Source organism: Triticum aestivum, chromosome 5B, assembly GCF_018294505.1.
Source record: "Triticum aestivum cultivar Chinese Spring chromosome 5B, IWGSC CS RefSeq v2.1, whole genome shotgun sequence".
Lineage (NCBI taxonomy): Eukaryota > Viridiplantae > Streptophyta > Magnoliopsida > Poales > Poaceae > Triticum > Triticum aestivum.
The window spans coordinates 685,319,582-685,375,020 of NC_057807.1; the positions used below are offsets into that span (position 1 = coordinate 685,319,582).

The following is a 55,439-nucleotide window of genomic DNA, read 5'->3' on the forward strand; positions in this document are numbered from 1 at the left end:
GGAGTGGACCACGAAACGCTTGATCTCCAAGATAACCTCACATACCGAGAGTACCCGGTTCGCATTCTTGATCAAGCAGAGCGTGTTACTCGACGTCAGAACATCAAGTTTCTCAAGGTTCAGTGGTCTCATCATTCCAAGAGAGAAGCTACCTGGGAGCGAGAAGATCGTCTTCGACTGGAGTACCCCACTTTCTTTCCGTCGACCCCTGAATCTCGGGACGAGATTCTTTCAAGTGGAGGCGAGTTGTCACATCCCTAGTTCTGGTATGACCTAGACTAGCTAGTCATTTGTGCATCATGTTTAAATTCCATTTAATTCTGAAATGGCGATTTGTGAAACCCTCAGAATCATTTCTGAAAATGACCTAGATAAAAATTGTTCCAAAAAGGTCCAAGAAAATGCTGATGTTGCTCTCTGAAAATATTGAACAGAGATAAAAATCAAACCAATATTTTTAGGAGCTCATAAGTATTTATTTTGGGCATTTGGAATTAATGCATAATTATTTGCATTGGATATATAATTGTTATATACATAATATATGTCCAAAAATTATGCCATTTATAAAGGAGCTCTGGAATAATATAACTAGCTCCCATAAAAATTGGCATAAGAAAATAAAATGGTTTAGTATTTTTTTTAAACCAAACAAATGTCAGAAAATAGAAAAGGAAAAACAAAACAGGAGAAGACTTACCTGGCGCTTAGCTCCTGTGCTGGCCCAGCACTGTGCGGCCTGGCCGGCCCAGTTGGCCAGCCCGGCCCACCTGTCCCCCCCTCCTCTGTCGTCTTCCTCCCAGACAGGAGGACGGGCGCGTGCCCGACGCGCGCACCGCCGCGCCGCGCCACCTCCTCCCTCCCTGCCTGCCTGTCCTCCCCCTCGTCGCTATGGATGATCCCGCGCGATGCCACGCACGCCCCGTACCCCTCTCACTCTTCCCCCGATCCTCTCCTCTCCTCTCCATCGCTTTCTCTCTCACGCCCGAGCACCACCGTCGCCGCTGCTCGCTGTTGCCGCGCCCAACGCCACGGCCTCGCCTCTCCGACGAGTCCACGAGCATCTCTGCGACTCCCTCATCCTCTCCACCGAGTCACGCGACACCGGACGCTCTGCATTGCCGCCACCAACGTCGTCTTCGCCTCCGGCCGCCCGAGATCGCCGACGAAATTCCGGCCACTCCAGCCCTTCCCCGAGCTCGCGCACGACGCCATCGAGACCACCGTGAGCATCTCCCCGTTTCCCCTCTCTTCTCCCCCTCGTTCCCGCGCCGTAGCTCCCGTTCCCCACCATGGCCGAAGCCATCGCCGCCGCAGCATGTCGCCGCCGCCACCCTGGCCACCGCAGCCGCAACCGAGCGCGCCAACGTGCTCCTGGTGCCGCGAGGGTGCCGCAGAGCCCCTCGGGTGGCCTCCCCGTGCCCTCCAGCCCTCTGCCGCTCGAGCCCGAGCTCCGGCCGCCGCCGCGAGCTCTGCTCCGGCGAGCTCCAGCCTCCACGGCTCCTCCCCCCTGCCCCACTTGATGCGCGAGAACCAGCTCCTCGGAGATGGTCTCCGCCATCCGAATGGACGCCGGACGGCGTATCCCGAGCCCCTCCGCCGTGTTCGGCCTCGCCGGCGGCTAAACGCCGGTGGGGTTGACCGCTTTGACCGCGCCGGCCTGTCAGGTGGGTCCGGCTCGTCAGGTGATTAGCTTAAGCTAATCACCACCTAATCTAACCCCCCTGACACTGACAGTGGGCCCCGGCGCCCTAATCCTTTATTTAAGATAAAACTAACCCCCCTGTTTAACCCGTGTCACTGACATATGGACCCCATGCGTCAGGTTTGACCCTAGTCAGCCGCAGTTGACCTGCTGACATCATGCCGACGTCATGCTGACGCAGTTAGCCATTTTCTGGATTTAAATTAAATCAGGAAATTCCAGAAAATGATTTAAACTTCAAAAAAATCATAGAAATTCAATCGTAACTCAGATTGAAATAATTTATATATGAAAAATTATCAGAAAAATGCAATCTTTCCATCTGTACTAGTTGCATGCATGACAAACCAACTTATACCTACTGTATAAGTGAAAACATGTAAATGGCATTTATAAAGAGCTTACTTGGAGTTGCATTTGAATCCTTGATTCAAATGGACTTCATCCAAATATAATGCTAGCTGCATTAGCACAACCAGCATCACATCTACATGCCATGATCATGCATCATATTGTTGCATATGCTTGTGTTTTGATTGTCGACACCGTTCCTTCTCGATAGGTCCTGCTCCGGAGAGTGTTCTAGAGTACCTGTCTAAGGAGCAGTGCCACCCTGTTGATCTACCAGGCAAGCAAACCCCCTTGTTCATTCCGATACAATCCTACTCTCTCGCTCCTGCTCTCAGTTATTGCATTAGGACAACAACGATTCATCTGCTACTTTGTGATGCGGTAGTTGAACCCATTCCTCTGCATGACCTGTCATTGCCACAGTAAATAGTTGAAACCCACTAGCATGTGTAGGAGTTGATTGAGCCATGTTGTGTTTCTACCATGCTATGCCTGCTATTGCTTAGAGTTGTGTCAGGTCTGATTCATTGGGAATGAATTGGAGTGTTACGATATGTTCTGATGCTGAGAGTGAAGTGTGTGAACTCTATTTGGTAAAGGTAGCGGTGAGAGGCCATGTAGGAGTACATGGTGGGTTGTCTCACTGGAACCATCCTTAAGCACTGAGTTCTATGTATGTTGTCCAATGACTCGATACTACCACACATTGGGTTCCGGTAACTCGGCCCCTCTCGACTTATTAACCAACTTGATCTCTGTCCAGGAGTCGCAACTAGTTTCTGGTGTTTGTAGGTAGTGCTAATTTTCTACCAAGTGGCACCCGGCAGGGTGGGCTTGGGACAGACTAGGCACACGTGGCCTGGTGTACCGAGTGGCACCCGGATGGTGGGCTCGGGAACCCTGCACACATCGTTTGGGGCCGTGAGCGAAACCCCGGCCAGATCTCCTTGCGGATGGAACCCGAATAGGCGATAAACCTGGGCTAAAGTCTTGTGTGGTTAGTCAGGTCGTGGTCGACACCCTCGCCAGGCTTCCGCTTGAAGGTTCTAGAGATACATGACGTGTACATGGCGGTAAGTGGCGAGAGCGTGTGTGAAGAAGTACACCCCTGCAGGGTTAACATGATCTATTCGAATAGCCGGGTCCGCGGTTATGGACTTCTTGGATGCTTACATGGTACATAGACAACTTGAAGTGGATACTCTAAAATGCTCAAGACAAGTGTGAGTGCTATGGATGGCCTTCTCGTAGGAAGACGGGGATGAATCCATAGTAGTGTATTGTGTGGTGATTAGTGGACTCGTGTGCGCCATATCACCTCAAAGAAGTTCTGGTAGTCGTAGAACAGGATAGCCACAGAGTCAAAGCTGGCTTGCTGCAACTAAACCCCACATTACCCTCTTGATAAAAATGCATGTATGATAGGATCTGATGTAAGTCTTGCTGAGTACCTTTGTACTCATGTTGCTTTATTTATGTTTTTGCAGCAGAGACTCCGGTCTTACTAGTGTTCTCGTGGACTTCGACGAGTAGCTTGTACCTCAGCTACGATCTTGATCGGATGTTGTAGATAGTCAGCCTCTTCAACCTTTTTCATTTGTAGATGTCTGTACCCAGACATGTAATGCTTCCGCTTGTTGCTTGTATGCTCTGTATGATGGGTCCTTTGACCCCTGTTTGCAATAAATGCTATGTTGGCTCTTCTGAGCCTTATCTATATGAGTTGTTGAGTTATGCTGTGACTCCATGTTGTACAGCACATACTTGCATGTTATGCGTACGTGTAATGTGTATTGCTATGTGTGGGATCTGACTATCTAGTTGTTTATCCTTAGTAGCCTCTCTTACCGGGAAATGTCTCCTAGTGCTTCCACTGAGCCCTGGTAGCTTGCTACTGCTCCGGAACACTTAGGCTGGCCGGCATGTGTCCTTCTTCGTTCCTGTGTCAGTCCCTTCGGGGAAATGTCACGCGGTGTCTACCGGAGTCCTGTTAGCCTGCTACAGCCCGGTTTAACGGAGTCCTGCTAGCCCAGTTGCTACAGCCCGGATTCACTCGCTGATGACCGACACGTTCGTTGCTGGGTCATGTATGCCTGTCCCTGTAAGATAGTGCCACTTTGGGTTTATGAATAGCCATGTCAGCCCGGGTTCTTTGTCATATGGATGCTAGCGACACTATCATATACGTGTGCCAAAAGGCGCAAACGGTCCCGGGCATGGTAAGGCGACACCCGTGGGAATACCGTGCGTGAGGCCACAAAGTGATATGAGGTGTTACATGCTAGGTCGGTGTGGCATGGAATCAGGGTCCTGACAAAAACCCTCGACACATCTTTTTTCCTCCCAGCCATCGAACCCATGGAAGCAGGGCCGATCTCGCCGGCGGCCGCCGCTGCACTGCTTCTTCCGGATGACCTCCTCCTGGAGATCCTCCTCCGCCTCCCGCCGGAGCCCATCTACCTCTTCCGCGCCTCCTTTGTCTCCAAGCACTGGCGCGGCCTCGTCCACGACGCCCGCTTCCTCCGCCACTTCCGTGAGTTCCACGGCAAGACGCCACCGGTCCTTGGATTCTTCCACAACCAGCCACGGCCTCAACGGTTTGTCCCTGTCTCCGACGGTTTCACGCTCCCCACCACCACCATGTCCCACAACCACTGGTGGACCCTCGACTGCCGTCACGGCCGCGCCCTCCTTTTTGACTGCGAGGAATTCGAAACGCTCCTCGTCTTGGACCTCGTGAACGGCGACAAGCACTACCTTCCGCTCCCACCGGCCTACGAGGCTGACCGGCATTGGCACTACAATGGCACGGTTCTCCGCGCACCAACCCACGGCGACCGCCACCCTCGCACGTTCCTCGTTGCGTTTGTGTTCAATAACCAGCCAGATTCCATCTCCGCCTGTGTGTACTCCTCCGAGACCGGCGTATGGGGCGAGATCACTTCGATTCATGTTGTACCATACTGGTTAGTTCAGTTCCGGCCGCCAGCTCTGGTTGGAAACAACCTCTACGTGTTGAGTAACACTAGCGTTATTGTGTTTGATTTGGATAACCATAGGTTGGATCAAATTGAGGATGTGCCATTTAGTTACGAGGAGACTATCATCATGCAAACAAAAGATGGACTTTTTGGTCTTACCGGACTTGATGAATTCAAGCTCCATCTGTGGTCAAGGCTAACTAGCACTGATGGGGCGGTATCATGGACACTTCATAGGGTCATTGATCTGGAGAGACTTCTTGCAACAGAAGTAGTAGCGGCGGCACGTACGGTTCTAATGAAGCTGATTGGCTATGATGAAGATGCTGATGTTATCTTCATCTACATGATCCATCTCAAGTCCATGCAGATTCACGAGGCGTCGGCCAAGGTGCCCTACATATATGTTTTTCCTTACGCAAGTTTCTACACTCCTGCAGGTACTCCCATTATTTCTGCTATCACAAAGTTCACTTAATCTTCCAAAGTGTATCTAATTTGTAGATGCTTTCGAATAAATGAACCATATATAGTGTATTGTAGTCACAGACGACATTTTCATGGAACTTCCTTTGAAAGAATACCTTATTGAATGATGAGCCGGCCATTCAAATTTCAAACTTTGCACTCTACAGATTATAATTTCTACCCACATCATCCTGCTGCTGATTAGCTTATCGACTCATTCTTATCATAGGAATCACCACTGGTGCTGGAGATGATCAAGCACAATTGTGAATGGCCCTTGAGATGATTGTGATGTCATAACTGCTATCACGTGTTGTTCGTTCAAGAGGTGATGCAACATTAGTATTATCCTTTAGTACATGTGCATATATTTGTAGAGTAACGGATCAACATTATCAGTATTCTTTGTATTTTCTTTTAGTGCTATACAGAATGCAGTTTGAACTGTTACTGATGCAGATTCTGTCCTATGTGCGCATCAACTATCCGCTAAATGTGATGTTAACTAGTAGCCGAAATAATCATTGTATGCTATCTTGATTTATATGCATGTCAAAGAACTGCAATGGTGCTTTGTCAAATTTACAGCACCGTGAAGGCGTGACATATTTGTTGTTAGAAGGGCCCGTTCAAGTCCGGTTGCCTGAAGTGGTTCATATATATATGCCCGTTGTGCTGAATTCACCAAGTTCTTTTACGAAGGAAGTGATGATGCATATTTTTTTAGCAAATTAAAATTATAGCTTCGCGTGCTTTCACTATACAGTGCAAAGACCAAATTTTCAGATATTCTTGAAGTGTTCAGATTTACGAAATGTGTGATGTTTATTTGTTTTAGAGAGAATTCTTCTTTTAAGGTACTGCACCATTTGACTTCAGATAGTAGCATGTTTCGTCATGGTTGATCATGAGCCACTAAACCAATTTTGCGAGGCTTCTCATTGAGACTTATTTGTTGGGCCAAAGCCGCCGGCTCTGGTTGGAAACACACTCTACTGGGTGTTGGATAGCGATGAAATCATCGAGTTTGACTTGGACAATCATAGTTTGGGTCTAACTGAAAGGCTTCCGAACGAAGCGCTTTGGAGTTACCAAAGATGTACTGTCATCATGCCAACAGAGGATGGATGGCTTGGTTTGGCCGGAGTCGAAGGATTCAATCTCCATCTATGGTCAAAGGTGTCGAGCATTGACGGGGTGGTAACATGGACACATCAAAGGGTCATTGATCTCAAGAAGTTTATTGCGCTGGAAATAGCAGAATTGTCTAGTGTTCAAGAACTTCGAGCAGAGCCAATTTGGCTATGTGCAAGGTACTTATGTGATCTTCATTGATGTTTATCCTAGCATCTACATGATCCATCTCAAGTCCATGAAGATCGATGTGTCAGAGAAAGGGACCTTGGGATACATTTTTCCTTACACAAGTTTCTATGCTGCAGGTACCGCCATTATTTCCATTATCACAGAGTTCACTTTATCGGCCATGTAGATGCTCTCAAATATGAGCCATGGTTCATTCATTATTCATGGAATTTTATCTACACAATCAGGATTATGTTTATTGCTAGAGTTAGAGCTTGTGGATGTAGTCAATGCGGCACTGTTAAAAGGTGATTTGACATACACTTGATGAACAATATATCTGTATCACAGCACTGATTAGTAATTATTCTGCCATGTTGGTTTGCTGTGGTGTTGGATACTCTAATCTAGCTGACACGATTGCTAATAATTTAAGGAACCGAAGTGATCCTTAGTCTGGCTTCCATTAGTGTTGCATTACATAATGACAACCAATTGGCGAGTCAATGCTGAACTCTTTTCTCTTGCAGTTCAATATACTGGATTCTAATGTCTGGGCTGTTCCATGTTAATTTCTTGTGCTTCGTATTATGTTAGGATTTAGGGATGTAACTTTGTTTGTTAATTCTCTAGCTAGCATTCGTTGTTCCTTAGAGTAGGAAAAAGGTATTGTTGCTGGTATTCCTTCACTGCATCGTGCACACAAAACTTACACATGAATGCATTGAACTATTCAAAAAATATTTCCTGGTCAAGTAAATTACTGAATATAATGGTGTACAGGCTCTTGATGAATAATTTTAATCTTGTGTTCTAGGAAATTCATAAACTGTTCCATATCTTGTAGTAAATGCTAGTATTTTGTGCAATGTGAGATATGTAACTGGCTCTTCATTCAACTTCAAACATCTCCTATCTGTCACTTTCTTGCCCACTGTTATCGTTAGTTTATTGACTCATTCTTTTAACAGGAATTGCCGCCGGTGCTGGAGATGATCAAACTGAACTGTAGACCAGCAGCTGAGATTATTGTGCTGTCACATGTGCTAACATGCGTTGTTTGTTTAACAGGCGATGTGACATTATCTTTTACTATGTCCTTACTGTTTTGCTTTTACGACATGATAATTATGTGGTGCATATGTTTGTAAAGAAAAGGATTGATATTCTCTGCAGTGGTAAAGAAGTTGCAGTCATGATAATAGAGTTAGTCAATTGTGATGTCATCCTCCCATTCTGCGGGTTAGATAAATCATACTCCGTTCACAAATATAAGATGTTCTAACTTTGTCCGGACCCTTCCCCGGACCCTGTGCAAGCGGGAGCTACATGCATCGGGCTGTTCACTCGTTTCAGTTCGTATGTAGTTCATATTGAAATATTCAAAACATCTTATATTTGTGAACGGAGGGAATAACTTGCTGTTAATCAACTTGAGCCAAAAGTATGACTAGGAATCAAATGTCTCTTCTACTTGTCGTGCCCATGGTATCTATATGAATATACCCCTATTATATACAAATGTACCACCAAACATGATTTCACCCCAGCTGTCAGCCTATCATTCGTTTTATTGCTGAATGTTTCATGCTACTGAAGTGTTGCAAAGAGACGAGAGGACGTGTTAACTCATACTCCCTCCGTTCCTAAATATCTTTCTAGAGATTTCAATAAGTGACTACATACAGAGCAAAATGAGTGGATCCATACTCTAAAATATGTCTATATACATCCATATATGGTAGTCCATTTGAAGTCTCTAAAAAGACAAATATTTAGGAACGGAGGGACTAGAAACTATTTTCCCGCTGTTTGAACTTGCATATATTGTTTTCTCTGAATTTTCTCCTTCATGAGTAGCCAAAATCGATCTTGATGACATCCTTCAGGCCTTCCCTGCCATCCAGACCGCCTTCACCATGCGATACCTTGGCCTTCCACTCTCGGTCACGAGACTTAAGCGCATACATTTTCAATACCTCGAGGACAAGGTCGTGGGCAGGCTTCCACCTTGGTCGGCTCTCCAGGTTGCTTCCCCTGGACGCATAATTCTGGTCAAAGCGGTCCTCACGGCCATCGCAATCTATCACCTAACACCTTTTTAGCTCCCTGCTGAAGTTTGGAAGAAAATTGACAGCCTCAGGCGTGCCATTCTTTGGGCAGGCTCTGATAAGGTTTCTGGCGGCAAGTGTAAGGTCAGCTGGAATACTATCTGCAAGCCCAAGACTTATGGCGGCTTGCGTGTTCTAAACCTCGAGAAACGAGAAATTTGCGACCGCGCTTGGACTACGCTGGTTGTTGTTCGAATGGGCCGACCCCCCCCCCCCCCCCCCCCCCAAGACTTGGTCCGGCATGGAAACACCTTGTAGCGATGGTGACAAGGACCGCTTTGCGTCTTTCACGACAGTGACCATTGGTGATGGTAAAAAGGCTAAATTCTGGAAATATTCATGGCTTCATGGTCTCCGACCCAGAGATGTCTCGCCCAAGATCTTTGAGATATCTAAAAAGAAGGAGTGCCTGGTCAGCAAGGCCCTGGACAACAACTTCTGGATCAGGCAGATCGATACTAGTAAGGGCCTCACCTTGACCCATATCCAGGAGTTCGTTGCCCTTTGGGAGATGCTCCATGATGTTACTCTCAACTCAGACAGGAAGGACACAATATCTTGGAAATTCACTTCCAGTGGTGAATATTCGGCGGCCACAGCTTACAAGGCACAGTTCGCGGGGCAAGTTCTCAGTCCAACCTCTACCACAATTTGGAAGACTTGGGCTCCGCCTAAGTGCAAGTTATTTGCTTGGTTGATCATTCAAAACCGAGTGTGGACGGCCGATCGTTTGCAACGACGGGGATGGCCAAATTGCGTCCTTTGCCTCTGTGTAAGCAGGTTCAGGAGTCCGTTGCTCATCTCCTATTCCAGTGTAGATTCACCGTCCGCGTTTGGAATGAGGTCCTCGCTTGGCTAGGCATGCACGGTCACTCACCGATGACTTGGTGACATGAGGTCTCTGTTCATGATTGGTGGCTAAAAATGATCGACTCGGGCGGCTACATCAAGAAGGCGATTGTCTCCGTGATGATGCTTGTCTCGTGGGAAATTTGGAAGGAGCGAAACGCTAGAGTCTTCCGCCACACGGCTACCCCGACTTCCGTTGTTGTTGCCAAGATCAAAGAGGAAGCCCATCTTTGGGCGTTGGCTGGAGCCAGGCACCTGAGTACTCTAATGTTGCGAGAGTAGTCTTTTTCTTTTTGCCGCTCTACGGCTTATGTCTAGACCTTCTCCTTAATTAATGAAAATGGCAAGTCTTTTGCCTCGTTTTGAAAAAAAAATCGTCTCTGCTGATGAGATTGCTTGCTATGCTGGTACCTATGTTCTGTTCTTTGTTGGCATTGTCGCAAAAACAACTTACTCATTCAGCCTGTTCAATATTTTACCTGGTGACCGATATTTTTCTACTTGCCAGATGTGATGTTAACTTGTATAGCGTTCTGAATTGATGATGGGATGCTATCTTAAGTGATTTCTATACACGTGAAACAACAAGGTGCTTGGTAAAATTGATGTCAATGTGAACGGTGTTGTTGATAAGGTGGTTGATTTGTGCGTTTAGTAATGCTACGTAGCATATTTGTGCTGAACTGATCCATTATGTTTCTGCCTGCGATTTTAATTAGCTTATCCTATAGTGTTTACCTGGCTTGTATTCTTGCTTTATTGGTACGATTTGCGTGCATGTCTGTTACATCAAGGTCAATTCTGTTAATGTGATGGCATGGCAGTATGTATTGCACTTGCTATTCTCCATGATATCGGGGAAGTGCTGATATGTTTTTTCAGCAAATTAAAATTCTAGTTCCAGGTTTGGAAGATTTCGCTGATGCAGTGCAGAAACCAAACTCTGCAGATATTCTCTAGTAGACTTGATATTTTCTTTGTTTTCGAGAATAGAACTATGTCCCGGTGGTTAGATAGACCTTGGGTTCATCTATGAAGGTACTGATGCTGGTTTTTTTTTTTTGCGAATGAAAATACATTAGCACTGTTTTTTCTAATGAAGAGGTACTGCCACTGTTGCCCCTTGGAATCAAACTATTTTAGATGTATGGAGTTTGGGCTTAAAATAAGTAAGTATAGGGTTTATATGCCTTAAGAAAGATTGGTTAGAAGAAACTCAATGATGGAATGCCAAAATTTGCTAGTGAATTCAGGTTCAGTCTCCTCAATATTTGCTGGTGCAGCCTGAAATTTACTGGTCCCACCTGTCTCCATGAAATTCTGTTGCATGCATACATATATCCTGGACACGTTGTAGGGTCATTGATCTGGAGAAGCTTATTGCGCCGGAAATACTGACAGCGTGTATTGTTCCAGTGGAGCCAGCTGCCTATGCTGAAGATGCTCATGTGATCTTCATTTATGTCAACCATGGCATGCGCACATACATGATCCACCTCAGGTCCATGTGGATTGAGGAAGTGTCGCGGAAAGGGGCCTGCCGGTCGGGTTTTCCTCACACAAGTTTCTACACTCCAGGTATTTTCACATAGTTTACTTTAACCTCCCAAACTATATTTGTCTTGATGTGAAGTACAATGTCTTGATGAGTTATTTAATTTTGTGCTACATGTGATTCCTTAACTGTTCATAATCTTGCAGCAAAAGCTCTTCAGTTGTTTATTGCCCACAATTCCCATTGGTTTGTTGACTCATTCTTCTCACAGGAATCACCACTGGTGGTGGAGAGGATCAAGCCGAACTGCTGAACATCAGTTGAGATGATTGTGATGTTACACTAGTGACACGCTTTGTTGGTTGAAGAGGTGATATGGCATCCTCTGTTACTATGTTTCTATTGTTTTATTTGCAAGCAATCAATCGATATGCTCTGCAGTGGTAAAGAAAATGCAGTGCTGCGCACAATACAGCTAAAAGCTAGAATAATGTGGTCTAGTTCTGTTTCTGTAGCCCTTATATATGACTATAATATCATGGCCTAGTTTGACCTTATTCGTCTTCTCACTTGGATCGATGAAACACTTCCTCCTGGAGTTGCGCAGTCATGAGCAGAGTCTGCCTGAGAAAACACAATGACTGCAACTCTGCAAGGTTTCAGTTCAATCTTCAGATATGAAATCAACTGGCTACTAATCATCTTGAGCCAATAGTATATGTAGAAAACAAATGTTGCTCACGATTGTTTTACATGTTTTTCTCTCTATTGAGAAGAACAAAGAGACAAAAGAACAAGTTTAACTTGTAGAAACAATTTTGCTAGTGCTGCTTGAACTTGCGGGAATTGTTTTGTCTGTATTTTAGTGCCTCGTGAGTAGCCAAAACCGGCTCCGCTCATGAGACTGCTTGCTGTGCAGGTTCTATTCTTGGTTGCCATGACGCAGATACAACTTTCTCATGCTGGCGGGGCAGTAAAACGTCAGAGGGCTCAATGTGGCTGTCGACAAACTTCTACTCCTTGACAAATGCGTCGCTTGCTTGCAAGACGCGAGGAATTAGGGTTTAATCACATGCTGTTGTTGTCTCCAATGATCTCTGTAGTCATTGACCAACTGCAACGGTGCTTTGTAAAATGTACGTCATCCTCTGAAAGTCTGAAGTATTGTCCATTTGTATCTTTAATAATGCTTCGTAGCACATTTATGCTTAACCGGCCCGTTGGGTTTTTCTTCAGATACTTCTATGGCTTGTGTGCTATCATCCCCCGTAAAAAACAGTCACATTTTGTTCTCTCTTTTCTTTTGGTACCAACGCCACATGCATGTTGTGTTATGCGTTAAGTTGAACTCTGCTAGCGTGATGGCATGACAGTATGGCAGCTGCTATACGCCATACCTGGGAAGCACTACCGATTAGCTCTAGCTTTAGAAGAATATACGTTTCTTTGCCGGCCGGCACAGGGTAGAAAGCAAAAATCTTCAAATATTCTTGAGGATTCGATCCGACTTGTGAACCACACGATGTTTCAGGCTTTTAGCCTGAGAGTTTGCGTCCATGTCTACGGTGCTGGCACTTCAGCTTCCGAAATACACCCAACACCTGTTTGGACCATGAGCAAACCAAAGCTACATGTCCTTGTATCTCCGTATATGAGAGCAAATGAAATGCCAATGGGTCCTTTTATAGTGAAGGTTTAATTATCTGATTAATTGGCAGTCATTGTTTCTCATTAATTGTGCTAATTATTTTCTCAGTTAATTTTATAGTACTAATTTTAGCTGTAATATATTCATACAGCCCAATGGAGGATAATTTGGGCACCTTATTAAGAAGACATTTTGAGCATATGATACACTTATCATCCCACACAGTAAAAGTACTTTGTCCAGCTGCTGGGAAAATAAACACAACTCGGCCTCAAAGGGATCAAGCAAGCTTCTAGCCATATTCGTATGATGTGCATGTGTTATACTAGTGCACACGCAACATCCCTTATTTGCAATGAGAATAAACAAATAAAATGTAGCATTTACAACAAATAATACCATGATATTAATCAGATGGAGATGCTATTGGGGATGCCCTTGGCCGTGATCCCGGTGGCGCTCTCGCCATCGGCGTCAGAGGTGTTCGGGTAGAGTAGCATGTAGGGGAACTTTGCTAGCCCATACCGGTTCTGGAGCTTGTCGTTCTTGTTCATATTCATGATTATCCCCTGGATGTCGATCAAATTCTTCCTGAACTTTTCGAACGCCCTTTTCGCCTTGTCATCTGATGTCCACTTTGGCTCGTCACGCTGCCCTAGGTACACCTCATCGGAGGAGTGGCTGGACAGGACCTCGATCAAGGAGACACCAATGATGCTCTGGAGCTGGCTCGTGATGGTATGGATGAAGGCCTTGTCTGGATTAGTCTCCGCCTCCTCGTATTCTTTGGTGCCTGGCTCAGGCATTGGCCGCCCGCTCACCGTCGGGCGGTTTGGGAGGTAGCCGGCATAGGGGTACTGGCCAAAGTTGACAGCCGCGTGCAGTGCGGAGGCGATCCAGATAATGGTGCTGCATGTCCGGACGAGCTCTGTAATGGTTGTCATCTTGGGCCACCAGGGCTGGTCCGCGATGTCGCCATGGCCGACCTCACGCACTGTTAAACATTGTACATACGGTATAACCGTATATGTGTGCGTGTGTGTTGATATTTGTGTTGTAACGATAGTTGGGCTGTTGGGATTGAGTCCTATCCTAGATTGTGTCTTGTAGATCAATCCACAACACAACAACCTTGTATATCTCGCACCATTGTGCCTATATTAACACGCACGCGGTCCCTGCTAAACGCATACGCTTTAGCCTCTCTTTTCTACATGGTATACAGAGCCTCTCCCTTCCAACACATTTAGGTCATGTCATCCTCCTCCTCCTCCGTCGTCATGGCCTCCCACTCCCTCGCATCCCTTGGTCACACGATCACCGAGAAACTGACCAGGGAAAACTTCCTGGTATGGAAGGCGCAAGTCCTGCCGCACATCAAAGCCGCAGGCATGATGGGCTACCTTGATGGATCACGCAAGGAGCCAGCCGCCGTCCTTCTCACCGAGAGGGACCTCGCCGACGGGAAGAAGGAAACCGTCTCCACGCCCAACCCCGAGCATGCCGTCTGGGAGACGCAGGATCAACAGGTGCTTACGTTCTTGATCGCATCTCTGTCTCGTGATGTTCTCATGCAAGTTTCGAACCATACTACTTCTGCTGGCATCTGGCAAGCCCTGGTGCAAACTTTTCATCGCAATCTAGGGCACAAACCCTCCAGCTTCGGTCTGCCCTAGGTAATACGCGCAAGGAGGACATGTCGGCCGCAACCTACTTCACCAAGATGAAGGGCATTGCTGACGAACTCGCCGCTGCCGGGAAGCCTCTTGGAGAAGATGATCTTGTGGATCAGATTCTTCAAGGCCTGGTGCACGAACCGGACTATAATGGTTTTGTTTCAGCAATCTCCACGCGCACCGCCACGGACCAACCAATCGGGCTCACAGAGCTCTTCTCGTTGCTCCTGGCGGCTGAAGGCCGCATCGCTGCCCAGCAGGCATCATTCTCCTCGAGTCACTCCGCCAATCTTGCGTCGCGCGGTGGCGGCCGTGGCGGCAACTACAGCCATGGAGGCGGCAGTAGTGGCGGCGGAGGTGGACGTGCAGGCTACAACAACAACTCTGGCAACCCCCGCTACAACGACAACTCCGGGGGCGGCTCGTCTGGTGGCGCGCCGCGCAAGCAGGGTGGTGACCGCGGTGACCGTGAACGTTGCCAGATCTGCAAAGAAGAAGGGCACGGTGCATGGAGCTGCAGAAAGCGCTATGACAAAGGCTACAACAATAATGTCCGCAACCCCGCAGGAGGCGGCGGTGGCGGCAACGGCGGTGGCGGTGGTGGCGGCGGTGGTGGCAATGGTGGCCAACATCGTACTGCCAACACCGCTCATTCATACGCTGTAGATACCAATTGGTATCTTGACACCGGTGCAACCGATCACATCACAGGCGAACTGGAGAAACTTGCGGTTCGGGATCGCTACAACGGCAACGAACAGATCCACACCGCCAGTGGACAAGGTATGGACATTGCACACATCGGCCATTCAGTTTTATCTACTCCCTCTGGATCTTTGAAACTCAACAACATCCTGCATGTTCCTAACTCTGAGCAAAGTCTTCTTTCTGCCTATCAACTCATGAAAGATAATCACGTGTTTATTGAACTTCACCCTGAAACTTTTCTTGTCAAGGATCAGGATACCCAGAGGACCATACTTCAAAACAAGAGTAAATGGCGTTTGTTTCCAGTCACCGGGCGGCACAGTGCCCCTTCACGGCAAGCACTTGGAGCAATCAAACTATCCACATCCCGGTGGCACAAGCGTCTAGGGCATCCCTCTCTTCCAGTGGTCCGGAAAATAGTTCGAGATTTTAATCTCCCCGTGTCAAATAAACAAGATCATCTTCTCGTGTGTGATGCATGTCAGATGGCCAAAAGTCATCAACTTCCTTATCCTCGCTCAGTTAGTGAATCCAAAGCTCCTTTAGAGCTAATTTTCTCAGATGTTTGAGGTCCTGGACCCGTTTCTGTAGGCAGGCAAAAATACTATGTCAGTTTTATCGATGATTTCAGCAAGTTTAGTTGGATATATTTGCTTAAGAACAAATCTGATGTGTTTGAGAAGTTTCGTATTTTTCAAGCGCATGTTGAACGCTTGTTTAATTGCAAAATCATCGCCATGCAAACAGATTGGGGTGGTGAGTATCAAAGTCTGAATTCTTTCTTTGAGCGCATTGGCATTACTCACCATGTCTCTTTCCCTCATGGACACCAACAAAATGGATCCGCAGAGCGGAAACATCATCACATAGTGGAAGTTGGTCTTTCCCTTTTGGCACATGCGTTCATGCCCTTAAAGTTTTGGGATGAAGGTTTCCTCACGGCCGTATATCTCATCAACCGTGTCCCTAGTCGAGTCATCAAAAATAAAACTCCACTCGAACGTCTCTTTGGCACTCAACCCAATTATAGTTTTCTTCGCATCTTTGGTTGTGCTGTATGGCCCAATTTGCGCCCCTTTAATAAGCACAAACTTGAGTTCCGCTCCAAGCAATGCGCTTTTTTGGGTTATAGTGCCCTTCACAAGGGATATAAATGCTTAGACATCTCCTCTGGACTAGTCTATATTTCTCGCGATGTCGTGTTTGATGAACAAGTTTTTCCTTTTGTGAGTCTTCACCCAAATGCAGGAGCGCAACTATGCAAAGAACTTGTTTTGTTACCCTCTCATCTCCTGCCATCACCAAACTTTATTCCAGGGGGAGTTGATGCTGCTGCTGGTTCCGTGTCAATGCCTAATACTCTTGATGAGGTGTCTGCTGATAGTGTGCAGGAATCAGGGCCGGCCAACCGTGTAGAAATTAGTGAAGAAATCGGTGAAAATACTCATGATTTTATGCAGCCAACAGCAGACTATGCAGAAGATCCGGGCGCGCGATCCGATGATGATTCTGGCGGGCGAATCCCCTCGGGATCTGGCGCTGCAGCCGCGCCAGGCGAATCCCCCGCGGGATCGCCGCCAGCAGGCGGGGCAGGCGGTCGGCCAGGCGGGCCCGCTGTCTCCCTGTCCCCTGGTTGGGCCACTCCCGCCTCGGTGCGGGCCGGGGCCTCCTCCGCGGCGAACGAGCATGGCCCACGTGGCCGCCTTGGTGTGGGGCGCGCTGGCTCAGGCGGGTCGGGCCCTTCGCAGCCTCTGGCGCCCAGTCCGCCGCAGCCGCGTGGCGGGCCGTCTGCGGCCGAATCTCAACAGGAGTCCGCTCTTGGATCTGGTGCGGGATCCGGTGCGGCTGACTCTGGATCTTCTATGCCGAATACTGCCACCTCGGACTCCGCTGTTTCTGCATCAATCAATCGGCTGCACGTTCGGGCTGATCAGCCACCCCCGCCTCCTCCTCTGCGTACACAAACTAGGTCTCAAAGTGGCATTGCAAAACCAAAAGTTTATAAAGATGGCTGTATTCGCTGGGGATCTTTTTGTGCTGCAGGTGAACCAAGAAATTTACAAGCTGCTCTTGGTGACCCCAAATGGAAGAAGGCGATGGATGAGGAGTACTCTGCTCTTATGGATAACAAAACGTGGCGCCTCGTTCCACCCGTCAGAGGGAGGAATGTGATTGACTGCAAATGGATGTACAAGATTAAGCGAAAGTCTGATGGCACTATTGACAGGTACAAGGCCCGGTTAGTTTCCAAAGGCTTCAAGCAAAGGTACGGTGTGGATTATGAAGACACCTTTAGCCCTGTGGTAAAAGCTGCTACTATTCGTTTAGTTCTTTCCATTGCGATTTCTCGAAATTGGTGCATGCGGCAACTAGATGTGAAGAACGCGTTTTTGCATGGTGTTCTCGAAGAGGAAGTTTTCATGAGGCAACCTCCTGGGTATGAAAGCTCAGTCTCACCACGCCATGTCTGCAAGCTTGATAAGGCCCTTTATGGCCTGAAACAAGCACCAAGAGCCTGGTATTATCGTCTGTACTCCAAACTTCGGTCTCTTGGTTTTCTTGCTTCCAAAGGAGATACCTCACTATTCTTCTATCATAAGCACGGAGTAACGATTTTTATGCTGATATACGTTGATGATATTATTGTCACAAGCTCCTCACCCACAGCAGTTGCAGCTCTTCTCAAGGATTTGAGTAGACTTTGCGCTCAAGGACTTGGGTGCATTGCATTTCTTTCTTGGTATTGACGTGAAAAATATTGCACGTGGAGTTCTTCTGTCGCAGGAAAAATATGTGCAAGAGATCCTTCAGCGAATGGGCATGACTGGATGCAAACCTTCACCTACACCCCTGTCTGCCTCTGAGAAGTTATCTCTTCATGATGGAGCCATCCTCACGACTGAAGACTCCACCAGGTATAGGAGCATCCTGGGAGCACTACAGTACCTAACTTTGACGTGGCCAGATATTGCATATGCTGTTAATAAGGTCTGTCAGTTTTTGCATGCTCCTACTACTGTTCATTGGACTGCAGTGAAAAGGATACTCAGATATCTTCAAGGCACACAGAGTCATGGCCTTAAGCTTTGCAAATCGGACTCCATGCTTGTTAGTGCGTTCTCCGATGCAGATTGGGCAGGCTGTCCTGATGACAGAAGATCTACAGGAGGTTTTGCGGTTTTTCTTGGAGGTAACTTGGTGTCATGGAGTGCTCGTAAGCAGGCGACCGTTTCCAGGTCTAGCACAGAAGCTGAGTACAAGGCTCTAGCTAATGCCACTGCTGAAGTAATCTGGGTCCAAAAGTTTTGACAGAGTTTTGACAGAGTTGGGTGTTTCTCATCCCAAGGTAGCGTCGCTCTGGTGTGACAATTTGGGTGCTACTTATTTATCTGCCAACCCTGTTTTTCATGCTAGGACGAAGCACATCGAGATAGACTATCACTTTGTTCGAGAACGAGTTGCAAACAAGCTGTTGAATGTTCGCTTTGTTCCTACTGGTGATCAGGTTGCAGATGGGTTTACTAAACCCCTTTCCTTGAGGCAGCTGGAGGCATTCCGACGCAATCTCAACTTAGATAAGTCGTGATTGAGGGGGAGTGTTAAACATTGTACATACGGTATAACCGTATATGTGTGCGTGTGTGTTGATATTTCTGTTGTAACGATAGTTGGGCTGTTGGGATTGAGTCCTATCCTAAATTGTGTCTTGTAGATCAATCCACAGCCCAACAACCTTGTATATCTCGCACCATTGTGCCTATATTAACACGCACGCGCCCCTGCTAAACGCATACGCTTTAGCCTCTCTTTTCTACATGCACCTCCTTCCACCATGCCTGCAGCTCGACATCGCCCTGAAGCACGTCGTCGCTGGGGTAGTAGATCCTGCAGTACTCGTCGACCCAACTCTCGATGGCTGACCAGACTGCCAACCCGTCCACCGCATATGGGTAGTCCTTGATGAGAAGTGACACTCCATAGGGGCTAGACGGGTCCGGCTTTGCCATACCCCTCTTGACCAGGTCTACCGGTAATGCCTGCTCGGTGAAGTTCCAGTTCTTATAGACGTACGAGGAGATTCTGAGTGCGTGCTCACCAGGGCAGACGGTCATCTCGAAGAAGCCGTTGGCATTGGTGAGGACTTGGCGTGCTAGAGCATTGATAGTCATGGTGTCGCGATAGTGTGGCTTCAGGAGCTTGTGGATGGGATGCGTGACGCTGAGCTGCCGGTGGGTGGCAATCACGAATGGCTCAATGACAGCATGCGTGTGGAGCCAGTGGCTGATGAGCCCGTGCCACGCGGAATCGTTCACGGTGACGTAGGCCTTGGCCAACTGCCAGATGGTTTCCTGGACATCCATGCCCGTCTTCGAGCCAGAAGTGGGTGGTGGCGTGTAGACCGTGTTGTCGGAACCGACCACTTTGGTGCCGAGGTCATTTAGGCGTGTTAGAGTTGTGTCGAATATTATTGTACAAGTTAGGTTACAGTTTAACTTGGAGTCGTATGGTGTGTAGACATGGTAGGAGTTGTGTCCTAATAGGACACTTGTATCCTAGGTCTCTCATATATATCGGAGGTAGACACACGATGTAACCTATGGCAACATAATAGTACGGGCACGCAGGGGAGCCGGCAGCGTGTGCTGGCGCCCGGGCGGTCGAGGTGCGGTATTGTGACGGTGTCATGCGAAGGAGCGCCCGTAGTCATGCCCCGGGGATATAGCCATATCGGTGAACCTCGTTAACAAATCTCGATGTCATTCCTCGTGTGATTGCTTGGTCCTCAGTAGATCGACGGAGTGCCTCGATTTATTCTAACAAGTGGTATCATGAGCAAGGTTCGATTTGAGGTTGTGGTCGTTGATTTAGAGGAGAAAAGTTCGAGATGGATCGGCTGGTCGACACTGAAGATCGAGCCATCAGGATAAGTCGACGAGTTCATGAAAGCAATCGGATCAGCAGGCAGCGGCAGGAGCGAAGCGTCTCGACGAGATTGGATCTGGCGGCGGCGACGGTGCGGAGTTCGGCAGGAAGGCGCTACACGGAAGGGTGCTACGCGTCTAGGCGCGTGCGACCGCTGAGCGAGCGAGGCGGCTCACGGCAGAGGCGCAAGTGCAAGGCGCTCAGGCGGAGGCCCGTGTGGCCCAACGACCGGCTGCAGTCTACAGATATCTAGGCCTGACCCAGTGCGTTGCGGGCAGAGGCTAGAAGGGATCGTGATTACGTGACTCTTGGAGATTTGTTTTTCATCAAGAGAAAAGAAACGTCAGATGCAGACCTGTCGTGGCGTGGTGCGTTCAGGCAAGAGGCAAATCAGTCAGCGAAACAAAAATTCATCAAAGGGAGAACCCATCGGAAGTAGCATAGGCTATGGCAGCAATTGAAAAAAAGCATCGGGAGTTGTGCTTGAAGTGGAGCAGTACGTGGAGCATTGTTGATCAAAGGCATCACGGGAGTTACTGCAACTTGGTTATCTTTCATGGGTCGGCCATACAATGACCGTAGCACCAATAGGGTACTAGGTTTGAAGCACAGAAATTCGTCGGGACCGAAAGCTTCAGGGTATGGCAGATAAGGATGCGAGATTTATTGGTGCAACAAGGATGCTTGAGGTCATTGCAAGAATTGTGTGAGGGATGGGAATTCGTCAAAGATGATTTGGAAGCCTGGAATGTGTTGCACAAAGAGGATCATGTTCTACAGGCGTCAAGCAAGGCACGGAGTGTGGGCGAACACGATATAGGGTAGAGCATGGTTGCAGTCAGGTTATTTCGGCTGGGTCGGACTGGACAGTCTGATGGACTGACGTGGATGTCGGTCAAAGCAGAAGACGGCGGTGATTTCAGCGACGACGACATATGAGCGTGATGCTGATGGTGGCCGACTTCTGGGGCGTGGAAACACGTGGTGCAGGCCTGAGGGCTTGTGCGGCTTCGACAGACTATGACGCAGGGTTGATTCAAGACGGTGCACACAAGAGAGCTTGAAGTCGACAGGGCGCGTGGGTAGCATGGCCAGCTACATAGAGTCATGTTGAAGGTGGAGCTGGAGTCTGACGGAAGATTTCACTCTGTGCTGATGGAGGGGCTACGGTGTAAGATATCGGAGAATCGAAGCCTATTTCAGCGGGATAGCGAGAGACACGTGGATCGGCCTGGGTACCAGTGGTCTGATGGAGGCGTGATACTCGGCATCGGTCGCTGATGATCGGTGGTTCTCTGCAGTAGGGGTTTGAGTGGTGTGGGTCCGCGGCCCTAGAGACTCGACCAGGATAGCAGAGGCTCGACGCGGTGATAGCGGCGAGGCGTGCGGTAAGCACGGGACACAGCGACAGACCAAGGCACTGGTGGCCAGACATGTGGTCAGACAAAGTGTGCAAGGGTGCTGAAGCAGTGTTGACGAGTACCAGATTCAAGTTGGTGATTGGGTCTATCGGTGCTAGTTGATGGACAGGAGTTGACCATGAAGAATCTGAGAAAGTGGCGGAAAGTCTGAAACTGTCAAAGGCTGAGAGAGTACATGGCCATATATTCTGTGGTGTTCAGTGCACATGGCAAAGTGCGGATGACAAATACAGAAGGAGGAGGAGTGCTACAGCTGTGGGACATGCCAGAGACTATCCGGAAGAAGGGTGAGACAACTACGAATTTGACTCAGGTTGACATAGGGCAACGGTGAAATTCCTTCAATTTTCAGACAAGCAGTCAAGAAAGAGCGGTGACGTTGAGTTCAGGTAACTCTTATATGTGGCGTCCAATATGTGAGTTGTTCATTTTCATGCAGACAGTGGTCGGTGTGTGATGGCGTTGAACGGATTCTCCGAAAGTTGGAAGCACAAGGTAGAGTAATGAGGAACTTAATTTTGCTCGAGTGTTGATTGTGAAGAAGACAAGAAGGGACTACAGTTGCAGGTGGAGTCACATGGAGTCTGGGAGTAGCAGTGGTACTCATGGCGTATCTCAAGTCCAATGTACATGGAGGTTCGACGCACGGACGAATTCAAGGTGGTGGAGAATATTCGCCAAGGTGGAGTTTGTTAGAGATGTGTCGAATATTATTGTACAAGTTAGGTTACAGTTGGACATGGAGTCGTACGGTGTGTAGACAGGGTAGGAGTTGTGTCCTAATAGGACACTTGTATCCTAGGCCTCTCATATATATCGGAGGTAGACACACGATGTAACATATGCCAACATAATAGCACGGGCACGCGGGGGAGCCGGCGGCGTGTGCTGACGCCTGGGTGGTCGTGGTGCGGTATTGCCGGTGTCATGGGGAGGAGCGCCCGTAGTCATGCCCTGGGGATGTAGCCATATCGGTGAACTTCATTAACAAATCTCGGTGTCGTTCCTCGTGTGATTGCTTGGTCCTCGGTAGATCGACGGAGTGCCTCGATTTATTCTAACAAGGCGGGGCTTGCTGAGCTCGATGGCTATTGGCTTGAGCGTGTCGTGATTGTCGTCGTCCTGCAGGAAGAGTAATGTCCTGGTGGCGTAGACAAATGTGTTTTGGAGTTTGTTGATATTTATCAGGTGAGGCATGAAGTTGTCATGGTGGTCTAGGATGAAGAGCCTGTTGTTGGCGATCGCCTTCTCGACTGTGAGCCTGCCAAGATTGTGTTGGATGTGCTCCTCGGAGGGAACTCCTTCAGGCAGGTGATGGTGTGTGGTGGGTTGAGGCCGGCGAGCATCTCCTCCTCGTCGGTCCGCCATGCCTTCTTGTTCTTTCTGATGACCTGCGGCATGGGCATCTTGAGGGGGAAGTCCTCACCAGTTGGCATGATGCTCCTGAGGGAAGGGAACAATTCGAACAACTCGTTCAGGGTGGGGATGTCGGCGATCACAATCCCGTCGGCGTAGAGCTTGTCGATGTCCTCAAAGTTGTCGAACTCGCGCCGCGAGGCACAGTCAAACTTCTCGCGGAGGAGAGGCAGAACGGCCGCCAATATGGCCTTAATGAGGTGGGCCGTGAAGTCGACCTTCTTGACGTGGTTGAAGCACTCGTCGCGTGGGACGTAGAACTGCTGGAGCATGGGCAAGACGTTCCGGCTCTCACACGTGGGGTCACTACGCATGGGCTTCCTACCGGTTCGGCCGCGCCGCGGGTAAGGGAAATTACTGTTGTGGCCACCAAGAGTGGGGCGAGGGGCCTTGTTGTCCGGATCCCCGAGGTCGTTGTAGACGGCGTAGCGGTAGACACGGTCGTGCTCCCAAAAATGCTAGACATACAAAGACTTACATGCTTTTATACGCTCCTTTCATCTAACAACCAATCACAAACCCCTTCCTCCCTGATTTTTAGGGGGGGTGGACCGTCCCGCTCACCTATCGACCAATCAAGGTTAACCATCCTGTAAAAGCCTGTAAATCGTTTGTACGTGTAGCATTGCCGGTCGTGCTCCTCATAGGCGCCGTTCTTCTGCCTGGGTTCGTCCCCTCGTAGAAGCCGAAGCTCATCCTCCCGGTAAGGCTGCAACAATGCTGGCATCTCGCTCGGCAGGCATGTCTGCATTACATTGTATACCATATTTGTTCAGGTAACTGGTCGTCAACTCATGCATCTGCGTTTGCTAGCAATTTTGAGAAGCACATAAACTACATGTAACTAGTCATAAACACTTTTAAGTAATTTGCCGTTGCATTGCTCACTGTTCTACAAAATTGTTAATTAATGATGTTTTAGAATTTCTTTATTGCTTTTCTTCATAAAGAGGCTAAGCGGTTTGATCTTGTTGGACATGCGGCTGTTCGCAATAAAGCGTCAGATGAGCTATAGAACTCCTGGACCTAGCCGTAGAATTTTGATCTAACCATTAATGTAAGATGTTTTTTTAGGATTAATGTGGAGATTCAAAAGGTGCCTTCAATAAGTAAAAATAAGATCATTCAGGGAATTGATGCAACAATATGTCTAGCTCTAGACGCACATACATACGTCATTGGTGAAGAAGACTCGGTCGTAGTAGTACTTGTCTGTGTTGTAGATCCAAGAGTTGGCGAGGAAGACCATGGGGCCATTGTGGCCAGGGACGACGTCAATGGTGATGGTCTTGAGGAGAAACTCGGTGGCATGGTAGTTTCTGACGATGACGGCACCGGGGCCGCCATGCTTCTTCACGTCCCAGTCGAAGGTGACATCATAGGTGGTATCACCATTGGTGATTTGGGGCAAGTGGGGCACCCAGTGTTCAACGTGCTTCTCCTTGCCCGCGAAACCCCGGTTGCCATTCCCAACATCTGCATCCGATCGTTTGTTTGCTTAATTAATACATCATGCTCCCATAAGTTCAAAAATCATTGTACTCCCTTCGTTTTAAAAAGAATATATTTGTTGTTAAAAGGTCAATTTTGAAACTTCTATAATTTAAAACAGGCAATTAGGGCCCCATTAAAGGGTTCTTGGTTAAAGTTACAATCTCATCCAAAAGGTGATGGTTAAAGTTATCGGTTCTGCTAATTCTCAGTCACTTGAGAGATTTTAAGTTCTCGGACGATGCCAAATTGCCAAAAAAAAGGGGTTGATCGGGATATGCAAGATCCATATTTTTCTGAACTGTGAGAACAAATACTGCATACGTATTATACGAGCAAGTTATCGATGGCTGAACGTTTCTTTAGATATGTAAGAACAAATCTGCAAGGTCAACTAAGAAATAAGATTTTCGAGGCAATACTATATATTTTTTGGCATATCAGATGAGCAAATTATTACATGGAGGTGAACATTTTCTGGATCTGTATGTATAGATTTGGAATCTGCTGAGAAATGAGAATATCTTGGGCGAATGAGATATAGACATACCCTAAAGTGCTAATAATTACTACCTGGGTCGCAAAATAAGTGTCCGTAGGCTTGCCTCTAAGTGAGAAAGGACAATACCTCGGTCGACGACGGTGGAGCTGATGAGCCGGCAGGTGATGCCTTTGGTGGAGATCTCATCCAAGGTGCCGTGGATGATGGGGTCCAGCCAGTGGTTCAAGTCGAGGACGTTCCTGCGCATGAGCACCACCTTGCCCTTGAGCTGCGGCCGAGTCATCCATCGGAACATCTTGGATCGATCACTCCCACTCTCACGCTCACTCCACTGCTTACTCAGGCTGGTTATTACTTGGCTACTTGTGCGTGCTTATTTATAGCAACCGGCGGAGAGCCGCACCGAAAGATATGGCTATCTGTACGCGCCGGCGTTTAACACGCCGTACCCCCACGTCGCCTTCCTGGCTTTTCATTCTCAGCGACGTGTGGCCGGCCATGGTCACCACGGATAAAGATGTTTTAATATGGTCATCTTTATGTGGGAGTTTGTAGGCATAATAATACAATTCTGAAAAAAGATACTATTATTATTCAAATCTAGGAAATTGGCCCTTGCAAATGCGGTGAGAGCTTCATGGATATTCACATGCATTATGCGATATGAAATGACTATTACGGTCACCACAAATATTAAGTGAAATAAACTATATTACAAGTGCATGCAACATCTTTTTTAACTGCATGTAACATTTTAAGAACGTTAATATGTAGGAGAATGATTTATTCCATTTTGATAAGTATGGTATTAATTAGTGACCATATATGTTGTTTGTACATGATATTAGATCCCTATAAAAATTCAATTTCAGCTTGCGAGCTAGACTACACTTTTTATTAGGCCGGTGAGCTAGCCTATACTTTTGTTAGGCTATAGTTTTCTCTTATGTTAGATCAATATATTATGCTACCATTCAGATTGTCGGTTCTTGGTATTAGATGTACAATTATAAGGTTTATGTGATGTGGTCCGATTAATGATGAGGGTCTAGCAGAGCAATTGATGGTGATGTGATGTTTAGTTGATCTAGATAGATAATAAAGTAATTTTTCAGTGAAGTGAATAAGAAAGAAAAGTATTTCTAATATTTCTTATGAAAGGCACAAAAAGTTAACACATGCTCACATACATCGAACAGGGGTAGTTCCACGTAGTCCAGCATTTATTTGTGTTGAATTTTGTTGAGTGTATAGAAATCTCTACTCCTAATGGAGCAGTTGGTAGTCTTCGCCGGTCAATTTTCGTCCCACCTTTCATGGTTTTTTTGGTACCTCCTCCCATCTCAGACTTAGCCACCACGAACCGAAAAAACCTCGTGCTGAGGCCCCAACCTGCACCCATGCATGTACGACCGAAAAAAGACCTACGATGGTTAACCAACAAAAAAAGACCTAGGAAAACTAACCAGCCACAAAAAAACCTAAACCTATCGCCCGCACGTACGACCGACGACTCCTGTCCTCGAGCGAGGTCTCCCTTCGTCGCCGCCCTTCTTCCCTTCGCCGCCGCCGCTCCACCAAGAGCCGCCCTCTTCCCCGCTGGCGCCGCCCTCTTCCCTCCCACCCCGAGCCGCCGTCTTCCCCGCCCGCGCCGCTCTCTTCCCCGCCAGCGCTGTCCTCCACTCACCTTCTGTTCTTCAAGCGGGGACGCCCCAGATCGAGTCGAGCAAGTCAGCGGGGCAGCGGCCAGATCCGCCACGTCCACATCTCGTCGAGATGGGCTGCGCCGGGAGAGGTAGATCGAGGTGGCGGGCACCGTGTGCGTCTCGTCTCTTGGGACGCCGCTCCGACCCGATCCGGCGAGGAGGCAGCCTCCGTGTGCGGCAATGAGGGCGGCGGCCGGCTGCGCGAAAGGTCGATCTGATTGTGCCTCGTCACACCCCTTCCCTGGTAAAGACCCAAGCTCCTCGCATCTCCGCTCCACTGGATGCACTTTCTTGGCTTAGGCTTTTAGTTTTTTCAGGGCTGCACTTTCTTTGCCTGTTAAGCAATTGATATACATAGTGGAGCAAGAATTAACACCATGGAAGGGGAGAAATACAGTACAGGCACTACGTATTTTAAATTTTGCATGTGGGCTCAGGCGTGGCAGCGTCAGCGGCCTCCGACGCTCCTCGGCTCAGCCGCCGCCGACCTACCATGCCCACAATCCTCGGGAGCAGTGTCACTCCTTCCCCTCACCGTGGTACCTTCCTCTTGTGTGTTACTTTTTTTCTTCTGAGCATGCAATTGTTTTGGTCCATCATTCTTCTCATAAAAGTACATTCTTAAGGATGAGCAAACTTCTGTGATGTTGTGACGCGAAGTATTTAACTGCTAAGTGCCTGATGCCTTGATGTCTTACTTTAAATTCGTTTTACATGCATGAGCAGGACTTCACACTAGGATGGGAGCAACCTGCATCTTTCGAATGTACTGAACTAATAAATAACTACGTACTTTTGAACTGAATATCCTCCAGCAATTGGCGTCAGCATTGACTATGCCACTGTCAAATGCATGTTTGTTTAATCATAATGATTTCTTCATCCCTTTAGTTAGAAGAATCAAAAGCAGTTAATAAGCTTCTAAGCTCTTTATTCTGCATTTTTCTTTGTAGTTCCTTTTTTTATTCAGATTGTGCAACGTCAATGTTCTCTACCCTGAAGAGTCAAGATTACATTGTTACTGACTTGCAAGGCTCTATTATGTTTCGAGGCGAAGAAGTATTTACCTCTTGAGTTGTTGATCATTTTCTTTGGCTTGACTCTATATGCAACCCTTTCGTACCATTTACCTGCATTAACTTGAGCAATAATATCCGTACCATTTACTTTACTGTTAACTAAGCAAGATTTGCAGGTGCAATGGATTGATTGATTGATGAATCAATCACAGCTGCTAGAAGAAGAAAGAATCAGGCGTGCATCATGGATGATGGATCTTGGAGTGCAGGGTGAGAACAAAGGTGATTTATTGGAGTGATATAAGCAAACTCAGGCACATTTCCTTTCCTCACATTTTGAAGATCCAAGCAGAATGGATCTATTATTAATAGCATCGTCACCTTCAAATCCAATGTTTTTTGAGGCCACTCCTCTGTTTGTCTCTTCCAAACTAATCTGGATTTAACAGTAGATCATTACTATTTTACCTACTTGATGCTTAATGCTTGTATTTCTTAAATTTTCCTAGGAGAATGGGAATTACATCTAGAGCTACAGTTTGTGATTTAAGGATCTGCTAGGCATGTTATGGCAAGTAATTTTACTTGGCAATTGCCATGCTCCAGCATAAATCATGTTCTGTTGCAGCACCTGGCATTTAGGTACCTTTGGTTCATGGATGTACGATAGGCCTGAAGCTTGAGCAGTTCATATTCAACATATCCATTTAATCCCTGTCCATGACACTTTTTGAGGTTCGACTTTCACAAATCTGCCCTAATATAGCATCTTCTGCTCCCTCTTCTTTTCCTGTTTTTTGTGAGCTTTAAAACCTTGAGATACTCATAGGTGCATATCTGAAAATTCAGGTGCTACACGAAGAGGAATTTGCGCCAGTGAAGAACGCAAATGGCACAACCTATGACACCTGATGCTACTCCAACTGCGTAGCGGATGGGTAATTTCTCACCATTTCCTGTACCCAGAAACTTGTAGAATTAAATTACAAGTCAGGCCTTTCAACATAGAACTTTTATGATCATCTTTCTCATGATCCCTTTCCCTCATAAGCTTCAAGGTTTCTCCTCTCAGCTCCTATGCCGGAGAAAGCCTTGAGACGATTTTTCACGGACGAGGATTCCACATGCCCGGTGAGATTTCGCTATAGGCGCATCATGTCATGGCAGCAGCAACATCAAATGGGAGATGCAATGTTGCATAGGGATTGCAAGGCGAAACCTTGGGATACATTGGGTTTCGGCTTACATGTTACAGGATATGCGTAGACGTAAGTTTGACTTTCAGATAATACATGCCAAACACTTTTAAAGTTGTGTCGTGCATGACAGTGGAAACATCTGTGTATTGCACAAGATTCTACAGAGCAGATGGGCACATGTATGTGTGGAGACTCTGAAAAGATGAACACATGTATGTGTCCGGTTATTCTGAAGCTATTTAATATATTAGTTGTGTCAAGAGGTCAAGTCCAGGTTCCTCATGTCAAGTCTATAAGTTTCACTCAAAAGAATAAAATGCTCTCAAGGGTCGTACTGAGAAAAGAACTACATTAGCAAGTTGATTCAATAATCCATCCTCTGTTTTGCACCTCGTTTGTTAGTTATTTAGTTATGGCCAGGGTTGGAGTATTGATCACTATTTGTTCTTGACAAAGTTTTGGGTGAAGGAACAAATTGGCAGTAATCAGTGCGATCCTACCGGCAGTGGTTTGCGAGTATATATGGATAGGAAATGAGATGAGATCAAATCTCATGATTCCATCTCGTCCCGGTCCGGGGCGGACAGGGTGTCAGGGTGAGTAGTTTGTTTGTTCGACCCTCATTCTGTGGTGCCCATGAAATGTGCAACACATGTATCATGAAGGGGGTTATTTAGTGTGACAACTCATACTTGTTGTCCTAAGGGCTGCTTTATAAAAGCTTTGTACCAAATTTACTGAATAAGAAATAACAGTTGATAGAGCTGGTATGTTAATCTCATAGCCCTGACCTTGAACATTTTCTTCCTTTGTCCTGTATATGCACACTTACCTTCCTGCAACTGTATGTACATCCTCTGTAAAGAAATATAGGAGCATTTAGAATACTAAAGTAGTGATCTAAATGCTCTAATATTTCTTATTAACTAGCCAATTGCTTTCATTTAATTATATTATTCTGGAACATGTTGCTCACGTGATATTAAACATTTTAATTAGAATAAGCTATCCAAACAGGTTTTATTAGGAAAATTTAGTTTATGTGACTTTTTTTTATTTGAACACGCTACACATCTCCATTTTTTCATTTTTAGTTGTTTATTTGTATAGTTGGTGTTTGATGTGAGTTTCATCTACCTACTTGTTATTGAAATTGCAAGAACTCGCTAGATTTTGTCAAAAGAAATGGAACGTGATGGAAGTAAAAGAAGATAAGGTGTTTTTGTTGATCCTTGTGTCTGGTTTTAGGGTGTGTGCGTGTGCCTAATCACTGTAAATAGTAAATACTCTACATCTATGACAGTGAAATCCTTGTGAATATGGACAGATGGAGATGCATGAACGGGCAGGTCTTGCAGTTACTTATTCAGTGGACATATGGTGTAATTATTGTCAGCTTGCGATTTCAACATTCAATGACCCAGATGTCATCAGAAGATAGCAATTGAATACCGAGACTATTCTGATGAAGTTTTCTTTAATATATTTATATAGTGTCTTGACTTTTGTTAACAGAGTGTGCAGTTAAAATGTGGCAGATTACCTTTTAAATATTTTACAGGATTCAACAATATATGAGCATACTTCCATGTCTACTTGATCCTTTTATACAGAATATGCAGCCAGAGTTTGGGCAATGATCAAAACATGGCTTGGTTTACATGATGTTCATCCTACGGACTGGGGAGGCATGGTTTCCGTCAAGGAGTGCTGGTATTCCTATCTCTTGGGAAATCTGGAATGAGCGAAATGCTCGGGTGTTCCGCAACAATGCGACTCCGGTCGTTGTGCTTGTGACACATCAAAGCAGAGGCCCGTGGTAGGTCCATTGTATGCATGCACATTGGGAGGCAGAAAGTAATGTTGGCTGGTCGCCAGAGAAGTAAAAAGGCTAACATCTTGAGCTATATGGATCATGGTTGTTTTCTTGAAGTTTCTGGTGGAAGTAAAAAGGCCAACATCTTGAGCTGTATGGAGCATGGTTGTTTTCTTGAAGTTTCTGATGGATTGTATACCATTGACTGAGAGGAATCGTTCATTCATGAGAATGGGACAAGAGCATTGCTAGATGGAATTCGGCTGAGTGTAAGTACACATGAGAGGTGTGTTTTCATTGATAGAGGAAGGGTGAGAGCATGACACTTGTACAGGAAAAAGAAAGAAATGGAAACAAAAATATAAAAGTAAAGAGAAGAATGATATGATCTCATGACACTACTAGGGAAAAGCCTAGCAGCAACGCGGGTTTTGGCCCTCTCAGTAGCGCGGGTACCGGCGCTACTAATAAGGCGCTACAGCTAACGTATAGCAGCAGTGCCTGTTGACCAGCGCTACTGCTACACATGAATAGCTGCAGCGATCTTTAGAAAAGGGCGCTACTGATATTATCTGCAGCGCTGTTTACTGGAAAGCGCTACTGGTAAGGCGGCGCTATTGCTAAATTTTCCCCCCTCGCTACTACTAGTTTTATTAGTTTTTTTTCCTGCATATTTGTTTTTTATTTGTTTTGTATTTGAATAGGCTTTATACAATAATCTTTAGCATATCATCCACATACAAATGTAATCATAGCATATACATATAATTAATCTCATCAAATCATGTCATCATCATAATCATCATCCAACACAAAGTGGTCTCTCGTCATCAATCTCAAAAATAGCGATAGAAGTCTCGATTACTTGCAAATACATCCTCATCCATCTAAACGGTGATATACGCGAGAATAGCTATCACTTTGAGTACATGAGTTCGTATCCCTCTCTCGCATTAGCGTGAACCTAAACTAACTACTGCGTGTCGCTCAGAAACCGAAAACCGGTACACCTGGGCCTGACACTCCGGCCACTTGTCGTATATATACTCCTGGCGTAGCACTTCTTAGCCATCTATGATCTATGCACCTGCATCGTCACATGAGTCGATGATATGCAACATATATAGTTTAGCAACAGAAAGAGACAGACTTGACAAAAATAGAAACAACATATCATAAGCATAAATAACAAAGTTCATCGTACCCAAAATGCCCTAACTAGAGTGATCTTTGCTAGTCGAGGAGGACGGTTTAATTACATCACAAATAAAGTTTCACTGCGCATAACTCAAAGTTTTGTCATACAGAAAGTATGGACTAAACAGACACATTGTCATATATCGACAATCACTCCAACATGTCGTGCCATCCATCGAGGTCAGGGAGATAGTCCCCGAGCTTAGTGAAAGGCTTCATGTCGAGACGCTAAGAGGCTATCCATGTTCGGACGTCTTCCCACGACATTTGTCCTTCTGCGTAGAACATCCCTGTTTTTCCGACGACCTCATTCATGATGATTTGGGCAAGTTCACGCTAGATGTTATAGAACTCAGCACGAAGTCGATGATCCTCGATATCTCCTATGTCCTTTGCCCATTGCAGAATATGGGCATCGCCAGATCTAGGTGACATGTGAAGGTTCTGGTGATCCCGTCTGTACTCCAGCATGTGGTGTAGGACATAGAATCCATCATTAAGAGAATCGTTCGGTTGCTGGATGCAGCAGAAGTCGGTCTTATGGCTGAAGGCGGCCCTGCCGCCCCTTCTCTTCTTGTCCCTAACCTCTCCACCCCTTGCTTGGTAGTAAAACATAGCACTGTCGAGAACATCTTTGATGTGGGTGTAATCCTTTTTGTGAATGTTCTTCGACGAGTCCAAGTAAAGAGCGTGGGAGAATCGGGGGTAGAGGATGACGAGGACGGCGTGCCCGCCGCTGCCCAAAATAAGTACACCTCAAATTAATTAGCCTCCATCGTGCAAATGAATTATTGAAATCGAAGGAAGGATAGCAGCGCGGATGACTTACACGGGATGATAAGGCACGAGAATCGCCTCCTTGTCCTTATTGGCGAGCATGAAACTGACGATGTAATCCCTCGCGTATTCACGCTGCTCTGCACAGACTCCCAAGAAGCCCTCGTGCATGTAGTACGGGTCAGCGACACAGATATGACGTATCTGCTCAACCCCAATGATGTAGTTCATGTGCAAGGCATAAAGGCGGACAAACGTAAAATCCAGCTTCTTCACGTGAAACATGTCGAATATGTAATCAAATCGGAGGAAGAACTTATCCACGGGGAAGCTGTCGACGTATGACATTTGCCGCGGAACGTTAACCACGTAGAGTGGGTATCCTGGATCTTTCGAGGCGATGAGGCCTTTCTCTACCCGCAGCACATCGTCATGAAGTCTCCTTAGATCGCCGAATCTGGCCCGTAGCGCTGTTTCAGGTAGGATTGGTTGACCGGGGATATGCCATTTATCCGCATCGGGGATATCTACTCGGTCCTAAAGCCGAGGCTGCTGAGGCGGCTGGATCATAGAATCAGCTTTTTTGCCTTTCCTCGCTCTCTTCCTAGACTTATTTACTACTGGAAGGTCGTCAATAATACGTTGAGACGGTAATTCAGGCACCGACTCATGACGCTCAAACCCTGAGGAGGTGCCAGTATAGACATACTGTTCAGCGCCATCGTCATCCTCATCCTCATCCATGGCGACGTCATCAGCGACTAATGGAGCCACCTGCTTACCCCGTCCGCTATCACCCAACCCGACACCCGACGCTAATTGGGTAGGTGGGGTGTTGATGTTCATACCTTGCTGAGGCTGCGTGCTCGTGGTGGGTGTGCTCCCGGCCGCCTCCAGACGAAGCAGACTCTTTGGCCACAACAGGACCCACCCATTGCAACAATTACCAAGCCGCCGCGGGGTCTCGTCGTCATCCCCCACTAGTACTAGAGGAGGCAAATTCTTGTGGCCCGATTTGACACTGGCCACGGAAACCTTGAAGATGTTCGGGGGGATCGGCCGGCTATGGAATAATGGTTCCTTCGGCTCCATTATCGTCGCCTTCCCCACGTCCACCTTCTGTTCGCCGATGGTGTACAATATGGTGCACGGGGTTTCGTCGGCGTGCAAAGACAAGTCTGCGATGTGAGACATCCGAAAGCCAACGAAAACGGGAGATTATACATTTATATTGAAGGGGGCCAGTGTGACAGATACCGTGAGGGCGTCGAGCTCAGCCAAAGAGGAGGCACCACCGAGCACGTCCAGTGCGGGAGCCGGTGCGGGAGCAGGTGCGGGAGCCAGTGCGGGAGCAGGTACGGGAGCCGGTGCGGGAGCAGGTGCTCCCAAGAAGTCAGCAAGGGGAAAGTCCTCTGCATTTTTTTCTGGATTTTGCCTTGTCCAGGTGAAAACTCCCGCCACCAAGGAAGTAGATATATCTGCAATCGCCTGTTTTGCGGTAGCTACCGCTGTTGCGACTGTCTGAGATGATTTCTTCTCAACCGCAATCTCAACCTTCTTGTCGATGTTTTATTCAGTTAACCTCTGTCTTTCCTTTCTCTCCTCCGTGGTCTCAGGTAGTACTTCTTCCACGTGGCGCCGTCTCCGACACCGTGCACGCGTGCATACGACGGTCGAGTATCCACCGGTTGTTGTTTCAATATGTTCAACGCACGGTTGAATGGAGTGTCCCACTTGGGCCTCGCCAATGCCTCAGACGGCGAGTCGCTTTCGGCCGCAATCCGGTGCTGCTCTCTCTGCAAAAGGCACAAGGATCGTTTACAAATATGACTAACGTGTGCATTCGAATTGATCAGAAACTAAAATTACCAGCAGTCTCATGAACTCCGTAATGACCGGCGTTGTCTCGTAAACCTTCTTCACTGGGTCCCAACGGTGCCGGGCCCTCAGGACGTCACGCTCCTGCGGGACGGTGAAATCCGCCAAGGGGTCTGGGATGCCCAGACTCGCGGCTTCCGCGTCCTCCTTGGCCCATTTGGACCTCTTTCCGCCGTAACCACGGCTTCCGAGGTGGTGGCTCCCAATGTTCCTCTTTTGAAGCCCCTTCATGTACTTAGACTTTTTTTCGGCAGCTTCGGCCTCGCAAGCCTCCTTGAATATTTGAAACTGCTCTTCCGTGATTGTCGGATTATCCTTTACAATCTCGGAGTAGGGTTCCCTGTCGTTGATCTTTGCTTTCACTCGATTTTTCCTGGCGGCCAACGCGTCGCTAAACTTGGTCATGGCGTGTTTGTTTATCTTCTTCATTGCCAGGTCCTCGTCTGGATCTTCATAATCCTTCTCATTCCGGCCCGGGAACAAGAATATCTAGTGAAACTTCTTTAGGAGGGAGCTCCTTATATTTTCTATCTTCTTTAGTTTCTCATCGTTGATGGTGGCGGTTGTCCGTACGATGCAGCCTATTTGATTGCTGTAGCACGCGCGCGCTTCCTCGGGCGCCTTTGGCTCAAAATTGCCGTCGTCCACCTTCGTGACCACCAGTCTAGTAGTCCTGAGTTTGTTAGGAACCCATTGCCTCTTCGCTTTCGGTTCTACACTGGCTCCGCTCCCTGAGGCAGCACCGGTCTCAGCGCCAGTCTCAGTGCCGGTCCGATGTCGGTCTGAATCTTAGCGCCAGTCTCAGTCTCAGCACCGGTCTGCGTGTCGGTCTCAGTCCCCGATGCCACCGGTGGGCCCATCAACAACATCGGTTGATCGTCGGTAAGGCTAAAAAATTCGTCTGCCGCCCGGTAGACGTCGTCGCAATCACCAGAACCCTGTCCCCTTCATCGTTGCTAGCCATGTTTCCTATGATTAAATCTAGTCAATTAATTCTAGACCTAATAAAATGAATAATGACATAAAAAGGACTATCATTTTGCCATGGCGAAATTCACGGAAAATTTCGGCAAGACCTTTGCTAAAAAATGGACAAATCGAGAACCTGAAATTTGCCGGAACAGAAATGAATCAACATTCCAGCAAAACATAGGTCACTCAGCATCATTCCCTGGAAACAACAAAGCCACTTGGGCACAATCAAACAACTTCAATGAAAAGATATAACATGGCCACTTAAATTTTTGCACTAATTAACCTAGTTAACGCAGCTAGTTCTCTGTCAAAGCCCTAAATAAATTTTTGCACTAATTAACCTAGATAATTAACCTAATTAAACTAGTTAACCTGACTAGTTCTCTGTCAAAGCCTAACTAAATTTTTGCACTAACCTAAATAATTAACCTAATTAAACTAGTTAACCTAACTACTTCTCTGTTAAAGCCCTAACTAAAATTTTGCCCTAACCTAGATAATTAACCTAATTAAACTAGCTAACCTATGCATTATATAGAGAGAGGAGGGGTGGGGGCTTACAGAGGATGGCTCCGGTGGTGGCGACGGATGCAGTGGTGGCGAGGGAGGCAGGGGTGTCTCCGGTGACGGCGAGGGAGGCAGGGGCGTCTCCGGTGACGGCGAGGGAGGCAGTTGTGGCGAGGAAGGATCCGGTGGCGTCGACGGTGGCTCCGGTGGCGTTGACGAGGCCGCGCGGCTCCGTGGCGTTGGGGGCGGCTCCGGTGGCGTCGACGGCGCACGGCTCTGGTGGCGTCGACGTCGGGAGGAGACGGCGGCGAAGTGGGGCGACGGCGAATCAGGGAGACGGCGGCGCGCGGGGTGGGTTGAGGGATTTGGGGGAGAAGTGGTGGCCGGGAGGAAACGGTTTTTTGGTTAAGTCAAACTTAACGGTAGCGCGTTTTAGCAAAACGCGCTGCTGCTATAGCTATGTAATTTTTTTCCATTTTTTAATTTCCTTTTCTGTTTCTATAGCGGGGGTCTAGGACATGCGCTGCAGCTACGTTAGCTATAGCGCCTCTTACAAACACACGCTGCTGCTATGCATTCCTCCGTTTTTTTTGCTTTTTCATTTATTTTGCTTTACATTTAATTTTTTTTCTTTCTCCTTTTTCTATTTCTTTCATTTTCATTTACTTTTCTATTTGTTTTTCATCTTATTTTATTTCCTTTAGTAGTAGCGCTCTTCTTAGGAAACGCGCTGCTACTTATGACGTAGCGGTAGTGCGTTTCCTCCAAGCCCGCTACTGCTATGCATACCCTATCATTCTAGCAATGGGAATATTAGTAGTAGCGCTTTTGTCACTACACGCGCTATTGCTAAAGTTGTATCTGTAGCGCGGTTTTCCGCCAATCGCTACTACTATTTAGCACCAACGCTCTTTTTTGACCCGCGTTGTTGCTAAATTTCTGTGTATAAGGTTTTCCCTAGTAGTGTGATAAGATGTCGGTCACCAGCGAGCACCCACATGAGCAAACCTATAATAGGTCCTAAGACACATAATATGTGATTAAGGGGCATAATTGGATTATGAGTTTGGACAAATACTTCCTAAAGTATATGCATTGTAGCCCAGGCAACAAGTATGAGTTGTCACACCTTTCTATATATCTCATGGTTTTGTGGCTTATGCCTTCCTAAAGTATATGCACCAGAATAGAAATCACCGGCGACAAAGAGAAACGTAAATTGGAAGGATCTAACTATATGTATAAAATGAACCGGGATTAAATCGTAGCCCTTGGAACCGGGACTAATGGTACCATTAGTCCGGGGCCAAAACGAGAACCGGGACTAATCGACCGTACGGAAGGCCTGTTTTCTACTAGTGACCTTTGGTTTTTTTTTGGTCGAAATAGATTTTCATCCTGCTTTATAAATAAAGCAATTGTAACAAGTGTGAAATCAGCACAAGCGCACACAACTTAATTGAGTTCATCTTGTCTTCCTTCCATTCATAAATATATGACGTTTTGTTAGTTTTTTTTTCTGCGGGTGACGTTTTGTTAGTTCTTGAAGAGACAAAACTTCATATATTTAGGAACGGGGGGAGTAGAAGTTAGAAACGGCACTGTAAGAACAAGATCAAACATCTTTCTTAACCTACTTTATTTTCTTGAACAGTTGATAACATCAATTTCAAACAACAAAAGTTGAATTAAATCTGGTGGCCGGCGTCTGCATGGCATGCATTCTCAGGGGCGAAGTAGATCCTGCCAGCTCTAACGTCGTAGACAAAGCGCTTGTCCACTTGCTGCATCGCACCGATGATTGTGAAGTCGTAGCTCCGCACCACGGCGAGGCAGATGTCTTGCCCCACTGCGACGAACAACCGTTGTGGCGGCAGCACGAGCCGCGCTTCATTCTCCCCGAAGTGCAGCGTCACCGTGGGCAGATGCTGCCAGAGCTGCGACGTCGCACGGAAGCAGAGGTGCTACTCGCGGGACACGGTTGGCACCCCGAGCGGCTCGAGGTGCTTCACCACGGCGTCCTTGAGCTTTGCATAAGCGGGCCTTATCATCACCATTGTGGGTGTCCCAGCATCGAACGCGCATCCGCTGGTCCACTCCTGGCCGTGCATGTGGCGCTTGAACAACTCCCTAATATCGTGCAGCTGCCGCCCGGCGACGCTGACGCCCGTGAGGGCCACGAAGTAGGCGCTGAAATCTCGGCTGATCGTGGATGTCATGTACAAGATCCTGGTGCTTACCATGTGTTGGGTGTCTGGGACGTCGTCACCGAACCGGAGGAAGCTGTGGTGGTCCGGTGAGCCGTGGCTAGGGAGGCAGTATGAGAAGCGATGCACTTGCACGCCACCATGCCTCTGTTGGCCGAGGGTCCAGATGAGCGATGGGGCCTGCCTTCCCAGGCCGAGTACCCCGGCGAGCACTCCGTGGCTGTTGAAGTTGAAGCCCTCGCTGTTGTGCGCGCAGCCAATGACGACGCCAGCAACCTCCGCCTCCTGGCCGGCGGAGGCCCCGAAGGCCAAGGTCTCTCTGCTCAGGACGCCTCTTGCATCGGTGCCGTCAAGTCCGGTGCTATGAAACTTGCATGGGTCTCTAACTGTGGGCTGATGCCCATAAGCAGGCGGCAAGCAGAACCTACTGTTTCCCGGTACATGGCGGAACGACGGCGACTTGGCAGGCTCGAAGGGCGGCGGCTGTTGTGCGAAAGGCTTTTGGACCGGCTTGCACTGCATCCATAGTAGGTTGCTGGTCATATCCAGCGCGAGGACGTACGTGCGTCGTCCGGCCCCCGTCCCAACGGTGGTGACGACGCTGTACTTGCCCTCAACTTGTGTGTGCATGGGCGGACGAAGCGCGGTGGTGGCGTGCTCATTCAGGTGCACGAAGCCGTCGTCGTCGACGTGGATGCTACGGTTCCAGTCGGGGCTGTATCAGCCGCAGGCTGAATCCGCCGCCACCGCGCCCTGGTGTGCCATCACCTACAGCGACGACATCGGCAGGGTGGAGGAGCACTGCAAGCACTAGAGGAAGGAGGAGAGCGCACGCGGCGAGCTTCATGGACATTTCTGTTGCAGCAATGCTTGTTGGTGTTTGACGGCTTAGTAGTTCGGTTTTCCGCAAACCCAGATGTGACGTGTGTATATATTGGAGGGGAGGGTTCGCTGCATTTACTACGAAGGGAGAATCCATTTCTGAGATTTGCATGTCCCTTGCAGATAGCTACGGAGGAGATACACACACATTAATTCATGCCATTATTGAATTAATGTTGCAAATCGAAAAGAGTGATAGATAGAGGGGCAAAAAAAACTGCATATCCCTTACAGATACCCCTATGGAGGAAATACGCACAAATTAATTCATGACATTCTTGAATTAATGGTGCAAATCAGAAAGAGTGATAGATAGTAGAGATGTTTCTGGCGTGGCGGAAATTAAATTGTAGCTGCTGGGATTGCGAACAAGCGGTGGGGACAACACAAGCGTGACTTTGATGGTGGTTCGACGAGCATCCAGTCTCGCGAAATCATTAACTAAGGAGTACTCATTGCAAAAGATACTCCACTTTCCAGGTCGCGACAAGTGGCGCACATGCAGCGCGCCACTTATCGCAACCTGGGAGTTTTCCCTTTTTTCGTAGATTCGTTTATTCAAAATGTTTTATCTCTTAAACCGTGCGTCCAAATCTCGAACCGTTTTTACCATTGGATTCCTCGCGTCGAGATCTTCAAAATTAATCCCATGTTGATAGGTTTTGGCGAACTTCTTTTTTTCAGAAAAAAACGGACGAAAATAACCAGGCGAAAAAACCGTACCGGGAGCACGGTTTTTCCCTTTCCGAAAGAGGCACGCCCGTGCCTCTCACGAAATCACCATCATGCCTCTTATGGAAGCAAAACCGTGACTCTCGTGGAAGGAAAAAAAATAGAAAACACTTTTTTTTCGTTTCCGAAAGGCACGGCCGTGACTCTCGCGAAAGCACAATCGTGCCTCTCGCGAAAGCAAAACCGTGACTCTCACGAAAGAAAAAAATGAAAAAACACGTTTTTTTCCCTTTCCGAGAGGCACGGTCGTGACTCTCGCGAAAGCACAACCGTGCCTCTCGCGGAAGAAAAACCGTGACTCTTGCAAAAGAAAAAAAACAGAAAACGCGTTTTTTTCGTTTCCGAAAGGTACGGCCGTGACTCTCGCTAAAGCAGGACCGTGCCTCTCGCGGAAGAAAAACCATGACTTTCGCGAAAGAAAAAAGAAAAGAAAACGCGCTTTTTTCGCGCAAATGTTTTTTTTCGAATTTTTTTGATCGAAAAGTTAAGGAAGACCGGAGCAAAACCAAAACGTCGAAACAACCTGGAGAAACCCGTTTAAAAAGCCGAAACTGCGTGCGGAAAACTAAAAAAACAAAATCCGGAGAGAGCGTTCAGAACGCGACATGTGGCAAATGGCTGAGAGCACGCCAAGTGACGCTAATCGTTGTGAGGCTCCCGAAGGAGCGCTCGTTAACTAGTTGTTCTCCCAGTCTCTTGCTTCGGGGCGAAACAGGGGTGGAATTGGGCCTATGGCAACCGGGGTTATAGCCCCAGGGCGTGGCCCAACTAGTGCTATGGTTCCAAAAGAAAATTTTCAGATTTTCAGATTTTAAGAGGCCCAGCCCCAGGCGTGATTGCCCAGCTCCAGGCCTCAGCCGCTCAGCCTATGTACCTTCTCAGGCTCGCGGGCCAACTAAATCTGCATAGGTAAGCAGCATGAAGCCAAAAACAAAACGTTTTCCCCTAAAAAAACGTTATTGCCAAAAAAAATCACGCCCACATTTGATCGTTGGTCAGTTGAGATTCCAAAGGAATCGATTGCCCGACGATTAGACCGATTAGACAAAACAATGGTTGCCTTGTTCCGTGCGCCGCTCCAGGCGTTTCCCCTCAATGGCTCGACAGACCTGCGCATGGCCTCGTCGCTTCGTCGGAGCAGCCCCCTCCAAGTCCAACCTTCTGGTCTTTTCCATCTCAACAACCGGGCAACGTCTTGTTCTTCTCCGTCTCCACAACCGGCTAGACTGGTAATTTCTACTTTAGTGTGTCGTCTATCTTTTTCCTAGATCCAAGATGATTAAATTGTACTCGTATTACTTTAGTCAATTTTGTTTCGGTTATTTGTAAAAAAGCAAAAAAGATAGAAATCCAAGATGAATAGGGTACGTATGATTTTTTTCGAAGCAACATCCAGCTAGCCTTCATCGAACAATACCAACATCATCATTGTTAAACTATTTGTTCTATTAAATTTCCTCTTGTGGTAAATCCATATATCATTTTTAAAGTGAATTTGTGATTCCCGCAAAAAAAGGTGAATTTGTTACTTCTAACATGCACTGGTATGTGTGGTATAAATACTTAGTTTTAGCCCTAGGCTTTGGGAAATCCTGCTCCGCCTCTGGGGCGAAAGCCTAGGTCAGACCTGAGTGGTCATCCCTGGCAATGACAATGTTTTTTTATGTCGTTACCTTGTTGGAGGCATTGCTCGGATAAGTCCGGGGTGTTTCATCAGGGCAAAAACTTTGATTCTGGTCTTTGTGGTTGGATCCGGCCACGGCGGCGCTTGAGTGTCGTTTTTTTCCTGAAGGCCTTGGTGTTGAAAATCCTCGTCATCAATGTGGTATCGATGGTAGGTGCGGATATGATCTCAGTTGTAGTTTGTCGATCGTTGATCTGATCGATAAGGGCCTTTTTTCTTTTTTGTTTTCACACCTACGCATAGCTGTTATGACTTTACTAATCACTTATGTATTTCCATGTGTATGTTGGGTTGGCTGTGTGCATTCTAATTATTACAGAGGCCGGGTGTGTGCACGGTCCGGTTTTTCCCCGAAACCTAGGGCTCTCTGGCGGCGCTAGGGTTTCGACGTGGAAACTGACCGGCGGCCGCGGATCTCATCGGCGGGCCGCCCTAGGGAGAAGGCCGGGGCGATGGCGACACCATCCATGGCGGAAGGAGCGCAGGAGAACGCCTCCTCGAGCCAACCCAGATCGGCAAGGGAAAAACTAGAGGAAGCTCTAGGGAAGCTAGACATATCAGAGGAGGAGGCGACTCCCCTCGTGATTGATGATCGCCTGGATGGTGCTCCGGTGAAGTGGTTGCTGGCGGGGAAGGTTCTGCATCGAAATCAGTATCACATACACACCATTGGCAACGCCCTTCGACCGGCATGGGGAAACCCTAGAGGACTACAATTCCGCTCAGTTGGCACGAACATGTTTGTTGCTGAGTTTGAAGCACAGCGAGACCGCGACAGAGTTTGGGCGGGATCGCCCTAGCACATCAACAAGAATGCGGTCATATTGGCTGAGTTTGAGGAGTGCATGCGCCGAGATGAAGTCAAGTATGATCGGCTGCAGGTGTGGGCTAGGGTTCTTAACCTGCCCTACAACCTGAGAGATGACGCATGGGGCCTCCCAATCGCACGGATGACCGACAAAGAGGTCAAGTTTGCAAAGTTTGATCACAATGGGGGCTATCTCCGAGCTAGGGTTTCAGTGGATGTCAACAAATCGCTCAGGAGATGGGTGCTTATTGATTCTGCAAGGAGGAAGAAGGTGGATCCCTATGAAATTCAATATGAACAGATCCCTACTTCTGCTTCTCCCGTGGACGGCTGGGCCATTCGGAACTCTACTGCTCCAATCCTACCCACGGTAGTACCGCTGCAGCCTTTTCAGAACACCAAAACTACCACAACTTTTGCATTCGGACTCCGAATTCGACGAAACCAAGTTTGTTGGAAAGCTAGCGACAAGGGCTAACACAATCTTGATAGAAATACCAATAATAAGAAAATGAGAAAAGGCCCAGAAGAAAATGGTGAGAACCCTTCCTCGGATAAGACCGGTAAAACCTCCAACACCGAAAACTTCATAGAAGACGCATGCAAACTCCGTTTTCGATGAACTCAAGCTTGTCATCAAGATGACCATAAGCTCTAAGACTCACAAAGAGAACCAAATAATAATCAAGAAACATGATGCAAGGATGCAATGGTTTGAGCTCTCGACGAACGATACGATCAAGCTACTCACTTGAGAGCCCCCCTTGATAGTACGGCTATCGATCCTATAACCCGGTCTCCCAACTACCACCATGAGACCGGTAAAATAGAAAACCTATCAAGGGCAAACCTTTGCCTTGCACATGATCCACTTGAGCTAGATTATGACGATCTTGTCCTCCTCAAGATGGACCACCTTTCTTGATTGCGTTGGGTCGATGGAGACTAGATGATTGCTCCCCCATATTCCACTATGGGTGAGCCACTCTTCGGCACATCTTCACAAGTCCATTGACACCACAATGGATGGCAAGCTTCAAGCACTTGATCTCTTCGTGATTCTCCACTTGAACTTGCACACGGCAATCTTGATGACGATCACCACTTGATGTCATCCTTTCCATGGGTTGTATGATATCTTCCTCTTGACGCAAGCCCATGGACACATACCTAACCCCACATAGACTCTCACATAGACCATGGGTTAGTACACAAAGTGCAATGGACAATGCTTACCATACCATGGGATCACTTGATCCCTCTCGGTATATCTTCTACGCTTTGTGAGTTGATCAACTTGATTCACTCTTGACTTAGTCTTGATCAACCTTGAATCTTTCCAACTCTCTTCGTTTGGATGATGTCTTGAAGGTAAACATGAATGATCACACAATCTTCTTCTTCAAGACATGCTTACAATAAGCTCAACACTCACATGACCAATCTTTGGATAATTCCTTAATAGCACCTTGGTCAACTCATAAACTCCTTGAAACCAACACATGTACTTCAAGAAAAACCTATAGACAAATCCTTCAAATATAACTCAAGACAACCATTAGTCCATAGAGATTGTCATCAATTACCAAAACCAAACATGGGGGCACCGCATGTTCTTTCAATGTGCCAGTGAAGGTCACGGATGATATGAACGTGCAACTTACGAAGGCCTTTACTGCGGCGGAGGTCAGAACAACTTTGTTCCAAATGGCACCCTCCAAAGCACCGGGAGTGGATGGTTTCACTGCGAGGTTTTATCAGCGTCATTGGAGTTTATTGGGTGATACTGTAACCGCGGCGGTTCTGGACTTTTTGATTGGAGGAGAACTACTAGTGGGATTGAATGACACCTCAATCACTTTGATTCCCAAGGTACGACACCCTCAGTACATCTCACAATATAGACCTATTGCTTTGTGTTTGGTTCTGTACAAGATTGCTTCAAAATGTGTGACTAACCGAATGAGGGCATTCATGGATGAGATCATCAGTGAAGAGCAAAGCGCTTTTATTCCTGGACGTCTGATAACTGATAATGTCTTAGTGGCATATGAAAGTGTGCACACAATGAGGAAGCGGAAGAAAGAAAAGAACTACGCTTGTGCAATCAAACTAGACATGATGAAAGCGTACGACCGAGTCGAGTGGCACTTTCTTGAGGCTAGTCTGATAAAGTTGGGTTTCAACATTGTCTTTGTCCGGTTAATTATGAAGTGTGTATCGTCAGTACGTTTCTCTGTTCGTGTTAACGGAGAGCTACTGCCCTTTTTCACTCCCTCACGAGGATTGAGGCAAGGTGACACGGCGTAGCCGTTCCTTTTTTTGCTATATGCGGAGGGTCTGTCTTCTTTGTTGAAGTACTACAATGTCGGATACATTGACAGAGGCATAAGAGTTAGCTATCGATCACATTGGGTGACACACTTGCTATTCGCAGATGACAGTTTGATCTTCATCAGTGCAAACACCCAGAGTGCGGCTAGACTTAATGAGATTTTGAGAATATATGGTGAAGCTTCGGGTCATTGTGTTAATCGAGCTAAGAGCGCCATCTACTTCAGTTCGAATACACCAGCCCAGCTCAAGCATCATTTGAAAGCCGTCCTCACCATCGACGTTGAGGCTTTCAGTGAGCGTTACCTGGGACTGCCCACGGCGGTCGTTCGCACCACGAGCGGGACCTTCGATCATATTGGGGAGAGAGCTCGCGGAAGGATACAGGGATGGTCTGAAAAATTACTTGCATGCGCAGGTCGTGAAACCTTGTTGAAATCTGTGGTTCAGGCTATTCCCACATATTCGATGAGCACATTCTTACTATCGAAAAAGGTTTGCAAGAGCCTGACTTCACCAATGGCGAAATATTTTTGGAGCAGCTCTATTGACAAGAATGCATTGCATTGGGTCTCCTGGAATAATCTGGCGATACCAAAGTGCAAAGGAGGAATGGGTTTTCGGGACCCTCATCAGTTTAATCTTGCTCTACTCGGAAAGCACGATTGGCGGTTTATGACTAACCCTAATTCTCTGTGCGCGAGGGTTCTTAAAGGTCGCTACTTCCCTGATACAGATTTTATGCATGCCACGGTGCCAAAGTCTGCATCAGCTACACGGCGAGCTATCATTGCAGGAAGGGAAGCTTTGCGTGCGGGACTCATTAAGAGAGTCGGAGACGGGTGTTGGGGAACGTAGAAGAAATTCAAAATTTTCTACGCATCACCAAGATCAATCTATGGAGTAATCTAGCAACGAGGGGAAGGGGAGTGCATCTACATACCCTTGTAGATCGCTAAGCGGAAGCATTGCAAGAACGCGGTTGGTGGAGTCGTACTCGCAGTGATTCAGATTGCGGTCGATTCCGATCTAAGCGCCGAACGGACGGCGCCTCCGCGTTCAACACACGTACAGCCCGGGGACGTCTCCTCCTTCTTGATCCAGCAAGGGGAGAGGCGAAGTTGAGGGAGAACTCCAGCAGCACGACGGCATGGTGGCGATGGAGCTCGTGCTTCTCCAGTAGGGCATCGCCAAGCACTATGGAGGAGGAGGAGGTGTAGGAGGAGGGAGGGTTGTGTCAGGGAAGAGGTATTGCTGCCCTCCCACCCCTCCACTATATATAGGGGCAAGGGGAGAGGGGGAGGCGCCCTAGGGTTTCCCCTAGGGGGCGGCGGCCAAGCAGATTGGGTCTCCCTAGGGAAAATCCTAGGGAGACTTGCCCCCCAAGCCAAGTAGGTGGAGGCTTGCCTCCCAAGCCAGGTGGAGGCGCCCCACATCCCCAAGTAACGTGGGAAAGGGTGCGGGGGGCGCACCACCCCTTAGTGGGCTGGTTTGCCCCTTCCCCTTTGGCCCATGAGGCCCTCCAACACTTGTCGGGGCTCCCGAAACACCTTTCGGTCATGCTGGCCATAGCCTGGTACCCCCGAAACACTTCCGGACTCCAATACCCTTTGTCCAATATATCGATCTTCATCGCCGGACCATTCCGGAGCTCCTCATGACGTCCGGGATCACATCCGACACTCCGACCTACCTTCGGTAACCACATACTATTTTCCATAACAACTCTAGCGTCACCGAACCTTAAGTGTGTAGACCCTACGGGTTCGGGAACCATGCAGACATGACCGAGACACCTCTCCGGCCAATAACCAATAGCGGGATCTGGATACCCATATTGGCTCCCACATGTTCCACGATGATCTCATCGGATGAACCATGATATCGGGGATTCGATCAATCCCGTATTCAATTCCCTTTGTCTAGCGGTATTTGTACTTGCCCGAGATTCAATCGTCGGTATCCCGATACCTTGTTCAATCTCGTTACCGGCAAGTCTCTTTACTTGTTGCGTAACACATCATCCCGTGATCAACCCCTTGGTCACATTGTGCACATTATGATGATGTCCTACCGAGTGGGCCCAGAGATACCTCTCCGTCACACGGAGTGACAAATCCCAGTCTCGATTCGTGCCAACCCAACAGACACTTTCGAAGATACCCGTAGTGCACCTTTATAGCCACCCAGTTACGTTGTGACGTTTGGTACACCCAAAGCACTCCTACGGTATCCGGGAGTTGCACAATCTCATGGTCTAAGGAAATGATACTTGACATTAGAAAAGCTTTAGCATACGAACTACACAATCTCTGTGCTAGGCTTAGGATTGGGTCTTGTCCATCACATCATTCTTCTAATGATGTGATCCCGTTATCAACGACATCCAATGTACATGGTCAGGAAACCGTAACCATCTATTGATCAACGAGCTAGTCAACTAGAGGCTTACTAGGGACATGGTGTTGTCTATGTATCCACACATGTATCTGAGTTTCCTATCAATACAATTATAGCATGGATAATAAATGATTATCATGAACAAGGAAATATAATAATAATGATAACTAATTTATTATTGCCTCTAGGCATATTTCCAACAGTCTCCCACTTGCGCTAGAGTCAATAATCTAGTTCACATCGCCATGTGATTAACACTCACAGGTCACATCGCCATGTGACCAACATCCAAAGAGTTTACTAGAATCAATAATCTAGTTCACATCACTATGTGATTAACACTCAATGAGTTCTAGGTTTGATCATGTTATGCTTGTGAGAGAGGTTATTAGTCAACGGGTCTGAATCTTTCAGATCCGTGTGTGCTTTACAAATCTCTATGTCATCTCCTAGATGCAGCTACCACGCTCTATTTGGAGCTATTCCAAATAACTGTTCTACTATATGAATCCGGTTTACTACTCAGAATAATCCGGATTAGTGTCAAAGTTTGCATCGGCGTAACCCTTTACGACGAACTCTTTTACCACCTCCATAACCGAGAAACATGTCCTTATTCCTCTAAGGATAATTTTGACCGCTATCTGGTGATCCACTCCTTGATCACCTTTGTACCCTCTTGCCAGACATGTGGCAAGGCACACATCAGGTGCGATACTCAGCATGGCATACCGTATAGAGCCTATCACAAAAGCATAGGGGACGACCTTCGTCCTTCCTCTTTCTTCTGCCGTGGTCATGTCTTGAGTCTTACTCAATACTCACACCATACAACACAGCCAAGAACTCCTTCTTTGCCGATCTATTTTGAAAACCTTCAAAATCTTGTCATGGTATGTGTTTGTTTGAAAGTACTATTAAGCGTTTTGATCTATCCTTATAGATCTTGATGCTCAATGTTCAAGTAGCTTAATCCAAGGTTTCCATTGAAAAACACTTTTCAAATAACCCTTTATGCTTTCCAGAAATTCTACATTATTTCTGATAAACAATATTTCAACAACATATACTCATCAGAAATGCTATAGTGCTCCCACTCACTTCTTTGGAAATACAAGTTTCTCATAAACTTTGTATAAACCCAAAATCTTTGATCATCAAAGTGTATATTCCAACTCCGAGATGCTTACTCCAGTCCTTAGAAGGATTACTGAAACTTTGCATACTTGTTAGCATCTTTCAGGATTGACAAAACCTTCTGGTTGTATCACATACAACCTTTCCTCAAGAAAATCGTAGAGGAAACAATGTTTTTTTACATCCTATCTGCAAGATTTCATAAATAATGCAGTAACTGCTAATATAATTCCAACAGACTCTTAGCATCGCTATGAGTGAGAAAGTCTCATCGTAGTCAACTCCTTGAACTTGTCGGAAAACATCTTAGCGACAAGTCGAGATTTCTTAATGGTGACACTTACCATAATTGTCTGTCTTCCTTTTAAAATCCATCTATACTCAACAGCTTTACGACCATCGAGTAGTTCTTACAAAGTCTACACTTTGTTTTATACATGGATCCTCTCTCGGATTTATGGCCTTGAGCCATTCGTCGGAATCCGGGCCCACCATCGCTTCTCCATAGCTCGTAGGTTCATTGTTGTCTAGCAACATGACCTTCAAAACATGATTACTGTACTACTCTGAAGTACTACACATCCTTGTCGACCTACGAGGTTTGGTATTGACCTGATCCGAAGTTTCATGATCACTATCATAAGCTTCTACTTCAATTGGTGTAGGCGTCACAGGAACAACTTCCTGTGCCCTTCTACACACTAGTGATGGTTCAATAACCTTATCAAGTCTACACCTTCCTCCCACTCAATTCTTTCGAGAGAAACTTTTCCTCGAGAAAGGACCCGTTTCTAGAAACAGTCACTTTTGTTTCCGGATCTGAAATAGGAGGTATACCCAACTGTTTGGGTATTCTATGAAGATGCATTTATCCGCTTTGGGTTCGAGCTTATCAAGATGAAACTTTTTCACATAAGTGTCGCAGCCCCAAACTTTCAAGAAATGATAGCTTAGGTTTCTCTAAACCATAGTTCATACGGTGTCATCTCAACGAAATTACGTGGTGCCCTATTTAAAGTGAATGTGGTTGTCTCTAATGCCTAACCCATAAACGGTAGTGGTAATTCGATAAGAGACATCATGGTATGCCCCATATCCAATAGGGTGCATCTATGATGTTCGGACACACCATCACACTATGGTGTTCCAGACGGTATTAGTTGTGAAATAATTTCCACAATGTCTTAATTGTATACCAAATTCATAACTCAGATACTCATCTCTATGATCATATCATAGACATTTTATCCTCTTGCCACGACGATCTTCAACTTCACTCTGAAATTACTTGAACCTTTCAATAATTCAGATTTGTGTTTCCTCGAGTAAACATACTCAGAATCTACTCAAATCATCTGTGAAGTAAGAACATAACGATATCCACTGCATGCCTCAACACTCATTAGACTGTACACATCAAAATGTATTACTTCCAACAAGCTGCTTTCTTGTTCCATCTTACTGAAACCGAGACTTTTCAGTCATCTTGCCCATGTGGTATGATTTGCATGTGTCAAGTGATTCAACATCAAGTGAGTCCAAACGATCCATCTGCATGGAGTTTCTTCATGCGTATACACCAATAGACATGATTCGCATGTCTCAAACTTTTCAAAAAACGTGTGAGTCCAAAGATCCATCAACATGGAGCTTCTTCATGCGTTTTATACCAATATGACTTACATGGCAGTGCCACAAGTAGGTGGTACTATCATTACTATCTTATATCTTTTGGCATGAACATGTGTATCACTACGATCGAGATTCAATAAACCATTCATTTTAGGTGCAAGACCATTGAAGGTATTATTCAAATAAACAGAGTAACTATTATTCTCCTTAATGAATAACCGTATTGCGATAGACATAATCCAATCATGTCTATGCTCAACGCAAACACCAAATAATAATTATTTAGGTTTAACACCGATCCCGATGGTAGAGGGAGCGTGCGACGTTTGATCACATCAACCTTGGAAATACTTCCAACACATATCGTCACCTCGCCTTTAGCTAGTCTCCGTTTATTCCTTAGCCTTTTATTTCGAGTTACTAACACCTAGCAACCGAACCGGTATCTATTACCATGGTGCTACTAGGAGTACTAGTAGAGTACACATTAATATAATGTATATCCAATATACTTCTATCGACCTTGCATGCCTTCTTATCTACCAAGTATCTAGGGTAATTCTGCTCCAGTGACAATTCCCCTTATTACAGAAGCACTTAGTCTCGGGTTTGGGTTCAACCTTAGGTTTCTTCACCAGAGCAGCATCTGATTTGCCGTTTCATGAAGTATCCCTTCTTGCCCTTGCCCTTCTTGAAACTAGTGGTTTCACTAACCATCAACAATTGATGCTCCTTCTTGATTTCTACTTTCGTGGTGTCAAACATCGCGAATATTTCAAGGATCATCATATCTATCCCTGATATGTTATAGTTCATCACGAAGCTCTAGTAGCTTGGTGGCAATGACTTTGGAGAAACATCACTATCTCATCTGGAAGATCAACTCCCACTCGATTCAAGTGATTGTTGTACTCAGACAATTTTGAGCACAAGCTCAACGATTGAGCTTTTCTTCCTTAGTTTGTAGGCTAAGAAAATCGGCGGAGGTCTTATACTTCTTGACGTGGGCACGAGCCTGAAATCCCAATTTCAGCCCCCGAAACATCTCATATGTTTCGCGACATTTCGAAATTGTCTTCGGTGCCTCAATTCTAAACCGTTTAACTGAACTATCACGTAGTTATCAAAATGTGTATGTCAAATGTTCGCAACATTCACAGACGACGTTTGAGGTTCAGCACATCGAGCGGTGCATTAAGGATATAAGCCTTCTACGCAGCAATGAGGACAATCCTCAGTTTACGGACCCAGTCCGCATAATTGCTACTATCAACTTTCAACTAAATTTTCTCTAGGAACATATCTAAAAAGGTAGAATTTAAGCGCAAGCTACGACATAATTTGCAAAAAACCTTTTGACTATGTTTAGGATAATTAAGTTTATCTTATGAACTCCCACTCAGATAGACATCCCTCTAGTCATCTAAGTGATTACATGATCCGAATCAACTAGGCCATGTCCGATCATCACGTGAGATGGACTAGTCATCATCGGTGAATATCTTCATGTTGATCGTATCTACTATACGACTCATGCTCGACCTTTCGGTCTCTTGTGTTCCGAGGCCATGTCTGTACATGCTAGGCTTGTCAAGTGAACCTAAGTGTTTCGCGTGTGTAAATATGGCTTACACCCGTTGTATATGAACGTTAGAATCTATCACAACCGATCATCACGTGGTGCTTTGAAACAACGAACTTCCGCAACGGTGCACAGTTAGGGGGGACACTTTCTTAAAATTTTAATGAGGGATCATCTTATTTAATCTACCCTCGTTCTAAGCAAATAAGATGTAAAACATGATAAACATCACATGCAATCAAATAGTGACATGATATGGCCAATATCATTTTGCTCCTTTGATCTCCATCTTCGGGGCGCCATGATCATCTTCGTCACCGGCATGACACCATGATCTCCATCATCATGATCTCCATCATCGTGTCTCCATGAAGTTGTCTCGCCAACTAATTACTTCTACTACTATAGCTAACAGATTAGCAATAAAGTAAAGTAATTACATGGCGTTGTTCAATGACACGCAGGTCATACAATAAATTAAGACAACTCCTATGGCTCCTGCCGGTTATCATATTCATCGACATGCAAGTCATGATTCCTATTACAAGAACATGATCAATATCATACATCACATATCATTCATCACATTCTTTTGGCCATATCACATCACATAGCATACCTTGCAAAAACAAGTTAGACGTCCTCTAATTGTTGTTTGCATGTTTTACATGGCTGCTATGGGTTTCTAGCAAGAACGTTTCTTACCTACGCAAAAACCACAACGTGATATGCCAATTACTATTTACCCTTCATAAGGACCCTTTTCATCGAATCCGATCCGACTAAAGTGGGAGAGACTGGCACCCGCTAGCCACCTTATGCAACAAGTGCATGTCAGTCGGTGGAACCTGTCTCACGTAAGTGTACGTGTAAGGCCGGTCCGGGCCGCTTCATCCCCCGATGCCGCCGAATCAAGATAAGACTAGTAACGGCAAGTAAATTGACAAAATCGACGCCCACAACTGCTTTGTGTTCTACTCGTTCATAGAAACTACGCATAGATCTAGCTCATGATGCCACTGCTGGGGAACGTAGCAGAAATTCAAAATTTTCTACGCATCACCAAGATCAATCTATGGAGTAATCTAGCAACGAGGGGAAGGGGAGTGCATCTACATACCCTTGTAGATCGCTAAGCGGAAGCGTTGCAAGAACGCGGTTGGTGGAGTCATACTCGCAGCGATTTAGATCGCGGTCGATTCCGATCTAAGCGCCAAACGGACGGCGCCTCCGCGTTCAACACACGTACAGCCTGGGGACGTCTCCTCCTTCTTGATCCAGCAAGGGGAGAGGAGAAGTTGAGGGAGAACTCCAGCAGCACGACGGCATGGTGGCGATGGAGCTCGTGGTTCTCCAGCAGGGCTTCGCCAAGCACTATGGAGGAGGAGGAGGTGTAGGAGGAGGGAGGGCTGCGCCAGGGAAGAGGTATTGCTGCCCTCGCACCCCTCCACTATATATAGGGGCAAGGGGAGAGGGGAAGACGCCCTAGGGTTTCCCCTAGGGGGCGGCGGCCAAGCAGATTGGATCTCCCTAGGGAAAATCCTAGGGAGACTTGTCCCCCAAGCCAAGTAGGTGGAGGCTTGCCTCCCAAGCCAGGTGGAGGCGCCCCACCTCCCCAAGTAACGTGGGAAAGAGTGTGGGGGGCGCACCACCCCTTAGTGGGCTGGTTTGCCCCTTCCCCTTTGGCCCATGAGGTCCTCCAACACTTGTCGGGGCTCCCGAAACACCTTTCGGTCATGCTGGCCATAGCCTGGTACCCCGGAACACTTCCGGACTCCAATACCCTTCGTCCAATATATCGATCTTCACCGCCGGACTATTCCGGAGCTCCTCGTGACGTCCGGGATCACATCCGGGACTCCGAACTACCTTCGGTACTATTTCCCATAACAACTCTAGCGTCACCGAACCTTAAGTGTGTAGACCCTACGGGTTCGGGAACCATGCAGACATGACCGAGACACCTCTTCGGCCAATAACCAATAGCGGGATCTGGATACCCATATTGGCTCCCACATGTTCCACGATGATCTCATCGGATGAACCACGATGTCGGGGATTCGATCAATCCCGTATACAATTCCCTTTGTCTAGCGGTATTTGTACTTGCCCGAGATTCGATCGTCGGTATCCCGATACCTTGTTCAATCTCGTTACCGGCAAGTCTCTTTACTCGTTCCGTAACACATCATCCCGTGATCAACCCCTTGGTCACATTGTGCACATTATGATGATGTCCTACCGAGTGGGCCCAGAGATACCTCTCCGTCACATTGAGTGACAAATCCCAGTCTTGATTCGTGACAACCCAACAAACACTTTCGGAGATACCCGTAGTGCACCTTTATAGCCACCCAGTTACGTTGTGACGTTTGATACACCCAAAGCACCCCTACGGTATCCGGGAGTTGCACAATCTCATGGTCTAAGGAAATGATACTTGACATTAGAAAAGCTTTAGCATACGAACTACACGATCTCTGTGCTAGGCTTAGGATTGGGTCTTATCCATCACATCATTCTCCTAATGATGTGATCCCGTTATCAACGACATCCAATGTACATGGTCAGGAAACCGTAACCATCTATTGATCAACGAGCTAGTCAACTAGAGGCTTACTAGGGACATGCTGTTGTCTATGTATCCATACATGTATCTGAGTTTCCTATCAGTACAATTATAGCATGGATAATAAACGATTATCATGAACAAAGAAATATAATAATAATAATAATAACTAATTTATTATTGCCTCTAGGGCATATTTCCAACAACGGGAACTCCATTGATGTGTGGGCTGCTAAACGGATCCCCGGGACGATCTAGATGACACCGTTGCTGAAACCACCGAACACTATACTTCGGAAAGTCTCGGATCTTATAGATCCCGAGAACTGGTCATGGAGGCATGAGTTGATTCGAACTACATTCATTGCTCCTGATGCTGACGCCATTCTGAACATCCCAATCAGGAGGGGCGGAGGTGACGATTCTTATGCTTGGGCTTTTGAAAGATCAGGCAACTATACTGTTAAGTCGGCGTACCGTGCTCTAGTGACTCAGAACGAGCGTTTTGCTCAAAAGGAAGGGGCGGTTACCGGTGCTTCAACAGATGACAAACAGATATGGTCTGCCCTGTGGAAACTCAAAGTGATCCCAAAGGTACGAGTGTTGTGGTGGAGGGTACTACGAGGGATTCTACCGGATGAATGCACTCTCAAATACCGTCATCAGGGCCGGGCCCATAGTGGTGCAAACTGTGCGGCCCGCACAGGGCCCATAAATTTGAGGGGCCCCAAAATGTTATACAGACCTAGGCACTGGGCCTGGGCTGCTGTGGCGTTCGCTCGCGTCCGTGGATCGTACCCTAAAAGAAAATAGAAAGATCCATCGATTGTGGGTATGCCGTCTCCGACGCTCGCGATTTTCCATCCAGGATGCCAGCGCCGCCTGACTTGCGTCGTGAGTCGAGACGATCGCGTCCCGCCGTCCCCGACTCCCGTCCCGAACGCAGGCACAGGCACCAGGCCGCCGGACCTGCCTCCCGGTTCCTGCTTCTAGAACAAACCGAAGCGGCGAACAAAAAATCGATCCTCTATTCGTCTGCCTTCCAACCCAGCGATATGCGATTGTTCTCCAATCAAGTGCCTGGTGAGTCGATCCTCCTTTTGTCTTTTGACTACTAATTATATCCTAACTAAATTTCTTATTGATTTTGGCTATTTAATCCTAACTAAATTTCGGCAGGGATCTTTAGGCCTAGCAATCGTTTCTTGACTTCTCGATCGATGATTGCTCTATAGACTAGGTCAGTTAGACTTAGCAATTTTTCATATTTCCAGTAGTCCAATTTTATTTTATTCATCTCCGTGCAGTGCATTGGCAGAATGGAGATTTTTCTAATTTGAAGCTATTG

The 55,439-nt window shown here is 46.9% G+C and overlaps 2 pseudogenes; both read right to left on the bottom strand.

Moving 5' to 3' along the window:
• Window positions 1-13,323: 13,323 nt before the first annotated feature.
• LOC123117660 (putative linoleate 9S-lipoxygenase 3) lies at window positions 13,324-25,386 on the bottom strand (annotated as a pseudogene).
• Window positions 25,387-37,812: 12,426 nt separating this feature from the next.
• Window positions 37,813-39,184, bottom strand: LOC123117661 (aspartyl protease family protein 2-like; annotated as a pseudogene).
• Window positions 39,185-55,439: the final 16,255 nt, after the last annotated feature.